A 71,346-nucleotide genomic window follows, 5' to 3' on the forward strand; every position below is an offset into this window, starting at 1 on the left:
CTTAGTGGGTTTTTTTTTTTTTAGTGTTTATTTGAAAGGCAGAAAGATAATAACAGACAAAGATCTTTCATCTCCTGGTTCACTTCCCAAATGGCTACAGCAGCTGGGTTGTAGCCTGGCTAAGGACAGGAGCCAGGGGTTCCATCGTGGTCTCCCAGGTGGATGGCAGGAACTCAAGCAATTCAGTCCTCATCACCTGTTGCTTCATGGTTACATCAGTGGGGAACTGAAGTGCAATCAGCACTCCAATAGGGGATGCAGGCACCACAAGCGGTAATTTAACCTACTCTACCACAATACCTGTCCCCTCTGTAACTGGCCTTTTAAGATCATCTATATTTCTATTTTCAATAATTATTTTAGCTTTTAATGTATTCTTTGTTATATTCATAAAGGCAGAATACCAGAGAGAAAATTTCCCAAATGGTCACAGCAGTCAGGGCTAGGCCAGGCTGAAGCTAAGAGCCAGAACCCAAGCTGCTACTCCCATGCAGTGACAGAGACCCAAGTGCATAAGCTATTACCTGCCTCTACCCAGGTGCACACTAACAGGAACCTGGACTGGAAGTACAATCAAGACACAAACTCAGATACTTCAGTTTGAGACATAGGTGGCTCAAGTAGCAACTGAACCACTGCATCAAATGCCCACTTCAGGAAGTAGTGAAGAGCCAAGTTGTCCTAACTCACTCTAGTAGAGAGTCTACGATAGTGAATGGTATGGTATCTGACTTTCTAAATTAAAAGAATCCTCCCCTTGAAAAAATCATGCCCAACAGAAGGTTGCTCTTCACTCATGTACTTCTTAGCGCCTTTCTCACTCTGTACTAGAGTGGTATAGTTGGAATGCTGTCCAACCTGTACAACATATAATCAACTGTGCTTCTGCAGAATGGACACATTTGCTTACAGTCATGTTGAACCCTTATAGAAATCAGAGTCTTTGCTGCTTACTCCTGGGTTTTTATTCCACTGATAAGATGGAGAACCTGGTCTCACATACTTGCTTCTTAAGCTCAGACTTGCACCTGATGTCTCTGCAAGTTCTAGTTGCTTACATGACAACTTCTCACTTTACTTTTAGTCTGCATGAAACCTACGTTGATTTACGGACTAAGCTCTGAGCTAATGCTGCCACAACAGTGTCTGAAAACAGTGCGCCCCCCAGCAGTCTGTGAGGAACACCAAGCTCAGAACCTATTTCAGACCTACCAATTCAGATTCTGTGACGCTGAGCCAACCAATCTGTCTTTAGCAAGCTATGCAGGTGATTCTTGTGTATGCTTAGGTTTGGGATCAATATCTTAGAACACTGGAACAACACCTAGTGAAAGTCCTATTGTTAAAGAATCAAATGAGAAGACGGACTGATGGGTCTGACTTGTTCTATGGAAGAAAGGTTCAATAAAAGCATACTAAAAGTCTAGAGAAGAGGAACAAAGGTTCTACACAAAACGAGGTGGTCCTAGAAACAGAAATCCATCAATACTGCAAATACTATTTTCTCATTTAGTGGATACTTTTTTTTCATTTATATTCATGCAAATAATGAAATTTATATAAAATATTAATATATAAATATATACAAATATATTAAATATTTAAGTATACTTAATATATACACATATAAATAAATGTATAAATGTTTAATATAGTGTATATATAACATTTTAAAAATAACATCTGATAAAAGCATCCCAAACTGAGGCATGTGCAACCAAGTACAGCCACTCCACAGTCCAACTGGGAAAAGGAAACTCTGCCTTCCTCCCCAGAGTGACCTAACACTCCCTCCCCAGGACAATCTCTTGCTTCTAGGGAACTTGAGAATTTGAGTGCTGAGAACTATTTTGTTTTTCTAAGCACTCCAGCTCCAGTTTATACTTTAAGTAGGAAAACTCTAGCCAATCAATAGAATTGGATAATGAAAATGTATGTGAGATCTATATTAGTTTACCAGCTCTAAAGGAAATCTGAGATGAATGAAGCTAATAAAAGCAAAATAGGAGAGGAGTTGGTGTTGGGATGTACAGGTTTAAGTTGCTGCTTGGGTCACCAACATCCTCTCTCACAGTGCTGGTTCAAATCCAGGCTATTCTGCTTCCCATCCAGTCGCCGGCTAATGCAATTTAAAAGGCAGTAAATGATAGCTCAGTAACTTGGACCCCTGTCACTGGCCTCTGGCTTTGGAATGGCTCAGCCCTGTCTATTGCAAGCATTTGCTCTTATTCTCTGTCTCTCTCTCTCTCTCTTTTTCTGTCTCTCCTCCTCCTCTCTGCCTTTCAAGTAGATGAAAAAACAAACCCCTCAAAAGTGACATTTAATTTTACACAGAATGCAATTGCTATTCTGAGTATACCTTTAACAATATTTTCCAAAAAATCTTATATTAATGAACACTTGTATGAAAAACTCTCGAGTTAATCCTTTCAAACAACAAAAAGGGGAGGGTGTGATGGGGAGGAGGGAGCAGCTCGCTGGAGCAAGCCCCAGGCTTATCTCTAGGTGACGCTTGGCTAATCAGGCATCCCTATCTGCCTGCGTTGCTCTCCAGCTCTGTGACCAGATTGCACACGTCCAGAATCAGAAAAGAAAGGAGAATCTTTACCTCATGATGGCCACACAAATCCCAGCTCTCTGAAGGGTTGTAGTTCAGACTGCCACAGTTCTGAGACTCCTTCCAAATGCAATCAAGCTCGCTCAGGGACCTTATTTAAATCAGAGTATGGTTTCTTTTTCTGTTTCCTTGCCTTTGACTTTCCAAAAGAGAAACTGAAACTGGAAAGTGAAATCTTGAAAAGTCCTTACTAGAATGAAACTGGGATCACAGCCAAACCCATCTAGGGACCGTTCTGTGCAATAAATCAGAAGCACTTCCTGTTAACAGAATGTCCTGCTGAGCTTGAAATGCGAGGACACTTTGACAAACATCCCTTCGAGACCAGCAGTTACCTAAAATCTCAATGCTGCGTGGTACTGCAGACATGCCAATGCAAAGAATGAACGTTTTCAGTGCTCAGGCATTGAAGGCAGCTCCTGGGGCATTTGTGGGACTTCCCTGAGCCTGTGGGCCAACACAAACCCAGACCCAATCCTTAGAGCTATTACAGAGTCCACAGGGAGACCGCCCCCCCATCCAAGGAATGCTGTGTCTATACATCCCCAGGCAGGACAGCTTAATGAGGTCGCCAGTGAGCTGAAGAGTCCGGGGCCAATGAAGGCAGTGCTATTGCATTTAGAATGAGCCCCTGGAGAGTATTGGAGCCAATACTCAAAGCAATCTGACCCATGCCTGTTTCAACTTGGATCAGGAACTCTGACTCCCTAAGTAAGGACCAGGGTGAGAGCTGCATGAAGAATACAAGTGCTGATTTGTCCTCACAACAACTTCTGCTTTGAGCAGGTGACAATCCTAGAAGAATATGAGCAACCAAGGGGTGGATGACCTAACTACTCTGACCTTTGTATCCCCACTAACAAGGGACACCTCAGCCAAGACTCTAACACAGAAGCTAACATCCAGATGGCTGCGGGCAATCATGTAGCACACCGGTTCTCACTCCAATCAGGAGCAGGACCAGGGGATCCAGCGCAATTGGGCAGCTGGGATCAGGAATCACCTGTATGGGAGGCTAATGGAGAGACACAAGTGGACTTTAGCAGGAAGACACAGCATTTTGAAACCTTGGTCCTCAATGCCACCAGGTACTGTGGCGCCTCGCTGCCTGACAGTGTCACTCTGGGCCTCAGGGTTATAGATGCTGATGGTTCCCGATTTGAAAAATTCTCCTCTACCAGCTTGTCTCTTATTATTCATCATTAATCTGCTCTTGGCAATCTGATTATTGGATAACCCAAGAAGTACTGATTGAATGAATGACTACTTGTGTGGAAGCAATGGGAATGGTGTCAATCTATTTGGATTTGATACAAAACTCCCTTTCTGTGCAGTGAAAAACTGGTGAAATGACTGAATGTCTCTGGTTTCTTTTGTGAACTGGGAATAATACTATGACCACCAACTCAGAGTGGTATTGGGGAGAGTAAATGAGCAGATATGTTCAATTTTCTTAGAACAGTGCATGAGCCTGACTGGATCCCCAGCACCAGGGGCTCACGAATTCTGCACCCTCCTTGCTGGAAGCACCTAGGATCACCAGGACAGGTGCACTGAGCTTTAAAGGTCTCCCCCTTCCTCCCTCCAAACTGCTTGGTCTCAGCACCTTCACTTACTGAAAGTAGAGTGGGCTTGTCCATGAATGTCCCTCAGTAGTCATTACTTTGCTGGACATGAACCCTGAGGTCCCCACTCAGCCTCACTTGTGCCATAGCCCATACCCCATGTAAGCCCACACACCCAAGTCCCTAGAGCGTGTCACCACCGGGCAGCCTGGGCACCAATCTGGAGTCACCTCTGCCGCTGCTGGATGAGCGGAGGCAGGAGGATGCCATGCACGACCCTTGAAGTCACCCACTACTTCTGCTGAGCATGCGGCATCAGGGTGACTCCAGGCAGGCCCAATCTCAAAAATTCTATTTTTAAAGGTCTCATTGTGGGCTCAGCATGAACGTCTAGTGGCTAAATCCTTGCATTGCATCTGCCAGGATCCCAAATGGGTGTTGACTCATTTCTCAACTGTTCCACTTCCCATCCAGCTCCCTGCTGTGGCCTGGGAAAGCAGATGAGGACGGCCAAAGCCTTGGAAGCCTGCACCTGCATGGAAGACCCAGAAGAAGCTCCAGGCTCCTGACTTTGGATCAGTTCAGCTCCAGCTGTTGCGGCCATTTGGAGCATTAACCAGCAGCATGAAGATCTTTCTCTTTGTTTCTCCTCTCCGTAAATCTGCCTTTCCAATCAAAATAAAGTAAACCTTAAAAGAAAAAATCTCACTGTGGGCCTGGCATGATAGCAGCTAAAGTCCTCCCCTTGGCCGCACCAGGATCACATATGGGTGCCGGTTCTAATCCTGGCATCCCTGCTTCCCATCCAGCTTCCTGCTTGTGGCCTGGGAAAGCAGTCGAGAAGGACCCAAAGCCTTGGGACCCTGCACCCGTGTGGGAAACCCAGAAGAAGCTCCTGGGTCCTGGCTTCGGATTGGCTCAGCTCTGGCTGTTGAGGTTGCTTGGGGAGTGAATCATCAGACAGAAGATCTTTCTCTCTGTCTCTCCTCCTATCTGTATATCTGCCTTTCCAATAAAGATAAATAAATCTTTAAAATAATCTCACTGTGGAGTTACAAGATTTACAAGTTCTGTTATGTGCTTATCAACGTGCATGCAAGGTGTGTAAGAAGTGTTGAAATAGGCGAAGAGGAAAATTGAAACTCTGGCTTGGTTTTCTTGTTAGGAACTCACATTTAAGGAAATTGTTGGATGGAAGTGTTTAAAGCTTGTCAACAAAGGTACTGACTGTTGCTCTGAAGTGCCTAGAGAAAAGGGATTGATTATTGAGAAACCAGAGTATGGCTATTATTGCAGGAATTGCATTGCAGGAATGTACCAGCTGGCCTGGCTGCCGGGTGAGTGTAAGGATAGACAGTGTGGCTGTGAAATAGAGAAACAGAAACTGAAAAAAAAAATCCAACTCTATCATGGTACTATTTCTGTTTTGAGGTGTGAATGTGAAAAATGAAACTTGAGAGTTCCAGGGGACTGAAGGGGAACTCTGCTCGTTGTTCCCACGTGGAGGAAGGTCACCTCGCGGCTCTGTTAGCTCCAGGTCGGCAGTGTTTCTCACTTTGTGATCAGCAAACAGCTGCATCCACCCCGGAAGGAGGACAATTTTAAAAGTAGGTTATCACACAAGTATTGAGGGCTAAAAGAGATGAAAACAGTCACCTCAGAGTGTAAGGGTCATGGAGGAATGTGTGGAAATGTTCGTGTTCTCTGTGTCTACAGGTTTCTGGTGGTTTTGAATTCAGCTGTAGCACCATTTTCACTTCTCTCATCAGCTGCTTCACCAAAGCACTCAAGAGCAGTTCCAGGGCTTAGTGTGGTTTCCAATCAGATTCCGAAGTTTCCTCAGACTGCCTTCCTGCTTCCACAAGGGCTTCAACCAGGGACCCCACGTACTCACTCCAGGCGAAGCACTTGCCCTTATCTATGGGGATAATTGGTATCAGAAGGAAATGAAAGTTACTTTCTCTGCCTTTATAGGGGATTTATAAAATGATAAGATTAAGTTGACATACATTAAAAAGTATAATGAAAGTCCCCCCCCCCCCGCCAGTGGAGAAGCACATGGAATGACAGAAATGAATTCCTATTTTAAAATGAATCAGTGGGGCCCGGCAGCATGGCCTAGAAGCTAAAATCCTTGCCTTGAACGCCTTGGGATCCCATATGGGCTCCGGTTCTAATCCCGGTAGGCCCACTTCCCATCTAGCTCCCTGCTTGTGGCCTGGGAAAGCAGTCCAGCATGGCCCAAAACCTTGGGACTCTGCACCCGGTGGGATACCCAGAAGTTCCTGGATCCTGGCTTTGGATCGGCATAGCATTGGCTGTTGCGCTCACTTGGGGGGTGAATCATCAGACGCAAGATCTTCCTCTCTGTCTCTCCTCCTCTCTGTATATCTGACTTTCCAATAAATAAATAAATCTTTAAAAATGTAATAATAAAATTAAATGAATCAATGGAGGTATGTGAGTTCTGTACAGAAGCACAGTCCTGTAGTGTGGACTGTCCCTGCGAGGTTCGTGCCTGCCACCTTTGGAACATTTTCATTTATCACAGTGCTGGGAGACCATGGGGGCTCAGTGGAGATTCTTTACATATCTTCCCTTATGCTGATGGGCAAGCACGCAACAGCAGAGTGGGATGGGTAGAGCGAAGTGAGCCAAGTCACCCACCTCAGCGTGATCAAAGTCTCTTCTCTCTCTCTGCCAAATAGATTTTTTTTAATTATGTATTTTTACAAATCACTTTGGATGGATACGATTGTGGCTTCATGAAGATAGAGGCCTTTAGTGTGTGTGTGTGTGTGTGCACATGGTAGATGAGTAGGTGGTGTTGGTGTGCCAAGACGTGGGAAACCTGGACACAGAGCACAGTCAATTATGTGTAGAGACTTCCAAACACTGATTAGGTACTATTCTGTTAAACAGTAGGAACCATTTGGGGAATGGTGACAGACGCAGCATTCTGCATTGCCTACCTTAGTTTTGAAGTTGGTTTTGATACTTTGTAAAATTGCATTCTCTAAAAGTCACATTTGTCTATTTGTTGAAGTCAAAGTTAGAGAGCAGAAGAGAGACCTTCCATCCACTAATTCACTCCCCAGATGGTCACAATGGTCAGCAATGGGCCAGATCAAACCCAGGAGCCAGGAGCTTCAGCCACATCTCCCAGGTGGGTGGCAGGAGCCTGAAGTCTTGGGATATTCTTGGTTGTTTTTTTTTTTTTTTAGACCATTAGCAGAGAGCTAGATGGGACATAGAGCCCCAAGACAAGAACCAGCAACACACAGAGGCTAACCCTGCTACACCACCTCACATCAGCCCTATTACACAGACTTTTGATACCAAGTCCAAAATTGAGCCAGACACACTATTAATGTGAGTCCTCCCTCAAGGACTTCCAGACAACCAGTTCCACCTCTGCAGACTACTTAGGAGAGAAAGTGTTCTTCCCAAATATTCCAGGTGTGTTTCTGACATTTTTTTTTCTTCTTCTTCTCTTCCTCTCTTGTCCTTCTCTCCCCTCCCCCTTCCCCTTTCTCTCAGGTTCCCTCCCTTCCTTTCTCCCATACATCTTTCCTCCCTTTGAACAATATTAACGTGTTATGTACATTTGATTGCTTTCATTCATTTCTGTTTAAGTACAAAATGCAGAAGTAGAGATAGGATCCTATAATTTTACATTTACAGCTATCCCATTGTGCTTTTTTTGTCTCCATAGTTGTATGGTATTCTCTGTGTGGAATGATTAAATTAAATCATGTTGGGTCTGGTGTGGTGATTCTACAGGCTAATCCTACAGCTGCAAGCACTAGCATCCCATATGGGCATCAGTTCGTGTCTCAGCTGCTCCACTACCCATCCAGCTTCCTGCTTGTGGCCTAGGAAAGCAGTAGAGGACGGCCCAAAGCTTTGGGTGGCTGAACCTGAGCGGGAGACTCAGAGGAGGCTCTAACCATTGCGGCTACCTTAGGAGTGAACTAGCAGACAGATTTTTCTCTCTGTCATTCCTTCTCTCTGTGAATCTGCCTTTCCAAGAAAAATCAATAAATTGTTTTTGAAATTACTTAATTAATTAAATCATGTCATCTCATACATCATTTTCATTTCTTTGCGTTGCTTTTAGTGTGCTCTTACCATACAGTTTCATGAATATCCATAAACATGTTTTTCTCTATGTGCGCAAATATATAATAAATTAATATGAGTGCAATCGGTGGGGCAAAGATTCAGATTCATGTCATCAACAAATTCCCTTCTGGTATGTAATTTGCAATCTCAGCAACAATGCGTGTGACAGCCTGTTTGCCACACCCTTGTTAATCACGCCTACAGAATCTTCTCTTGAGAAAACTTCCCAGTACGTCTTGTTAGATGTTGTACAGTGGGCTGACCTGCACTGCTCCTTATATGAGTGACTTTGAAAACCATTTCATTTTTTTATAAAAGCTGTTTTCAGTTCTTTTCTGTTCCTGACATTCGCCCATTTTCCTTGGATTGGTTTCTTGATTTACCAGGAATTCTTGACTTATAAGAAATTCATCCTTTGCCTATCAAGGTGTTGAACTTCTATCTGTTGGTTTGTCACTTGTCTTTTAATTGTTCAAGTCTCTATAGAGACTGTTTCAGGCATTTGTGAAGTGAACCAGTGGGTGGGAGACAGCACATTCTCTCTCTTCTCTCTGCCTTTTAAATAAATAAATAATTTGAAAAAAGTTCTTGAGAGATCTTTTTTTTTTTTGGAAAAAAAACTTAGGTCTGGAGTTAAAAGAGTAAAAGACACAGAAGAAAAGCTATCAATAAATTCAGGCACGTTAAAATAGATATTGGAGCTAACATTGTGGCACAGTGAGTTAAGCTGCTGCCTGCAGTGCTGGCATCTCATTAAAGTTCTGGTTGTTCCACTTAAGATCTAGCTCTCGCTAGTGTGCCTAGGAAAGCAGAGGAAGAAGACCCATCAGCAAGTTGACCTATGCAGGAAACCCAGAGGAAGCTCCTGGCTTCTGGCTTCTAACTGGCCCAACTCTGGCTGTTGTGGCTATTTGGGGAGTGAACCATTAGATGGAAGATCTCTCTCTCTCTCTCAGTCTCTTTAACCTGGCTTTCAAATCAATCAATCAATCAATCAATAAATAAACATTATTTTTCAAAAAGCTAATGGAGTGAGTAAAACCGCATTAAATAGCTTTGGAAAAAAAAAACCTCTCATGCTTTGAAGCAATTCAGTTTAACAAACTTAGCAAAAATAATTTCCACAAAGTTACAAGAACAGATTTGATAGAAATGAAACTAATCACTAACTTCTGATTCCTGGTTTTCCTCGGTCTTAGAGAAGCAGTGTCAGCAGAAAGAAGAGTTATAAATATCTCTTAGGGAAGTTGGAGCTTCTGCTAAGGGGGGAGCCGGGCAAGGAGTGTGTGCCACGCCCTCCCCTTCCTGCCAGAAGCTGGAACTCGAGGTCTCCTTGGTAGGCTCAGAGCAGGGAGAACGAACGGAAAATGGGAGAGCAGTGACAGGCTGGGATCCCCAGTATGAACTACAGCCCAGTAACAAGGGACCAGGGCTTGAGTCAGCTTTCTCCTTCTCCAGCCCCTCCTTTGGGTGAGGCTGGAGTCTGTTGTCACGGAGCTCAGTAACCCACAGTTAGTCCGGGACCCAAACACCAAAGGGGGCTGCAGGGGAAGCTGAGGCAGTGAGTGCCCTAACACACCTTGGAGTTAAGTCAGGACATATGCAGCCATCGACCCCATAGACAGGCTTTAATGACAATATTGCAATTCGTGAGACAGAAGACTGAATAAGGAGGTTTACTTCAGCTTATGGTTCTACAGCGGCAAGGTGAAGGTCACCCCTGGCCCTGGCCTTCTTTCTGGTAGAGTCCTGAGAAGGTTCAGAGGACCTGATGGCAAGATAGAGAGTACACATTTATAAATCTGTGTGGTCTCTCTCCCTCTCCTTGGAAACTCACCAGGTTTCAATCACAGGGCACCTCTACGTACCACGGTTGGGTTAGGTTCTCACCTGCTTCATAGCATTAACAGAAGACTGGGGACGTTGAGCTGCTGTGCAGGAGCAGGCACTTGCCTATGAACACCTGGGTTCGATGGCAGCTCTGGATCTGGAGTCTGGCTTCCGGCCAAGTGTCCCCCAGAAGACTGACAATGCTGATAGCCACACATGTTTTCCATTCTCATTTGGGGCTTAAAAGGTAAGTTTTCCTTTTCTTTAAGAATTTGATGTACTTAGAGGAGAACACATGACGTCAGACAACTTTCACCTCTGTTTTAGAATTAGTTATTATGCAATTAAATTATATCCCATGGGAAACATTAAAATGTTTCAAATAATATATATTTTTAACGGCCAGGGGGCTCCTGTACGTTCCTACCGGGCTTTCTGGAAGCTCATAGTTTTGTGTGTCAAGCATCTTAGGTGTGTGAGTCACAATTATAATGTGCTGTCACAGTTGTTGCAAACTTTTTCTGTTAAGGGCCAAACAAGAGCTATTTATGTGGCGTTGTAGGTAACACAAATGGTGTCTTCATTTCTCAGCTCTGCTGAGCTGGTGTAAAACCAGTCATGGAGATACATGGTCCATCCAGAGCAGATCACAGGCTACGCTGCAGCCAGACCATGCACTATTGAATGTTAGCTATTGCTCTATGGTCCTATAAATTCTTCTTGCTCATTTCAAGAATATAAGTCCTAATATTACTCCATGCCCATTTGTCTTGTATCTGTTTTGTTACAATAGTGATCTATAGCCCAGGAATATCCCATTGCACGCCCCTGACACGTCACCTCTGTCTTGGCATTGGTTAAGTCTTCCCGTTAGATTCTCAGTATTTCCTGCAAATGGTGGCTTCCTCTACCCTTTAGCAGGCCCCTGGAAACTCCAGACTTTCCAGGGCATCAAAAAGAGTATAACTCCTCAGTTCTTAGTCTTCGTTATTTCACGAACTGTGAATGAATTGGGATTCAGCTCTTACAGCCGCCTGAGCTCGCGCATCCTTGACGCCGCATGTGTGTTGCTTGGGTGGACTTAGAAATCAGCTCTACTTCACAGAGTCCCAGAAGTGTCCTTCCACCCCAGGTCACACGTGATTTTCCTTTCACTGAATCTCCTTTTCCTGCGCACACCCAATCCCTCCCTCTTATCTTACTTTTTTTGTTGTACCAACGGAGAAAATACTGTGCCCCTAAATTCAGAAAGTCCAACTGTTTATTTTTCAAAGAAAAAGAGTCAGCCCAGCGCCCCCTAGCGATCTCTCCCGCTAGTCAGGCCAGTTAACGCTTCCCTTGCAAAGGACCCCTGCATCTCCCAGGCTACAGCCAAGGATCCATTCTCAGGTCATGATCCTGCTGGCAGGAAACACTCTGGCGTCGGAGGCCCAGACTCATTTGTTTTCGGCCTTCCTGGCAGATGAAAAGGGCGTGAGAGCTGCCAGGACAGGACGTAGCTGCCCCACCTCCTCAGCACAGCTGCTGAATTGCTTGCACAAAGCACAGTGCCTGCTTAGAGACCTATTTTATGATACAGTTCCATAGGCTCTGGGATTTCCTGACCCCTCCCCAAGTCCGTTCTTCCCTTGATGATTTCCCCTTCAGTATTACAATGGGTAGTCCTTCATGAACAATCATTAGTCCATCATTCCACTATTAAAGTATTTCCAGACATCATAGGCGTGAACAGTGTCAGAGAACCCAGCATCCTACTGCCAGGATATACTCAACAGTTTCACTGGGAGTCCATCTTTGGTCTGGACGCACAGAGGCACACTGCACTATGCCTCCACATCAGGACATGTCAGTCTCCACTACACTTCTGTTATACATCCCTGTAAAAACAGAGCCAGAAAACGCGGTCCAAAACAGGGAGAAAACGTCAACATGAAGTTAAATCACATGCTACAGAATGACCAATACGTCACTAAAGTGATGAAAAAGAAAATAAAAAACTTTCTTGTACAAATTGATGCTACTGTATGACCCATGTGGCACTGAAGAAATGACAACAAAAACAAGAACATCAAAGCCCATGAGATGTAGCAAAAACAGTGTTGAAAGGGACATTTACACATCAGGTGCTCACAAACAATCAATATACCTCTTATTGATGTTTATTAGTGAATCACAAGGACTTACTAAAAAGACACAAATGTATAGGAAGTGCAGAGATCTTCCATATCTTTAGTTAGGTTTATTCTAAGATATTTCAGCATCTTCTCTGTTATTTTGAAGGGTATCATACTGATTAGTTCTTTTTCAGCCTTGGAGTTGTTTGCATACACTAGGGCCATTAATTTGTGTTAGTTTATTTTGTACCCTGCCTCTTTACCAAAAACTCTCTTATAAGTTCCAGCAATCTCTTTATTGAGTCTTTTGGTTTCTCTGATGTATAGAATCATGTTGTCTGCAAACAGAGACAGTTTGACTTCCTCTTTTCCAATTTGAACTCCTTTAATTTCTTTTTTCTCATCTAATAGCTCTTGTGAGTACTTCCAGTACTACATTAAATAGCAGTGGCAATAGTGGACATCATGTCTAGTTCCAGATCTTAGTGGAAAAACTTCCACTCTTTTCCCATTCATTATGATTCTGGCATTGGGTTTTTCACAAATTGCTTTGATTATGTAGTGGATTGCTCCTTCTATGCCTACCTTGTTTAGAGTTTTTACAGTGTTGGAATGTTGGACTTTATCAACTGCTTTCTCTGCTTCTGTTGAGTCTATCACATGATTGTTGTTCTTTAGTATCTTGATGTGATGTATCACATTTATAGATTTGCGTATGTTAAACCATCCCTACATGGCAAGGATAAAGCCCACCTGGTCCGGGTAAGTGATCTGGCTGATGTATTGTTGTGTTCTGTTGGTTAGTATTTTGTTGAAGATTTTAGCATCGATATTCATCAAGGATATCGGTCTATAGCTTTCTTTCTATGATGTGCCTCTGGATTTGGTAGTAAGATGATGTTGGCCTTGCAGAAAGAACTTAGAAGGATTGTCTCCTTTGCTATTGCTTTGAATAGTTTATGAAGAATTGGGTCAGTTCTACTTGGAATGTTTTGTAAAATTCGGCAGTGAAGTCATCTGGGCATGGACTTTTTTTTGCTGGGAGGGCTTTAATTAGTGATTTAATCTCTGCCTTGATTATAGGTTTATTTAGATTTTCTGGTGCCTCATGACTTAGTTTTGTAGATGGTATGAGTCCAGGAATTTATTCATTTCTTGGAAGTCTTCTGATTTGTTGGCATTGAGTTGCTTGTAGTAATTTCTGATTATCCTATGTATGGCTGAGGCATCTGTTGCTATGTTCTCTTTTTCATCTTTGATAACTCATTCTTGTCTTCTCCATTTTTGTGGGGAGGGAGGTTGTTGGTTTTTTGGCCAGTTGGGCCAGTGGGGTGTCTATTCTGTTTGTTTTTTTTTTTTTTCTCGAAGAACCAATTCTGCTTCATTGATTTTGTATACTGTTCTTCTGATCTCTAGTTAGTTTATTTCTTCTCTTGTTTTGATGATTTCTTTTTTTCCTGTTGTTCTTGGGATTTAGCTCTCCCCCACCCCCCGGCTCCTTCATGTGTGTACTTAGCTCACTTCCCTGGTGTCTTTCTTGTTTCCTAATGTAGGCACCAATTACATTTGCACTTAATTTGTAATGGTAATCCTTTTCAGGACTCCCCCTGCTTTGTTCCCCTGGAATAAGCAGAGTAGCCTCAGACTGAGAAGAACCTCAGATCCAAGCATCCACCCAGGGCCTGAACCTCAGCATCCCCACACCATCAGCTCCATCCCTTTGAGCGTTTATATTGGCCACAAGAGGGTGCTCTGAGTTGGTGTCTCCATCAAAGTTTCTTCAAAGAAGCTGCTTCCTCAGTTTTACAGTTTACACCAAATCTTTTCCGCAACTGGAAAGGAGGTAGAATTTATCTGCTGTTCTCCGTAGCTTCTGGCCTGGAATCTGTCCACACTGCAGCACACTGGTACATTGAAGATGCCTCCTGGGCTGTGCTGTCTCTTGCCTGCTCCTTCTGGACCTTCGGGACCAGGTCATGGCTCATCTGCCTTCCCTCCCCGTTCTCCCCATTCTCTTGCTCCCAGAATCTCCTTTCTCTAGAAATTCCCGATAGGAAATACTTATTTTCTGTCCCCAGCAGCCTACCAGATTGCTGTTGGCCTATTATGGAGAGAATAGGTCCTCGTAACTAGTTTATTTTTCGAATGGTTTTTTTTTTTCATTTTTTAATTATATTTTTGACAATCTTTACATAGTTAATTGTGGTAAAAAAAAAAAAGGCTCAAGGGCTATAGGAAAGTGGGTAAGACTTCTATTTCCATATTGTTTCCTTCATGTATCTCAGGTAAAGGGGGATATTGAGGGAGAAGCCCCACCCAGTGTTCCACCCACCCCAGGTCTCAGATGTGGGGCATGCTCTGAGATATTTACTAAAGTGGCTTTGATATTTCAAGAGTTATGAATCGCTGCCAATCTTGCCACTCCAAGCACTATGAGGTCTTTGAGGAATCCACAGGTTGACATAGTCCATCACAGAGTCTCTGTTTGCCCAGTATTTCGCTGCCGACATATAGCTGAGGTGGTTGATTGACTTGTTCTGTCTTCTATCTTTTCTTGGTTAGGGTTCTGAATCCAGCATTTCAAATGGGGAGATCCTCAAAGAAGCTTTGTCTGAGGTGTTCCCAAACTAGATTCTTGTATGTACTAGCAGGCACAGTGCCCGGCACAGTCCATTGCCTCGATCAGCTGGTGGTTGCAATTGCTGGGTTGGTTCTGTTTTCAGCCCCGACTTCCACTGGAACCAATGGGTGTTGAGGTCCAGCCTGGTTCTGTCCAACACATACTCGACCCTCACATAAACCAGTGGGAGCTGCAGCCTAGTTGGAGCGAACCACAATAACCATTTGGCTCTCATACATGTCGATGGGTATTGAAGCTTAGTTCCATCTAACCAGCTCAATTATTCAACCCTCACGGATGTTGTTGAGTGCCTCTCTGTCTAGCCACCCTAGCCCCTGTCCTGGTTTTCCTGCCCTCCAGTAGGAGTGATAACCCAAGAGGTGGAAACCCACTATTTCCCTCCCAGGTCTCTCTCACTCCCAGATTATGCACTCTCCAGGTGATCCTGTGGTTTGACTTGACAGAGCTAGCCCCCAGTGCCAGCTTCTGCCAGCTGATGCTGTGGCTAAGCCCAAACAACCCTCACCCACTCTAATTTATGCTTGCATCAGTAGGATCAATCAGCCCAGCCTGGCTTTTCCCTGATCTAGTCCACATGAGGTGTACAGGTGTTGTAGCCCTGCTTAGTCTGGTCTGTTCCCATCCCAGCTCATGCTCACCAGTGGGAGTAGCTGTCCAGCAAGGGAACCACCCCTTATTCCCCTGATGGCTCTGCCCCCTCCCTTCCTGGTTCTCACATGTGTTGGTTGGGCGCTGCGGTCACATCCAGTACAGGTAACCTCACCTTGGCATTCCATAATGTGCACTGGTTTTTTGTTGCGACCGAACCTGGCCCGACCCACACTCTGTTCTGGTGCTGGGATTTGCCAGTGGATGACCTGGGCAGGTTCAGCCTGGTCTTTCCCCGATCCATGCCAAATGTATGCCAGTGGTAACTTTCCATGGTCCATTCTGGGCTATTTCCTATCATGTTTCTTGCGCTTACCTGCAGGGTCTGTGTCCTGCCAGAGGAGTTGCCCAGGCTTCTCCATCAGAACCCCTCCCAATGCTAGATTTTGCACATACCAGGGGGTCCATGAGCCAGCCCTACTCAGTTCACCTCCTGTCCTAGCAGGAACAGTGGCTTTTCCTGACTGGCCTTCAACCTAAACTGGTTCTTGTTGTTGGAAGTTTCAGCCCAACCATGGCTTGTCCATACCCACATATGGCTCACGCATGGCTCAGTCGGGGTTGAGACCTAGCCAAGTCTGTCCCACATCTACCCTGGTCCTCCAGGACACCAGAGGGTGTTGGGGTCTGGCCCGGCTCGGTGCATCCAGTCGCAGTCCACACTTGTGCCAAGGGAGACTACAACTGTTTCCTGATCAGAACGCAGCCCGCATTACACCCTACGCGCCCCATGGTAGGAACCTCAACCCAGCTAGGGTGTCCCCTTAGCTCCTCAACCGGGCCTGTTTCCAGCCATAGATCACGTGCATGCCAGTGGTTGCTCTAACCCAGCTTGGCTTAGCCCCTCACTTGTCCCAGCCTCTGCCTTAGACACTGTGGCTTAGTGTCCCCGACCCACACAGACCAGTAGGTGCAAGAGCCTAGTTCAGCATGACCTGTTCTCCATCCTGGTTTCTAGTTTCGCTTGTGGGCTAAGGATTGCTCAGTCCTGCCCAGTACATCCCGTTCCATTACCAATCCACACATTAGTCAGCTGTTGGAGCTATTTTGCCCAGCTTGTCCAATCCCCAGGTCTGGACCACATGTTCACCAGTGGGAGCTATGACTTGCCAGGGGAGTTTCCCAAATTCCTCCACTTGATCCACTCCCAGGCCCAGTTCTCATACATGTCATTGGGTTTTAGGCCAGTGCCCAGCGCAGTCTGACCTTCCATTTGGCCTTATATGAGCTGGTGAATGTTGCAGCCCAGCCCACCCCACACCCTATTCAGGATGCACATTTGGGTGCTGCTGCCTTGACCGTCCAGACTGTTGGGGGTTCCTTTACCTGTGATTGATGGCAAGCTCCTTGGTCACACTGAGTTAGTCCATCACCACCCCAACTTTTGAGCTAACCAGTGGGGCTAGAATTTCCACGGGGTTTGGCCCACACATTCCTCATATGGTTCTTGAGTGCTAGTTAATGTCATGGCCCTGCCTAATGTGACCCGTCTGCTGATCCATCATCATGTTAGATAATAGGATATCCTGCTGGACAAGCCCCAAGCCTTAGATTTTGCATGAACTGGTGTTCAGTGCTCAGCATTGTTAAATGATTACAAGTTCTTCAAAGGAAGAGTCACTGTCATTGGGAACCTTTAGGATTGATTCACATCCCAGAAGCACAGTGGGTTCAACCTGAAGCCACCTAAGCAGCGATTCAAAGAAGTAAAACCCCAGAACTCCCTGGCCTGGTGGCCAGCAGGCTGGCATACTGGCCGCCCGGGGAAAGCTCACCATGTGCACGCGGTGACTGGTGTCTGGGATCCGGGCATGAGATGTCCCGTCCTGAGACCCATCCATAGCCAGCAGGCTGCAGGAAGTTTAAACCCCCAAACCCAAGGTCGCACCCCTCCCCAATCCCATCCACCACTCAATGAGGGTGGTGGGTGGGTCCCAGGCCTGCACTGTCATGGAGACCTCCCCCCTCAGTCAGTGTACTCACCCCAAAGGGAGCAGCCCCCAGAGCTCGGGCAGGCCCGGAGATAGCTCAACACGTGCACAGGGTGGCTGGCATCTTTTTTTCTTTTTTTTTTTTTTTAATGTTTTAAATTTTTAAAACCTGGGAGCAGATACAGGATACCTATTGTTATGTTCCCGCGAGATCTTCCCGCAAGATTGGGCTCCACAGAGCCAAAGAACTCAGATTCTTACTGTCTGTGTTATTGCGACCATGACAATATGTATTCCCAATTCCTAACTTCATTCACGGTGAAAATCCAAAGCAGAGTGTAACTATGGTGCACAAGTGAGAACAGGATTCATGTGACAATGAGAGTGTACATTCAGGTATGAGGGAGGGTGACCCCACAAGGAGAAGCACCTGCTGTGAGAGGACCAGAGATGCCTGGGAAGAAAATGCACAAAAACAAGGTCTAGAGGGTAAGAGGTCAACCCCTGAGTGTAACTGTGTCTTCCGTGGCATGAGGGGGGTGTTCCCTAATCAGATATACAAACACAGTAAAGTTCGGTTAGGAATTAGTGTACGCGAGATTTTCTGGGAGTTTTAGGTCACCCTGTTGTGGAATTTAACTTTCACGTGTTCATTATGGTATCTTCTTCCCAACTCTTCCCCCATTAGGTGTTTAGATTATTTCCATTTTAAAAAATCACTAAATGTTCTACATTGTGGCAACTTCATTGGGATAAAGTCCTAAATACAAAACTTGTAGGTCTAATATAGGCATAACCTTAAAGGTACTTTGTACTGTAGTTAATATTTTATTGTTCCTTTTAACATTGTCTAAAGCTAAGACTATATTAGATCAAGAAACCTATGGTAACATTAATCTATAACTTCTCTGGTGACAACCATGGAACCCTTTAAGATCAGATGAAAGTGTATACAGATGAGCATGAGAATAGCCTGTGTGTGCTTCATTTGTGGAAAATTAAAGTCAAGTTTAACCTGTGGTGGTGAGAAAACACAGAGCTGTAGCTTTAACAATATCCATTTCCTTACCAAAGTTTTGTGTCGTTTCATTAAACTGTCACCTTTGGATCAATGAACTTGATCAGATAAAGGACAAGAACAACTCCTCTGCACTCCACTCAACGTCTCAATGTTTGCTAGACTTCAAGTTGCTCCGGGGAAATCTATTGCCCTGGAAAGATCCTCCACTCTCTAGTTTCTACCTGAAGTGCTCTTTATTCCAGAACAGAAGAAAGCTGACATCCTTTCAAAGAGAAAAGAAGGGGAAAAAAAGAAAAGAAACAAACCAAACACTCGGTAAGTATTTCCTAGTGTCTTCTTCCTAGGTACTTACATTTCAGTAACTCCATCCCAACCGGCATCAAATTCCATAGACTCGCAAAAGGATAATGACTGAGTCTTCTGAATCCATTGTAGGTGATTACTGGTGCAACAAAGTATTTCACTGAAAAATATAAAAATGCTGTTTTCTAGAGAATTTCTAAAAATTAATTACATGCTTTCTCTTGAATTAAAAGAAAATACTGTATTATATGCATGACTACCTGACCAATGCTACCTGACCAATTCATGGCACACAGCAAGTTTGGGGTACAAAATGATTAGATGTACTGTCCAAACATCTTTTCAGGCGCGTGAAAATCATATTCTGACAGATGAGCTGGAATTTTGTATAGCTATCTAAGTGTACTTTTATGAAACTGCCGCTTTTTCAATGTTTGACATTGATCTTTCTTCTTGATTAAAAGTGTTGTATAGGGGCTAGTATTGTACTATGTCAGGTTAAGCTTCCACCTCTGACACCACCACCCAATATGGGCACTGATTTGATTTCTGGCTGCTCCAATTCCAATTCAGCTTCTTGCTAGTGAAAGCTGCAGAGGATGGTTCAAATCTTTTAGCCCCTGTACTTGCATGGTAGTCCCTGAAGAAGCCCAGGATTCAGGATTTCTGGCTCAGCCCTGGTTGTTATGACTATCTGGGGGAGTAAACTAGTGTATAGAGAATTCTCACTGTCTCCCTCTCTTAAATTATCTCTCTCTCTCCTTCTTCTAACTCTTCCTTTCAAATAAGGAAAAAATTTTAAGTGTCCTGTGATATAAATGAGCTTAATAGTGAGAGATACAGATTATCCCAGGGTCTGTCTTCAGAGGAGTCCTCTTGCATCTTCAGTGTGCGTGGCAGCACTCGAGTCATTTGCTTCCTCCAAGTTGGGTCAGAAGCAGAGATGCTGGTATGACATCAGGCTCTCCGATAGAGAGTGTAATGTCTTCACTCTGCACAACAATGCCCAGCTCAAGTTTCTGCTATTGCTGTGCACGCCTACATGCTGTCAGTGCTCCAGCTCTTGGGTCACTCTTTGTGTGACAAGGTTGTAAATGTTGTGATAGTTCTAAGACACACAGAAAATGCAGCGACAGAAAAAAAAAAATCAAGATGTGCTTAGAAAATCTGTAATGTACACAGGAAGATTTTATATATAATTATTTGCTTGCAGTTGGGCCATGTAGAAGCTTTAGGTGGTGAGTAGAAAAGAAAGACACTCTATCAAGGCCTGAATGGAGAATGAAGAGATAAGGAAAGCAACTTGTGGACAGAATCCAGGGCTGCCCTTTGACCATCAAGGAAAAGATTAGCCATTTAATAAATGCCTCACTGCCTGCAAGGTGATTTGGAGCTGTTAGACAGTGTGTTCCATTCTTTGTTTACTTTAGAAAATCTGATTCAATGGTGTGTATATGTGAGATATTTAACATTACATGCTTTTCATAAAGAATACAAGAGAGGTGGGCAGTAATTAAGATGCCTAATGAATGCTTGAATTCCATGTGGGAATATTTGGTTATATTTCCAGCTCCTCCAATTCAAATCCAACTTCCTGCTGATGTGCATGGTAGACGTAGCAGATGATGGTTTATTTACTTGGGTCCTTGTCATCCATGTGGGAGAATCGAATTGAGTACTGGTTTTCAGGCTTTGGTCTGGCTCAGCTCTGGCTGTTGTGGATATTTTAGGAGTGAACCCTTCCCTTTCCTATAACCTCATGTCCCCCAGATTCCAGCTTGGAGAATCCATCAGCAATAACTGGGTAGGTGGGTAGCAGAATGCCTTGGAAGAGGGAAAGAGCAGTTTGTACATTCTTGTTTGGTGAAACCCCATATGAAGCAGGTATGGACTGGAAGTGGGGATAAAATTTTCACTTGGAATCAGGATTGGAACTGAACTGACTGTGCCAGTGGCCAGCCTAAGGAGTTATTAAAGGATTAGAAAGACAGCTCTGAAATGACACTTAAGGGGAAAGTCATGAGAGAGAACAATTACTGTATTCTGGTGTATCCTAACAAGTTCAGTCCATTCAGTATAAGCTAGATCCGATGCACAAGTTGTTATTATTTCTGGTTTTGTTTTGCTGTATGTTAGAGACAGACTGAGCTCTTGCTACTACTGCTACTATCTGCTACTACTCTAGTCTCCAAGTACTGGTAACTGCCCCTGGCTAGGGCCTAAATCAAGAGCTGGGAACTTGGTGTAAGTCTTCCTTCTGGGTGTCAAGGCTTAAACTTCCACTTCTGCCTCTCAGGGACCACGCCAGCAGAGAACTAGATCAAGGATGAGGAGCCGGTACCCCAGGTCAACTATAACCATAAACTGGCACCTCACTATAAAAGGGTGCACAGGTTTGAATAGGAAAGTGCAAGACAAGACTAGGAAAGGTAGGAGACACAAATGGAGGCTCACTGTGTACTCGGGCATGGTTGATCTTGAACTTAGCAGAGGGTTTCTCCTGAAACTCTAGAAGAGTTATGTTGTATTGTGCTCAAAGGCCAGATTTCCCCCTGCTCTTTCAAAAGACTTGAAGAGATAAGGGCTATAATTTTCTGCTCTGTTGGGCAAGTTAAGCCATGACTCATACTGGAAAGGGAGATGTTATAGAAGGGGGTGGAAGAAAAGTAAAGACACAACAAAGTTGCTTATACAAATAAGGAGCAAACTAGCAGATACAGAGTAACACTATAGGATAATCATTGTGGCTACTTACAGTTGCATCCTTAGCACTGTTCATATTTGCTATTTCTAGAAACATGTATATAAATTCAAAATACACAGAAAGATGAATCTTATTGAATGTAACTGTAAGGCTGGCCTAAGTGTCTGAAACTGGCAAGAGTTCCTCTTCTATGACACAAATGCTAACGTAAATGGTGTTTGTCCACTTCTACTTCAATGCCCTCTTTGCTTCTTGTCTATTTTTAAGCCAAGTAAACTTTTAAAATAATGATTTGCTAGCAGAGTAGCAGCAGAAACTTGTGGACTGTAATGTGCAAATAAGGGGGAAGAAAGCATCACAGACAAATTGTTTCAACATATAATCACATTTCACAGAATTTTAAAATACTAATGTAGGTGATAGAATGACAAATTTCTCAACAATAATTGCTAGCCAAATAAAGCAGCAAAAACTTACACTATTTTAAAATCTCACACAAACAGAATCCTAAAAGTACATAGTATAAAATTTTACATGCAAAATATTTTATTATGGTAAAAATTAATAATTTTGTGTTTGCAGAAAGTAAATCAGGAGAGATATGTAGCAAATGTTAACAAAGCTTCTCAGTCATGAGTTTTGTACACATCTATTTACTTGCTTGCTTTAGTTATACTCAATTTTTTTTTCTTTTCAGAAAATGTTATTTGGGAAGCAGAGAGATACAGAGAGAAAGACAGCGGATGTTCCCATCCGCTGATTCTCCAGATGATTGTAAGAACTGCCACTAGACTGGGACTCACGCTGGAAGCCAGGAACTCAGTCCAAGCTTCCCACCTCTGTGGCAGAAGCTCATTATTGGAGCCATCACCTCTGCTTCCCACAGTCTGCATTAGAAGGAAGCTGGTGGCAGAACCCAGAACTGGAAAGCAAACCCAGGTAATCCAAAATGAAATTTAGTTAGCTTAACAACGTTTTCACCCACAGGTCAGACATCTGCATTTTCTGTTTCTTTTCTTCGATTAACTTGCAGTACTCTTGCAATGACAGGGATTTTAGTATGTATTGGAGAATAGAGATTATAGCAGAAGACAAATGAGCATTTATTATCTGCCAAAAATTGTTGAAGCACTTCCCATACATTTTAAATAAAACACATGTGAATAAATGGCTGATTTAATATATGAACCCTATTAGGGTTCTTTTAAAAAGAACCTGGGTGGCCCTGGGTGCTTTTTAAAAATTTATTTATTTTTATTGGAAACGCAGATTTACAAAGAGGAGGAGAGACAAAGAGGAAGATCTTTCATCCACTAGTTCACTCCTCAAGTGTCCATAAAAGCCAAAGCTGAGCTGATCCAAAGCTGGGAGTCAAGAGCTTCTTCCGGGTCTCCCATGCGGGTGCAGGATGCCAAGACTTTGGGCCATCCTCGACAGCTTTTCCAGGCCATAAGCAGGGAGCTGAATGGAAAGTGGAGCAGCCAGGATATGAACAGGCACCTGATTTGGGATCCTGATGCTTGCAAAGCAAGGATTTGACCACTGAGCCATTGCACTGGGGCCCTAGATGGGTGTTTTTGTAATGCCCATTTTACAGATGAAAATGCTAAGAAAAGGAAAGATTCCAGAAATATTTATAAAGCGAACAAAATTGCCAAATGATTCACTTAATATCAAAAAATAAATTACATGGTGCTCACCAAATTATTGATGCATTTTTTTAAAAAATCTTTTATAGAAAGTGTTGTTTTTGCCTAGTATTCTGTTTCGCCATTTTGTTTTCCTCCAGCAACTCATCTGGAACCAGGATACCTGGAAGAGACAAGGGGCATGTCAAATGATTAAGTGAGTTTCAGGGAGAAGATACTGTTGCAGATGATCTTATATAACAATGAGATTGGCAGTTTATTATAAGGGGTCCAAGAAGGACAGACATATTCCAAACAGGAAACAGAAGCCATGGGTGAGATGACAACTCAGGGCAATAAAAAACAGTTGACTTGGCTGCAGTTTAGATTCTAAGGAACCATGAAACCAGAAATAGGATTGCTGACATGAGCAAGGGTGAACTGTTAGATTTCATTCCTGTGTCCAGACACTAACAGCCCAAATCCACACAGAAGTGGGTGGATGTCCCTCTAGGGTGAGGCAGAGCTGGTGTGGGATAGCACCTCCAAAAAGTGCCCAAGCTCCAGGTCCAAGTGACAAGTGTTGCTCAGTACTTAGTTGTCATAGGAAGTACAAATACCAAGTGGCCTTTTACCTGTCTTAAGAGAAGCCAAAATGTTCTAAAGATCTAACTGTGTTAGTTGAAGAAACTCATCTGTGAGACTAGGCATCAAGCTGCTGCATTTATGCAAGAGAACCCTGAAGGCTTGGACTTATTCATTAGCTCAGGGCTAGGTCCATATAGCAGGCTCTGTAGATAATGCTAATAGAACTCAAAGGAAACTATGTGCTGGGGACTAATGGACTATTGGGTAACCATTTCCAGAAATTCTTCTGGTGCTGGGATGTGCTACTGGCAGTCATCACTCATGTTTGCTGATGGAGGGAGGCGGCGAGGGAAGGAGTCAGGGAGAGAGGGGAGGAGGGAGGAAGGGAGGCTGGTTTCAGGAGTCCAGTGAGTCACTGGATCTGTCGAGTTGGAACTCCTTGGACTCCAACATTAGAACCAGGATATGTGAGTCACAAATGTGGAACCAGAGACAGTCTTTTAGGAGGAACTTCTGCCCACTCCTGGCAGTAAAGGGTGAGACAACATTCAGGAATTTTTTTTTTTTTACTTTGTTATTTATTTGTTTTGCCATCAAGAATTTTTATTATTGGCCCTGCTCTCTTTTTGATTCACACACAGAGAACAAATTTCATGTATTTCATATATACAATTCTCAGAACATAATAATATTTTCCTCCCTCATTCCTTACTCCCTTTCCTGTTCCCTCCAATCCCCTCATTTCCTTCCTGGAAATTCTTTGTTTTTAATTATTTGTCCCATCAGGACATTCTTAGGTACTTGTTAGACAAATCGCAGAACTGCAAATCAGCGCTTCTGTGCAGCAAGTGCCGCTGAGTCCTTTCCCTTCCTAAATTAATCTAACTTGCACTTTTTAAAATATTTATTTTTACTGTAAAGCCACATATACAGAGAGGAGGAGAGACAAAGAGGAAGATCTTCCATCCACTGGTTCATTCCTTAAGTAGCCTCCTTGGCCGGAGCTGAGCCGATCCAAAGCCAGGAGATTCTTCCGGATCCCCCATGCGAATGCAGGGTCCCAAGGCTTTGGGCCGTCCTCGACAGCTTTCTCAGGCCACAAGCAGGAAGCTGGATGAGATGTGGAGCAGCCGGGACATCAACTGGCATTCATACGGGATCCTGGTGCATGCTCAAGGCAAGGATTTAGCCACAGACTCATTGCACTGCGTCCACTAGCACCCTGCTCCCTTTTTTGGACACAATTCTTATATATTTATTTGAGAAGCAGCTCCTAACAGCAGCTTATTCCCCATGTGTCCACAGAGCTGGGCTGTGAGCAAAGCCAGGGGATAGGAACTCAGAATCCAGGCCTTCCAGAAGTGGGACAGGAAATCAGTGACTTCAGCTGTCATCCCTGCGCCCCAGATTCTCATATTAGCAGCAAGCTGGAGGCAGGAATCAGAGGTAGGATTCAAATCTAGGCACTGGGTGTGGGAGGCAGGCGTCATAACTAGTAGGTTAAATACATTTTCTTCACCAGCCTTTTTAACTTAGCTTTCATGGTGGGCGGAATGGTGGTATCTCATTGTTATTGTGTTGCCCTGACTATTGACTGTCTTCCACATGCTTGTCATCCACCTGCACTATCTTCTTTTGTGAAATGCCCATTCAGATATTTTTCCCAGATTTGTTTGTGATTTTAGTCTTCTTGTTAAGTTGTAAGGAGTGCACATTAACATTGCGTAGTTTAGGGCCTGGCATGATAGTGTAGCGGCTAAAGTCCTCGCCTTGAACACCTGGGATCCCCTATAGGTGCCAGTTCTAATCCCGGCCACCCTGCTTCCCATCCAGCTCCCTGCTTGTGGCCTGGGAAAGCAGTCGAGGACGGCCCAAAGCCTTGAGACCCTGCACCTGCATGGGAAACCCAGAAGAAGCTCCAGGCTCCTAGCTTCAGATTAGCTCAGCTCTGGCCGTTACAGCCATTTGGGGAGCGAATCATTGGATGGAAGATCTTCCTCTCTGTTTCTTCTCCTCTCTGTGTATCTGCCTTTCCAATAAAAAGAAATAAATCTTTTTTAAAAAGTGTAGTTAAAAAAACTTGATGAGATATAAACCACAAACTATACAATTCATCATTTAATAGTAAACAATCAGGATCAGCATATTTGCAGAGTTGTGCAACTGTCACCATAATTAACTTTAGAGCATTCTCTTCACCTTGAAAAGAAGCCTTCCGCTGTTTAGTCATCAACCAGCTTGCTTCCACTTCCGTCCCCCTCTATGGCAGGCAACCACTAATCCATTTTTCATTTGACCTTTCTAGACATTTCCTATTAAATGGGATGGGCTTTTATACCGGCTTTACACTCAACATAAAGTTTTGAAACCCTATTCATCTTGCAGCTTGCATTAGTGCTTCACTGTAAAATTATAGAATAAAATTCCATTGTACATACTTAGTGTAATTATCCATTTATCAGTTACTTTTTGATTATTGTGAGCAATGCTCCTACAAACGCTAATGTGCAAGCCCCTACATGCAAATAAGTTTCATTTTTCTTGACAGTAAAAGGAGTGAAATTTCTGAGTCACAGAACAACTCTATGTTGAACATCTTAAGGAATAACCAGATCGTTTTTCAAAGCGGCCACACTATTTGCATCCCCACTGGCTCTGTGCGAGGGTTCAGAGTTCCCCACATCCTCACCAACACTGGTTACTTATTTGTTTCTTTTTATTGTCCTCATCCCAGTGGGTAAGAGGAGTTACCCTATCCTGGTTCTAAAGTGACTTTTGAAGAAATGTCTTATGTGGAAAAAGTCCACAGTGTAGATCCTGTTTTTAATGGATTGAGCTTTATATTTTGTACTGAAGAAAAACAAAGCAAAACAAAAACAAAAACATAAAATTCAGGTTCGCTAACAGGTTTTCCTTATGAGTGAGGATCTGTCTCCTCAACTCTGCAAGTTTTAAAATATTAGCTCTGAAATTCCTGCATGTGGTCCTTTTTGAATTAATTGTTTTTTGAGATATGAAATGAAGGTCTAGGTTTGCAGTTTTTCATGTATCGATCCAATTGTTACAAAGAATATCCTCTGAGGGTGGGTGATTATAGTGCTTTGTTGAAAATGAATCAGGTGCCTATTTCTATACTCTGATCATTAAGGACTGTGAACCCAGGACTTATTTTGCTCCAACCCAGAATCTCCAACACAGATTCACAAATCTAGTGCCTCGTAGGTGATAAGGTTTCTTTAGTGACTGCTTGTAATCTGAAATAATGCTTCTTTGGGGGTTTTTCCTTAAGGAAAATGCTCCTTTCCTGGGTGTAGGGAAGTTTCCTCACTTGCAAGGTGTTGCACACACTCACTGGAGACCTGAGAGGGTTCTGCTCTCAGACTGTCCAGCTTTGTCCACACCAGCGTTCCGCCCTGCAGCAGGACCACCTTAGCCCTCCTGAACTGTGTCTTCACTGAGAGCAAATGCTGAGCTTCTCTTGGCTCACCGCTCCCTAAACTCCAGCCTGGGAGTCTCTCAGAGGATTACCCAGGACATTTCAGGGCTCATTTCCTTTGTTTTCCTTTTCTCGGAGATGTTGCTCCCACACTGTCTTTTGTCCGGTGTCTAATCTCATTGTTTTACACTTCCTGTTTCTAGTTGTTTAAAGCCCGAGAGTAAATTCAGCCATTCTTACCTCATTCAGGCTGGAGTCAAAATGGCTAGCACTCTTTCATTTTACTCTCTAATGTACAATCTGGCCTCTTACATAAAGTAATCTCACACCACCACCATCACTGCCACCTCCACGACCACTGCCACCACTAGTTGCCTTTTGTATTCCATAAAGCTTCCTCTATCTAGTAAAAGTATGGGTCACTCACCAGCCATTGCAGGTTATAATCGCCCAAGCCAGAAAGGGGGGAAAAATCTTATCTGGGCCCAGTGTGGTAGCCTAGTAGCTAAAGTCCTCGCCTTGCAAGCAGGGATCCCGTATGGGTGCTGGGTCTAATCCGGCAGCCCCTCTTTCCATCCAGCTCCCTGCCTGTGGCCTGGGAAAGCAACTGAGGACAGCCCAAAGCCTGGGGACCCTGCACCCACGTGGGAGACCTAGAAGAGACTCTGGGCTCTTGGTTTCGGATCGGTGCAGCTTCGCCATTATGGCTGCTAGGGGTGTGAATCAACAGATGGAGGGCCTTCCTCTCTGTCTCTCCTCCTCTCTGAATATCTGACTTTCCAATAAAAAAACAAATATTTTTAAAAATCGTATATGAGCATAGAAATGTCTTGGTTGCATTTTCATTTGCTCATTCATTCTGCGATGACAACTTGGATTTAGTTTGCCAGGGCTGAACTTTGATCTGCATCCTTTTCTGCTTTTGTGATTTAGGGCAATCTATTTAACCTTCCCAAGCCTCAGTTTTCACACCTATGGAATGGAGATGTGGAGCTTTGTTTGAGGATTGAGTGAGGAATGGGAAGGGCTTAGCACAACATCTGGAGCACAGAAATGTTGCTAAATCAGTCCTCCTTTCACTCATGCTATCATTGCAACTTCCATGGGTGATCACTTCCTCTTTCCTAAGTTGTTGTCATTTGTGTGTGTGTGCTTGATGTCAAGGATAGCACTCTCCAATGTTCTCCAAGTGTCTTCTCAGCCTTTATTCCTCTGAATCTACATACATTCTTTGCTGTCTGTACTTATCCACTGATATCATCTAGCCTCAGTTTTAAATATTGTTTCTGAATCAGTCGTTCCCAAATTACATATCTAGCCTGACCCTTGACTTGCAGTACTAGACCCATAAATCTCAGCATCCACACAACATCACCAAGTGGAGGCTCTACTTCCCTTTGCCCTTTCCAAACTCTCTTCTTGACCTGCTGTGCTCTGGGTTGGAAGGCACAGGCATTTGCTCCTTGTAAGAGAATTTCTTTGGTTCCTCTGTCAGCACTTTAGGCTGCACTTGGTGCACAGGAAGCACGGATGGGAGACTGAAGGGCAGAGGGAGGGTGAAGCCACAGCTGCTCTAGTTTCCCGTTTTGGCCTTGAGCAGTGTCTTCAGCAGAGGCTGCTGCTCAAGCTCTAGTCTCTGCTGGTTCTTTTTCTCCCACTGCTGCACCAGCCCTTTTTCCCATGGTTGTCAGTCATCTCTGCTTGGCTGCCCAGCCTTTATAACCATATCCTCTGTTTGGCATGGGTAGAATGATCTCTGCTTCCTGGTGTAGCCTGAGCTCATTGAATTCTTGAATGGGCATCTCAACACGCCTGGTACACACTCTGGCTTTCCCTCTCCTGCTGTTTCTCCTGCGACTTTCTCCACTTCAAGCCATGCAATCCCATCTCACTCAACAAGTGAGGGCTGTCCTTGACACTGCTTTTCCTCTCCTACCTCTGTCCAACACAACAGCAAATCCAGTTGGCTTCACTTCATGAGTCTAGAGTTGCCTGTTTTTCCCCACCTCCACTGCTCTCACTGTCTGGTCCAATCCATGATTTATTCTCACCTGGATTATTGCTGTTATCTTCCAATCCTCTGGTCTCCACAGATAAGCCAAGCAGCCCAGTGTCCTCTCTAAACTCTACACCAGTTTATGCCATCCTTCTACTGAAAATGCTCCACTTGCTTGTTAGCTGGGCCAGAAGACAAGACAAAGTCTTGACAACCAGGCCCCAATGCACCTGCCGCCACAAGGATTCCCTGTTGCACCCATCTCCACCATGTGCATTCTGTTTCAGCCCCACAGGCCTGTGACTCTTGACAGAATGCCCAAGCAACAGTCCTCCTTCTGCCTCGTTCCTCCCTCCACCTTCCCTTCCATGCTTTTCTTGCAGTGGTCACAAGATCCTTGATCATCTCCTTCCCCTCTGGATCAGACATCACTCCTCTGTCAGAATCCTTTTTGGATCACCACATAAAAGGGTCCTTCAAAACATTTGTGGGAAAATGGAACAAGCCATGCACTTAGCTGTCAAAAAATTTAAAGTCCATGCACAGTTTCTTCATATACTCACCAACTTTTTGGAGACTCTCATTTGTAGCAGTATCCTACTGCATTGTCCTCGTCACCCTGGTTAATTGCGTTCACAGCATTTAGTGCCAACTCATGTATTACATAGTTGTTCGTATGCAGGATGTCTCTTTCCGTTGCAAGATATTAGGAAAATCAAGATTTTTTTTAGGGCTGCAGTAGCCAGTCTCTTAAAAATACCTTGCATTTGGTTAAGTGCTCATTAAAATGTTTGTAGAGTAAAACGATTAATACAGAATCCTGCGTGTTGGATATTGTTTTCTTTCATCCACTTTTGAACACGGGCTAGCATTAAATCTAAGATGTGCAGCCAAGTTTGCTTTGTGTCGGGCGTCACGCTAAGTTTTACAGGGAGTACATAATCTATTTTCATTAACAGCCCTCGAATTCTCTATACAAGGCACAGAAGGCGCCGGCCCAGCAAGGGCCTGGAGCTGGGTGCAACCAGTAAGGAAAAACCAGCGCGTGCGAGCTGCTGATAGCCTTGGGGATTCCGCCCAGAGTAAGGCCTATACTGCCCAAACCCCCTGGGCCCTTCCAAGGCGCATGCTCCGCCCGCGCAGGATTCCCGGGCTAGCTGGACCGCGGTAGTGCCCCGAGAATGCGGGGCGGAGACTCGGCCGCACTTCCCGTGCTCGGCGGCTCTGGTTGGCGGCGCTAATGGCCTCTGTGCGGTGGCGGATGCCCGCCCACTCACCGGAGCCGCCTGGTCTGCGGCAAACTCCTCCTAGCCCCGCAGCTCCGCCAGCCCTCAGTGAGACTTGGGGAGGTGGCCCCGGACGGCGGTCCCAGGTAAGTGCGGGCCCGGCGCGTGGGGCGTGGGGCGTGGGGCGTGGGGCGTGGGGCCGGCCTGCAGCCCTGGGGCCCTAAGGAAACCCCGCAGCCCGCCCCAAGCGCAGCCCTCGCGCCCTGCGGTTATATGCTTGGATCCTGGCGCGTAGTGTCTGGTGTCTGTGGGTGCTTTACCTGCGGCTGGAGGTGCCTGGCAGGCAGTCTGGAAAGGTCCGGGCGCGCCGGAGCTGTCCGTTCTTTCCTGAGCGCGCGCTCTGGTTCCAGGGGAGTTGGGCAGAGTCCCCTGCCCTCGGGGACAGCCGCGGCGACTTGCTCCCAGCTCCCGTTTCTTGCGTCTCCGCCTCGCTTCCCGTTACCTCCTACAGAGTCTGCCTTGCAGACATGGGTCTTGATTCAATACCATCGATTCTGCAGCCTGGCGCTTTACCTTCAGAACTTAGTGTGAGTGAAAGGGACGTTACCAGCGCTGCTGGCGGTTCCCGGCGCGGAGCCGTAATGGTTCTTGTTGATATTATCCCTAGAAAGCTAAAGGAGAAACTGCACTTTTCTTTTGCCCCCGAATTGTTGGGCCGCCTCGTCACCCTGTTCTTCCTCCCCTCTCCCCACCAGTATCTGTGTTGGGTATCTGCCAAGTTTTGGCAGACAGAATCAGACACAGGCTCTACCTTGGCTTTGGAGTGAATGAGCGCAAACACTGCAAAGGTCCAGGACAGAAACAACAGGAATCCAAGTTCAAGGGGTTTTTCCCTCCTTTGAATGACTCACACCATATTTTGACTAAGTGGCAGAGGAACGAACATCATGCTATCTGACAAGTTCACTGAGTAGCACTAACGGTAGAGTAGTTTCAGCTGTTACTTGGGCTGGATAACCGTAGAATAGAGGCTATGGAAAGACAGCAACAGTTACTAACCCCTGCTTTCTCCCTTTTAAGTACTTCTTATTCTCTAGTGATAACGGACTTGGGAGGGGAAAGGGATATGGAGTTGCAGTAACAGGTACCCTGGAGAATTATCAATTTATCAATCAGCGCCATGGGCTTGCTTTGCCAGTGAAAACTCAACCCGATGTTTGGTCATGTCTTAGAATTTAGAGGAAATAACCGGGAAAATAACTTCAGGAGAAATTTCACCAACAGAAGCTAATCAGTTCACTTCGCAATTTCCTGAGAATTCTCAAGCTTCTTAAGAATTGTGGAATATTTAGTTGAAGCACAAGTCTTGGCGGAGAAAACCAAGCCCAGCAATAGAGAGGGTCTGTTGCTGTAAGGTGGCTGGATGTATTTCAGCTGTACGTGTTTTCTGAGTTCTGGCATGTGCAGAAGTGAACCTGTGTGTCACACCCTAACAACCCTCGGGCATTGTCATCTTTCTCCCTTTCTTCTCCTCTCTCCAGGCAACACGGCCCTACTTTCTTTCAATATAGATCAAGTTACACTGTGTAGAGCTTTCTATAAATAGGTTCATACATTTTTACTTTTCTGCTTTCAGTCAGCCTAATTATTTTGAGTTGTATCTGTATGGTTGAGTAGTATGTATGTACCATAATTTGTTTATTCATTCTTCCTTTTGGAGCAATCTAGATTTCTCCAGTTTTTGGCTGTAGACATAAATAAGGGACTTTAGGAAGTTTGTGGAAAGAGGAAATTAAAAGATAAGTGTATTTCTTTGTAAGCATTGAAATCCATGCACTTCTTTTTGGACACTTTTTGAACACTATTGAATGCATAGATTTCAATATCTTCTGCAGCACATAACTAAAAAAAAATTTTTCAATTTCATTTGGTGTGAATTTGAAGTACCCTCAGCCCAGTCACTGTATGAGCATAAATGCATGCATAAACATGTGTGTGTGTATGTATATAGATGATATCATGTTTAGTGTTACAGCTTGAGAGTCCTGGGCTGTGTGTAGTCCCAGCTTTTCTTGAATCATCTGAATGTCTTCAGGGGAAGGAAGACCACCTTTCATCTCTGAAATGTTTGCTCTCTGGTGATTCTTTAACCATTGCTTCCAGCAACTGAGCTGATTTTTGCTAATGGTTGGAAGAGTTTCAGAGAGAGTGAGAGAGAAGAAAAGACTTCTTCTTTTCTGTTTCTCTCTTAGGCTCTGTTTTGTTTCATTTCACTTTTTTACCTTGAGTGACAAATCTGACCTTACTTTGCGCAAGAGCAGAAATGAATAGATGATAAGAGGCAATAGCTAATGTCAACTGAAAAAGTGCTTTCATCACAAGGGAACGGGAGGAGGTAGGAAATTAATAGGCTCTGTAATGTTGTGAATATTCTTCTTTCTCAACCCGTCCTACTTTAAGTTCTGTCGTTTGTTATTTCTCCAAGGAACAAGTTGCTTAATCTGGTTAGGAGGAAAGTGGGTATCCATTTCCAAAGGTCACGTGTTATTTGGGGGTGACAGGTGGGGAGAATCAGCAGAAAAAAATTCTCATTTTGTGTTTCCTATTTGCGTTTCTCTTTTACTCACCCTACATTGCTCAGAAACGCTCTGGAATCTTATTAATCTGCTAATGTATTTTTGTTTAGTAAGATTTGACCAAATAACAATAGACTGTTTCATGCAGAATAAAAATGCAGCTCCTGGCACTGGTGAGCTGTTTGGTCCTTGGAACACTGCATTCTGAGGGTGCTAGAAGGAAGCTCCCTTCCGTGGATCCTGAAGTATACATGAATGTGGTGAGTATGTCAAAGCCATGCACAGTTAGAATGCCTTTGCGACAAATGTTACTTTCTTTGTCCGGTTATATGGGCTATTCAGAGCCATAACTCTAATCTTTTTATAGCTTGTTATGTTTTTCACTTTCTGGGAATGTTAGCTTCTGTAAGCTGGAGTTTGCCCACCAAATAACATGTATTTAGTAAACCTCGTTTTACTTTTATACATTTCTTAGTGAAATGCATTTTTTATTCACTTGTTTCATTTTTTAGTCTCACAGTTTGTTTACAGAGCAGTAAGAATGTGTTTAAACTCTTCACTGACATTGCTCGTGAGGGCTGCTTCTGGGATTCATTGAACCACATTGTGATTAAAGAAAAAAGAATCTCTTAACAATACTCATTTATGTTTGAACTAATGGGAAAACCTTAAATACTAAAGAAAGCAGCATCTTTAACTAGCTGATGAGGTGGCCCAGCTGAATAACCCAGAGATTGGCTAGTGCAGAGAATATGACCTGATAACAAATATTGCCCCTTGCAGAATGAAAACGTTATATCTTTTCAGGAGAGGATGATGGACACTTAGTTGCACATTAATTATTTTGAGTAGCAGAATCCATCTTCCCTTTCTCACAAGAACTCCTGATTAGTAATTGTTCTGTGGGTCATAATTCTGGGAAAGCACATCTATTGGAATTCCTTACTTTTTCAATTTTTCTTACTCCCAGCTCTTGGTACTCTAGTTTAACATTTTTTTTTTTTTAGTCAGTGACTAAAAAAAAAATTAATTTTTAGCTTTGTTTCTCAGCATGGGCTTATTAAAATAAGGCAAAGTGGAAACAATGAAGCCCATAGCTATGGTAAAGTTAGAGGTACTTGGTATAGAGCATCCCAAATGATGAAACCATATTTAATGAAACACCTGGGAGTAGGCAGATTTTTTTCCCATGTAATGTGATGTTGGCATCTAGATTGAACAGATTAAAATTTTAGTGACAATTTCTTCCATAGAGCCCAGAAAATGTCATCTGCAATCTGCTCTTCTCAGCTCTCGGGGTTAATGGAATTTGCAGCAGAATCTGTTCATAGTACTTACATCTTTTTAAAACTCTCTTCAGAGTGAAATTATCAGTTACTGGGGATATCCTGCTGAAGAATACCCAGTGGAGACCCAAGATGGATATATTCTGAGCCTTCACCGGATCCCTCATGGGAGGAAGAATCATACTGACAAAGGTTTGAGAGTTTTCTCATACAAAATAGCTAAGCTCTTGAAATGTTATTGAGACACCTTTGTACCACATCAAAGTGTTCCTGCATGCTCTCCATCCTGACTGTGGCTTCCTGCCAGTGATACCTTGATAGGCACTAATGTTGGTCCAAGGTGTGGAATTTCTTCCACCTGTGTGGGAGAACTAGTTTAAGTTCCCAGCTCTTGACTTTGACATGACCCAGTCCTGGCTGTTGCATACTTTGGAGGAGTGAAGCAGCAGATAGGACCTCTGTGTGTGTTTGCATGTGTGTGTGTATCTCAAATAAATACATTTTAAAAAGAAAAATATGTGTTGGAATTACATAGAGATCTTAAAAGAATTTTTTAGGGCGATAAAATGAGCAGTGTAAACCCTAGTTAAAATGCACTGAGAATCCCAGGAAAAGCACATTTCTTCTTTGTCTGCTCTAAGATTCCTTCTATATGCAGGTACAGCACATAAAACCATGTGCCCTGCAAGTCCTGTTGCAGGTATCCGGAGGCAGGAGGACAGTGTGCTTGAGCTTGACCTGTTCTCAAGGGGTGGGAAGAAGTCCTGGAGGATCTCAGTGCTGAACCTGGCTCTGCCCTAACTGCTTGTGTGTGCGCACTTCCGTGGGTCTCAGAGTCCTCATCTGCAGAAGGCACTTAATGACCTGGAATGGCTTACTCACACTCACTCTCTCATTCTATTGGGTTAAATTTCTTCTCTTTCTCCTTTTTGGCAGAGCTGTTAGAAGGTGGGAAAGTAGATACTGTTGGTCTTCAGAATGGACAACGCACATTATTTATGTTGAATCTGGCCATTGTATCAGATACCCAACCTGCTTCTCTGTCCCTCTTACCCCCATTGGGGATCAGGGAAGGATACCTATAGCTGTAGCTTGGAGCTGATTTCAGAGTGGCATTTTCAAGGAAATTCATGATGAAAGACTCAGCTCTATAAAGGAACTGAATTTTCCTAGGAACCTCATAGGTGCTTTTCTGATGCTCTTTTACTCCAATTCAAGAGCAATGCTGTATGGTGTCACTTTGCCTTCTTTAAAGTATGATAACAAGAATGAACAAGGTCCTTCAGTTGCCAATTGGAACTTCTCAGGCCTGACACTTCCCCTCTAGACTTCTTCTTCTATTAATAGCATCATCATCCTCCCGATGAACTGGGCTGGGAACTGCAGACTCATTCTTGACCTCTGCTCCCAAATACTGGCAGATCTGCTCTGGGCAATCCAGGTTACACTGCTTTCCCTAACCAAGGCCTCCTTCAGGCTTTTTTACTGTAAGCACCTGAAAAAAGCTCAGAAACAGAGAGCCCTGCCCTGCTATCCTTTTGAATTAAAAAAACGGAATTACAAGGGCTGGCATTGTGGTATAGCGGGTAAAGCCACCACCTGTGGTGCTGACATGCAGTGTGTTCGTTGATTTGAAACCTGCCTGTTCCACTTCTGATCCAGCTCCCTGCTAGTGAAACTGGGAAAGTGGCAGAGGATGGTTCAAGTGCTTGGGCCCCTGCACCCATTGTGGGAGATCTGGAAGAAATTTTGGGTTCTTGGCTTTGGCCTGGCCCAGTCCCAGGCACTGCAGCCATCTTAGGGGAGAACCAGCCATCAAAAGATCTTTGTCTCTGTTCTGTGTTTCCATGTGTCTCTGTCTTTCAAATAAATAATCTTTTTTTTTTTTAAAGGGAATTATGGAAAAGGAAAATAGAAATTCACTCTGCTTATAATTTAGTAAATTAATGCTTCTAATATGCCCTCAAAATAATGCCTTATGCCTGTATTGGGATTTTGTTTGTTTTTAGAGATTTATTTGTTTTAATGGCAGCATGAGAAGGAAAGATAGAAGACTGTCCATCTTTCTGTCAGTTCATTCTCTGAGTCTCCACAGTGACTGGCACTGGGTCAGGCTACAGCCAGGAGCCAATAACTCCATTTGGGTCTTCCTCATTGTGGGCAGGGACCCAAATACTTGAATCATCTTCTGCAGCTTTCCCAGGCACTTGAGCAGAGAGCTGAATCAGAAATGGAGCAGGTAGGACTGGAAATGGCACTTAAATATGTGATGATAGTGACCCTTGCTTCACTGCACCAAAACACTGGCACCTCCTCTAGACCATTTGTAAGAAATTACAGGACATGTTAACATGTTAATCATTTGTCGCTACGACAGTCCTTGTGGAAGCCAAGTTGCTCCTCATTCAACCATGCTGCAGTTGGCCCTTCTAATTGTAGGTAGCCTCCCTTGGAGATAATTGGAGATTTTTCACGAACACGGGGCTGGGCTATTGTCCTGTCAGTGACTTCTTATAGGTTCTGCCAACTGCCCTCCTCTCTGCCAGCCTCCCAATGCTTGTCCATGCAATATGGCTTTATATGATTTAAGTTTCTTAAGATACACGTTCTGTCCTTACTGTGGTGTGCGCCTTTCACCCCATTCTGTATAGTAGTAGCTTTTGGCTGCCTTTGGAGTGAGTGTATGTGGGCTCTTTCCCACTTAGTCAGCAACCTTCTTATCTAGGATTCAGCTGGGGCTTGCATTTTGGTAACTCCTTAAGGGAACTGAAATTCAGAACTTAATCATTTATAAGGAAGTGCTTCTATATTTATCTGCTTAGCCTTGCTTCAGAAGATCATGGGCTGTTAGCACCAGAAAGATAGCTGCTTGCCTGGACACACTCCTCTAGTGGGTTCCAAGATAAAATGCTAAAGTTTGGGAACCCGTGTTCTAGCCCAACACCCTGATTTTACTGGGAGAGACTGCCTTTTCAGGAAGGCAAAGATACTTGCCCCAGGTTGAAGGGTAATGGCCCACCCAATGTGACTACAGACTTCAGTGTTCTTTGATCTGGAGAGTGTGGTATTATGTAATAAGTATTGAGCAAGTTGATCTCATGACACTCATATCTTTTATTGGGTAAAAAGAAGAAAATAGATGCTGTTTTTGTATGAAATGCATAAAATAGCAACAAAATACAGGACATATTTACTCTTAACCTAACTGGGAAAGTGACCAATTAATGGCACTTGTGTAGCTAAAATAATATGTATACAACTAATGGCCCTGCGGGAACACAGGAACAGTGCCTTTTGGGAAGGCCTGGAAAAGAGGTTGCCAGCTTTCAGACTGTGAGGAAAACAAACAACAATGACCAGAAAAAAAAAATCAGCTTTTCAACTGTGGCCTTGGCAGAAACCGTCCCCTGAGCTGTGAGTCGTAGGTGTGTACTCACTAATGTGGCTGTGAGCTGTGAGTTGTAGGTGTGTACTCAATAATGTGGCTGTGGCTTCAGTCATTGGTACAATAGATGATTTGCTTGTGTTTTGATTTGTTTCTTTTAAGATTCTTTCTGGTTTCTGAATGTTTTTTTTTTTTCATTTCAGAAACTGTTCCATTTTACAGATATCATTTACTGAGTAGATTCAGTGTGTGCTAATAAGCTTCAGACTTCATGCAGGGCATGCCCCAACCCCACAGACCTCACCTCCCTTAGTTCTTGTTCTTCTTTTTAAAAATGTTTATTGGAGACTTTTTTATATTATTATTTTTTTTTTATCAGAAAGGCATATTTAGAGAGAGAATGAGAGACAGAGAGAAAGATCTTCCTTCTGCTGGTTCACTCCAGAAATGGCTGCAATGGCCAGAGCTGAGCTGATCTGAAGCCAGGAGCTGGAATCTTTCTTTGCATCTCCCATGCAGATGCAGGGTCCCAAGGCTTTGGGCCATCCTCTGCTACTTTCCCAGGCTATACGCAGGGAACTGGATAAGAAGTGAAGCAGCCAGGACATGAATTGGTGCCCTTATGGGATATCAACACTTCTGCTTGCAGGTGCAAGGTAAGTCGTTGAACCATGATACTAGCCTGCCTTTACTCCCACCCAATGTGGTTCATTAATCCATACTTTGGCTGAGTGACAGTGAGGGATCCTTTGCCCAATGGAGTAACCTGAATTAGTGTCAGCTGGGCAGCTGGTCTTACATATCCACGTTGTAGCTGGAGTACAGGGGCTGGGGCAGTTTGGCAAAGGAGAGTGTACTCTGTGTGCCCTGCCCACTTCCGGCCACTGGCCACCATCCTCACCCTCTCTTCTCCTGGCAGATAGTACTCTGATTCTTCCTCTGTCTTCAGGGCAGCTTTCCTAGCCTCTCCTGCTAGGCCAGGCCCCTGGCTATGTATTCTCTGAGAGCTCTGCTAATTTCACAACAGTTAATATAGTGAACAAAAACTGTGGGCTGGGCGTGTCTGAGCTCTGTCTTCCTCATTGGACCTAAAACTATCCCAAGTCTTCTCTGACTCACTCATCTGGTAATTGCTCTGGCCTGAAGTATGAGGTATCCATCATATGTCCTGGCTGCCTTCCTGCTGTTCACAATGCATTGAAACCTCACAGTAATCCTTGCTCAAGGCCACATCGGATTAAGGATTCTCTGCTTCTGTTGTCAGAAATGCCCACAGAGATTGGGGACCTCTTAAGATGGGTGACTGACTAGAGGCTTTGTTCTCTGGCAGTTACGTGTGGGCTGTGAATGGCTGCCAACCTGTGGATTAAGTTACAGCTCTACTGCTTTACCCGAAAGACCTCAGGGATTTGTTGAACCTCTCTTGGATGTTAATTATTTCATCTCTTACATCAGAAGTGTAAATCCCCATGCCTCAATTGTAAAAGACATTCAGATAAGCTAGGCTTGTGACATCATTAACATTCAAATAACATAGGTCTGTGACTTGTCATACCTGGTTCAAATGGGAGTTATAGTTTCATGTATTGTGATCATATCCTGTCCTCCCTGATAAGGAGTGTTTTCTTTTTTTGTTATTATTATTTTCTTTTTTGAAATTTTCTTTCTAATATCATATACATAGTTGAAAGGGATGTATGCCCCTGTGGGCCTCTGAGTAGGGTGGAGAGGGTCAGGTATGGAAGAAGGTGTTTGGGACATATGTTCCAATCCTTTTTTTTTTCTCCTGTATCCATAGGTGGGGAAGGGGAGAGGGCTGCTCATTGCTTTCAAACTACATCAGCGATGGGGACAGTCATTTGATGATGCCCTGGAGAATCTGACATGGGGAAGAGTGTTCTGAGGATATTACTCCAGTGATTTCAGTAGCCCTTAGACATTGTCAGTTTTATTGCTGTAGAGTTAAGAAAATTTTTCCAAGGTCTACTGGTTGACTAAGTCTACTTTACTGAGTCCCTAGACCCAGGGACATGCTACAACACTTGGCCAGGAGAATCCCAATATCAGACCTGTTTCCAACTGTAGATCTTGAGTGTGCCACTTGCTGCTGTAGCCTGGCTTAGCCTGCTCTGACCCTAGTCTCTGTTCTCACCAGGACTTAGCCCAGCCTCCTCCCCCCCTCAGCCCTCATGTGAGCAAGCAGGTGTTGTATTTTAAGTAGACCTGGCCTGCACCCTGTCCTGGCTCTCACTCATGCTAGTGTGTGCTATGGAATGACCCTGCCCACCCCACTATCTCATACATGTGCCCATGGGTGCTACAGCCTAGCATGGTCTAGCCTACTTCCAGCCCTGGCTCTCACACTCACCACTGAAAACTGTGGATTAGCAGGGAAGTTCCCCAAATTCCCCTACTAGGCCTGCTCCCAAGCCTGGATTTTGTGTGTGACACTGGGTGCTGTTACCTAGACTAATATGGTAAGCACCCAGTCCTGGTACTTACTGATGGGTACTACAGCCTAGCCTGACTGGCCTGCACCCATTCCAGCTCTCACGGATGGGTGCTACAGCCTGGCCTAGCCTGGCTCACCCTCATACTCGGCTGTTGGGTGACACTGGTGAATGCCATGGCCTAGCCTGACCTTTCCCACATCCATTCTGGCTCTTGTGAGCACAAGCAAGTGCTGGAGCCCAGCCCAGCTTGGCTTGCTCCCAGATCCATCCCACATACATGCTGCTGGATGCTGCAGCTTTGCCCAGCCGTGTCTGCCTACAGCCCCAGCTCTTGTACTCAACAGTGGGAGCTGCAGTCCCCAGAGTTCCCCTACCAAACCCATTCTCAGTCCTGAGTCTTTGCTCATGCTGGGCAGTACTTCAACCCAGTCTAGCATGACCCATCCACAGTTCGTTCTCTCTTGCATGCCAGCAGGAGCTGCGGCTTGGCCCAGCCCAACCTTGTCCCAGACCTGACCCACACGTCCTTGCCTGGCCTGACCTGCTCCTAACCCTGGTTCTCCTGCTCCCCAGAGGGAGCTGCAAACTGGTAAGGAATTTCCTCAAGATCCCCTATGAGGTCTGCTCCCAGTCCTGGATCCCATGTGTGCCAGTGGGTGCTGCAGCCCTGCTTGGCATTGTCCCATACTTGAGTCTAGGCTCATATAGGCACTGATGGGGTGCTGCAACCTTGCCCCATCCAGCCTTCTCCTTGCCCTAGCTCAGAAAAATAAAAAAAAAAAGAAGCAACTATGTTGGCATACTGGTGTAGTTAACACAAATGTGGCATTAACTGGGTCCAGAATGCCCTCCAGCTATTGGTTGCTTTTCTCCCAGCAGTGTAACACAAGTGGAGGGTATTGACTCAAGTACACTCAGTAAGACTGTGGGGAATCAAGTGACCACAGGTATTGTCTCTGGTCAGATTTCCCTAGGATTCTCTTTTATTTTTTTTAAGATTTCTTTTTAGTGGAAAACTAGATATACAGAGAGAAGGAGACAGAGAGGAAGATCTTCCGTCTGATGATTCACTCCCCAAGTAGCCAGAATGGCTGGAGCTGAGCCAATTCGAAGCCAGGAACCAGGAGTTTCTTCTGGGTCACAAGGCTTTGGACTGCCCTTAACTGTTTTCCCAGGCCACAAGCAGGATGTTGGATGGGAAGCAGGGCCACCGAGATTAGAACTGGCCCCCATATGGGATCCCGGTGTGTTCAAGGTGAGGATTTTAACCACTAGGCTATCGCACCAGGCCCTTCCCTGAGATTCTGATGAGCACCCAGGTTGGGAAGTCACAGGATAGACTCAGTGCTCACATGCACAAATTGCAGCTGATGTTTCATAAAAGGGAGTTTGTGCAACCCCTGACACCCATGGCGGGGTCATCAGAATTGAAGATTCCAGAGGCTAGAAACAAGGCTGAGAGGACATTCTTGGTGCCCTGTAGCCATGTTTTCCTGGCTGTCTCTTTCCTATCAAGGCGAGGCAGCGAATGGTGGGTGCTGGGCCCGGGAGATACTGCTTTTTCTGAATCCTGTGTTTACCATTGATGGCTGTGAAGCTATGGCCACATTCTTTGCCCACTCTGTGCCTCAGAGTCCTCCTATGACAAAATGTACTCAAAGCAAGTGTCTGACTCCATTACTGTCTGATGGCTGTGTAACAAATTGCTATGTGCATAGTGGCTGGAATCCGTACACGTGTCTTTATAGCTCTGGAGTACAGCGATCTTGGCAGGGCTGTTTTCATGCTCTTGCTAGTTCCCAAAGGCTGCCTGCACTTCTCAGTTCTGAATTTTGAACTCAAGGTATGCACCTTCCTGTTTGTCTGTTGCTGACCCTTTCTGAGGATCCTTATGGTTGCATGGGCCTCCATGTCTCAGGACCCTTAATCACATCTGAAAGGTCCCTGTTGCCAGAGAGAGTAGCATATTCACAGGTTCAGGGAATAAGGATATGTGTGTCTGCAGAGCTGTTATCCCAGTTGGTGACTGATCTGAGTCGTGGAAAGAACTTAGTGCTGACACAAAGTCAAAGTTTGTGTGCTCTTGCTGTGACTGTAGTTACACTCTCTGAGCTAAAGAATACTAGTTTATTTCATCTATGTTTGCAATGCTTAGTTTCTAAGATTTTATTGCATTTACGTATTATATTTATTTTCAGAGAACATTGTTTATTGATCTCTCCTACCTTTCAGCCACTGTGTCAGCCCTGTGACTTTAGGAAAGGACATCTGTAGTTCAGATGAGTAAATCCAGCAAGGTTCCTGGCTAGTATGAACTAAGGTCCGTCTCATGCTAATGTCTTCATATTTGTATTTGTTTCTTTAATGTATTTGAAACTTAAACACATGCCACATTTCTTCCATCAGCTGCTTTACTCCCCAAATGCCTAGAATATCCAGGGCTGGGGCAAGGCTAAAGCAAGGCACCCCAGAAACTCAATCTTGGGACCCAAGTGCATGAGCCATGACCTACTGCCTCCCAGAATGCACATTATCAGGAAGCTGGAAATAGGGAGTGAAGCTGGGCCAGACACTGACATGAGGTGTAGGTGTAGGCGTCCCAAACCATGTCCTAAGTTCCGTGTTAAATGCTAACCCCACATAACTTCATCCTTAACCTTCTCCTTCTTCTTCATTTCGGTTCTGCCCAGGATCTCAGCTGGTTTCTCACAAATGTTTTTTGAGTATGGAGGCGTCTCAGCTGGACTAGTGCCATGGCAGAGGAGATGTCAGTGCCCTGGGAGGCAGCAGGAACTTCCCCACCCACCCGGTCATGTTCCTGCCATGAAGTTGTGAGCTCATTACTTCAGTGTCCAAACACAAGGCATCCCCTCCACGCTGCTACCCACACTTTAGCCTCATCAGAGAGGCCGCACTGTGCAAGGCTGTTTCTAAGCTGTTCCACAGTGCCAGCTCTGTGCTAACTACATAGGTGACTCTGATAAAGTCATTTACTCTCTTTGGATCAAAAAAAAAAATAAACCCCTTCTTCCTGCTCTGTTAGAGCCAACTATTGAAAACAAATTATCTTTTTAATTATTTTTAAGAAGTATTAATTTTTATTGGAAAGGCAGAATTACAGAACAAAGGAGAGAAAAAAAAAGAGATTTTCTGCCTGTTGGTTCACTCCCTAAATGGCCACTATGGCTGGAGCTGGGCTTGTCTTCAAGCCAGGAACTAGGAGGTTCTTCTGGATCTCCTGTGTGGGAGCAGGAGCCCAAGGGACTTGGGACATCTTCTGCTGCTTTTCCAGGCACGTGAGTGGGGAGCTGGATGGGAAATAGAGCAGCTGGGACTCGAACTGGTAACCGTATGAGATTCCAGTATCAAAGGAGAGGCTTAACATACTCTATCATGGCATTAACCCCTGTTTTTGGTAATTACTATTGTCACACTGTGGTTTATAATTTTAAGGTGTTTTTATTATTTTTCATATTTTGGCCGCTGATTTTGTGTTGAAATCAAGGAGTCATAAATTCTCATAAATGCTGTATCTACCCCACTGCTTTGAACATAGAACTTTCACGGTAAACGTGGTCTTGTTCAGGTAGCAGTGAAAGGAATGTTGGGAAGCAAGCAGTGTGCATAGAGCAACCTCTGTGCTCACCTGCTTGTGTTTCAGTGTCCCCCACAGGTGAACGATCACCTTGTCACTGCGGAGGGCTCAATTTTGTCATCTTTTTCAATCATAGTCCTTTTGGATTCTGGCTGGGGTGGGGAGGTCCCACTCTTTCAACAGAGAAGGGAAGTAGGACTCTGATGGTCTACAACACTGAGGGGTGTTCACATAATCATTTAGGTCAATAGTTGTCACCTAACATCAGAGGAACTGCCATTTAAAGACAATTTATTAATTATCAAATCTAATTAGCCCTCAGAGCTGATATCCACGCATTTAACCAACCACAGATCAAAAATATTTGGAAAAAATGGCTTTTGCACTGAACTTATACCAATAATTTCTCTTATTAATATTCCTTAAACAATATAGTAGTAACTGTTTGTGTAGCACCTATATTTATTACGTATGATAAGTAATCTTGAGATGACTTAGAGTTTGGAAAGAGGTATGTAAGTTGTGCACATGTTTGCATACTGTGCCATTTACTGTCAGGGACTTAAGCATCTGAAGATTTTTATATCCTTGGAGCTCCTGGAACCAAAACCCTGTGAATGCCCGTGGATGACTATATGTATTAGGACATTAGCAAAAATTAAGGTTTCTTTGTGGTTTGGTTCCCTTGCTTGTATGGAATCAATATTGAATCTCATTGATAAACAAAACTGTTTTTAGAAGTTAAAGATGCCCATGTCCCAGCATGAGCTCTCAAGGCTGTGAGATGAGGAATTTCGTACCACTCCGAAGGTATGGGCTCACGTCAATGACGTGTGGTTGTTTCTGTAGCAATGACTTCTCTGATCAAGATTACTGAATTGGGATGTGTGTGTTAATGGGGTAGACTTACCAAAGCGGTCACTATTTTCTATGGACGCTTCTTCCAGGAAGTCTTTGGCAATGTTTACTGAATATAAGACTCTAACTACATTGGAGATTTGTTTTTCAATTCACTTGCAATTTTACAATCCTCAGATATTACTCTTCCTGCTTCCCCTTGATGCTGTAGACTCCTTCTCATTACAGTGCAATAGTTTTGTAAAGTATAACCTGTCTGTAATTTTTGTATTTTACTTTTTTTCCTCCTCAAAGCAATGTAAAAACTTCCTGTGTGCTGTCATTGTCCTTGTCATTGATGGCTTAGTCATTGTGCCAACTGGATTGTACTTTATGTCGTTGGCCACTCATTTGATTAGTCATTTCTGGTGTTTCACTGCAATTAAGAATGGGCAGAAGGCGAATAGAATTCCCATTTGCTTGCTTTGACCTATGTGTCAGTCACTCTGCTAGATACTTAGTTATCTCATTTACTGTTCTTAATTATTTATGGAACTGAGATTCACAGTGGTTAAGCGATTTCATAATAAGAGCTGGTATATATTGAATTTTTTGTGTGTCAGTTGCTTTGCTAAGGACTTTTCTATAACATTTCACATTTTATTCTCTATAAGGTGCATGTGAAGAATTTCTAAAATGCTAATGAGAAATGCATATTATAAAAACCCCACATAAACTTCAAATTTTTTTATTCCATTTTCTACATACATTTTGAAATACCTTTGTAACAAAGTTAGGACTCAATAGAGGTCTGTTTATTGAGTGACTGAGTGGTCTCAACCTGTTAAAAAAGAGTGAGGTCAGATATCATTGACCTCCAAGTCTTTTTTTCTTGCTGTATCCGAATCTCAATACAAAATATGGAAAAAATGGAAAATAAAGCTGACATATGCAACACATTAAAATGTCCTTATGAATTTATATGGTGTGATAATTTACCATTTTGTCAACTTCAAAGTTTTGTGATTTTTGTTGTTTTTCTTAGTCCACAGAGAAATTGCTTAGAAGGCACAGAGATTTCCCATAACCCAGGCCTCTCTACACGTGCCTCACTCCTTGCAACCACAGATCTTTTCGTTGTCTCTCCAGTTTTACCTTTTTCTAGAGTGTCCTCTGGAATGTAGCATTTTCAGATCGACTTTTTCAGTAAGATACTTTCAAGTTTTCCTCATGACTTCTCCCAACTTAATAGCTCATTCCCTTTTAGGAATGAATAATATTCAGTTGTCTTGATGCACCACAATTTATCCACTCATTTACTGAATACCATCTTGGTTATTTCCAACTTGTGGCAGCTGCCAGTGTAAACAGCCATGTGCAGGCTTTTGTGTGGACATAAATTTCCAACTCCTCTGGGCATTTCCACTCCAAAGAGCATGATTGCTGGATTGTATAAGAGTGTGTTTAGTATTATAGGAAACTGTCAAACTGTCTTCTAAGATACTTGTACTATTTTGTAATACTATCTGTAAGGAAATAGAGTTCCTACTGGTCCATTTTTTGGTGGTAATTAGTTTTGTCAGTGGCTTAAGATTTTGAATTTGAATATTCTTGTGAATGTGTAGTGTTATCTTGTTATGTATCATCTTTTTGGGGAGGGAGTTATTTTATTGGGACTTACTTGAGAAATGCAATTATTATAGCAAATTATAGAAACATTTTCTAAGTTCTTACAAATTTAATAAAAATTTCCTTTGTTGGTGAAGTCAGTGTATTTTGTTACTAGACATGTAACAGTAATCCTGTTTTGTTGCCTCATTACCTGTAATATTTTAAAATGTCTTCATGGTTTTACTGATGTCAAATAAGCGTACATTGCTACCTTAACATTTAAATCTGTTTCTGTTTCATTATGGGCTTTGAGATCCGTTGGGAATTACTTGTTTAGTATGATACGTTTCAAAGAATGGTACTGCTACCTTCTAATCATGAATGCTTTTCAGGTCCACGAACAGTTGTCTACCTGCAACACGGCTTGCTGGCAGATTCCAGTAACTGGGTCACGAACCTTGCCGACAGCAGCCTGGGTTTCATTCTGGCGGATGCTGGCTTTGACGTGTGGATGGGGAACAGCCGGGGAAACACCTGGTCTCGGAAACACAAGACTCTTCCAGTGACAGAGGATGAGTTCTGGGCTTTCAGGTGAGGTGCAGGGATTATGTCATGGGCCTTTGTCCCCTTAGATCGGATACATGGCTGTCAGCAGAGAAATGGGTAACACTGAGCTGGTCTGAGAGGAGCAGCTGCTGTCTTGTGAGAAGCTTAATAACAGGCAGTAAAGCAGATTATAACTAAATATAAGAAGATTGAATTAGTTTGGGGTTATTTTGCCATTCCTGGTAATGCAAGAGCTGCTGGGTAAGATGTTCCACAAGTCCAGAAGCCTGTACCCCAACATCACTTTGATCTTCCCAGAAAGTCTCCTCATCTGTGTCGGTCTTACTTGTGCCTCTATTGGTTAATATTTGTCTCACATGGAGCCTGTTGCGTAAGTCTTCTTTGTCTTGGTTTCTGTGTTTTGAAGCTGGAGATCATAAATACTTGTCTCCTGAGATTATTGGGATCTTGAAGGAGAGGATATGGCAGAAGAGCAGGCTCAGTGCTGGCAGTTGGTATCAACTATCTCATCTGTCTGATGGCAGATCTACACACACAGGCTCCTTCCCTTGGCTCCACCCTCGGACCCAGGGCTGTCTTGGTGTCAGGTATTAGAGAAGGTCAGCTCTGTGGACTCCTGGGTTTGCTTCTCATTTGTAACACCAGAGCCACCCTAAGGATGTGAAACACAAGACTGAGAGTCTTTATTAAAACCTATGTGAAACAACATAGCTATCATATGATTGCTTATAATATGTGAAAAGTTAAAACTACCCAAGTACACCTGTTAGTCGATGGACAGAGTGTGGTCATTTGCGTAGTAGAGAGTGAGTGAGCAAGCTCCAGATTCTTCTGCCACTCTGAATGAAGCCAGAGGTGGGAAAATACTCACAAAAAAAGCTTCCAAATGAGTGAAACTGATTTATGGTATGAAAAGTCAGGTCAGTGGTTACCTTTGGCAGGAAGCTGAAGATCCTGAGGAACTCTGTCCTGGTAACATTCCGTTTCCTGAACTCAGTGTTGGCTTTTCCTGCTATGTTCATTTTGTGGTCCTGCATCCAAACGCGTACTTCGGGCTTTTGTGTTGTTCTATTTCAATGAAAGAGTTCCTTGTTTGGATTACAGTTTTGATGAGATGGCCAAATATGACCTACCAGCTTCTCTTAACTTCATAATGAATAAAACTGGCCAAGAACAGCTGTATTATGTGGGTCATTCTCAAGGCACCACAATAGGTATGTATGGAAGAAAGATAAGTGCGTGGTTTATTTTTATTAAAGAGTTTGCATTTGTTATTTAAAAAATAAAGTAAATATTTTTTAAAATGTTATTTCAAGCACAGTCTTTAAAGGACCAAGCTGACATAATTAGTAAGGCAAGAAATGTTCATGGTAGGCTTTTATGGAAGTTGAGATTTTAGTATAAACTTCTAAACATGGTGGCTGGTTCTCTTGAAAATGTGAAGGTAAGCCACAAGCTACTAGGTGTTTTCTCATTTATATAACCTGGGGGTGTGAGGGTAGGAAACAGGGCTTCTAAGGTCACAAAAAAGGAAATAAGGAAACACACAGACTTTCAAAGAGAAGTGAAGTGTTACTGAAAGATGGCAATCTGTTCTTTATTTGCAGATTTGCCACGCTTGATGCATTTTAGTTTTATGCTAATTTTGGAAGTAATGTGAATTTATTATAAGAACAAGTGGAAAATTTAGCAAAATTTAAAGAAAATAGGAACTGTACATAAATCTTTCAAGCAGGCTTCTCCAGTGGAGGGCCAGGGAACAATGCCATGATTGATTTCGTGTTCCCTTTTCATGTTTGCTGTGACTAACAGCTTTGCGTCACATGATCTCCACAGAATACGTGCCTCAAAAGATAGTTGCTCTTTTTTTATATTCCTTATTTTTTAGGCAACTTGTCTACTTGTGTAGTTTATCTCTCTCTCTCTTTTTAAAAGATTTATTTATATTTATTAGAAAGGCAGGTTTCCTGAAAGAGAAACAGAGAAAAAGATCTTTCATCTACTGGTTCACTCCTAAGTGCCACAGTGGCCAGAGCTGAGCCAATCCAAAGCCAAGAGCCAGGAGCTTCTTCAGTGTCTCTCTTGCAGATACAGGGTCCCAAGGCTTTGGGCCGTCTTCCACTGCTTTCCCAGGCCATAAACAAGGAACTAGATGAGAAGTGGGGCAGCTGGAATTTGAACTGGTACCTGTATGAGATCCTGGCATGTTCAAGGCAAGCACTTTAGCCACTAGGCTACCATGCCAAGCCCACCCTTCTACTTTATAAAGCGTCTGTCCAAGTAGGGAGAGGTGAGCTGAGATATTTTGGAAGCGGGAAATTGTAAAGATGTGAATTCCTTTGAGTCTGATTTTTTTGGGGGGTACTCTGGACTTGTGTGCAGGCATGGAGGAACAGGAGGAAGAGGTGCTGGAGCTGTTAGCACGTCAGTGCTGTGGACACGAAGATCAGTTGGTTCTCACAGTGTGGATTGGGTCCAGTGCGTGTCTAGGTTGAGATTTAGAACAAGCACTTAACAAGTACTTGCTTCACTAGCTTGTTCCAGTTCAGTGTTTGCATACACAGTTGAGGGTTGCCCGTTTCAAGTAGTTTGCCTCCCTGAGAGGCTTGCTTGATAGTCTGGCTGCTTCTAAAAAAGTGTGGGGATAATCAGCCCTGCAGTTGCTAAGAAAGTTCTGTAAGATGGAGTACCTATTTTCTTCCTTTTGTTCCCACAGGATTTATAGCATTTTCACAGCTCCCTGAGGTGGCCAAAAGGATTAAAATGTTTTTTGCCTTGGCGCCTGTGGTTTCAGTTGATTTCTGTACCAGCCCTCTAGCCAAAATCGGAGAGTTGCCAGAGCTGCTCATTAAGGTACTTGGCCATCCCACTCTCTTCTCCTCCTCACAGACTTCCTCATCAGATCTGAAAAATTGACTCTTGGAGGGGGAATCTGTGCCTTCCTCCTGCAGCTTGCTGTCAATGGAACAGCAGTTTTTTCTCCTCCTGGTTGTCTCCACTGCCTCCAGGCCAGGCAAGTCCGAGCAGATAGCTCACGGCCTACAGCTGCAGCACACACAGTCAGGGCCAGCATGGGACAGCATTACCATGAATACTGCACAAAGATGCCACACATAATCTGGGAAGATCATTTACTCCCACTAGGCACGCAGAGCAGTATTCAGGGGATGGGAGACCCAAAGTTTGCTTCTCCCATGTGCTTGTCTTCAGCCACAATGAAGGTGATCTTAAGGAACTGTTTTATTATATTTTATAATAAATAGAAACCAGTGACTTTGTTCAAGCTCAATCCTACAGCGTGGCTGCCCCAAGCTTTGCTCAAGAAGCCATCAGCTGACATGAGAAGGCTTTTTAAAGCCAGCTGAGGCCAAATGTGTTTTAGGTATAATGTGTTCATATACACAGCATATGATGCGAAAGTGTGTGCTGTCTTGTGCTGTGGCAGCACTTCTGTCAATGGTAAATTGTTTATTTGACATGTTTTTTGTAAAGTTATAATAGAGCTTAAAAATTGCTGTTGCATTGCAATATCATAATGCAATGTACTGCTCACATATTTCGGGCATTGCTGAGGTGAACAAACTCTGCCCTGCCCATTGTATAGAAGTACAGCACATGCAATACACATAGCATGTGATATTCAATAACGATAATAACCAACTGTATTGCTGTGCTTACCATACTTTTATTTAGTATTGTAAAGTAGGTTTCCACTGCAGATGAAGCTTATTGTGAAATAGTGGGCTGTGCTAACTGCCAGCAGCCTCATGTATCTTCCACTGGTTATATCTCAATGCTTGGGGTTTGTGACCACTCTGTGATATTAGTTCAGTGACAAAATCACCCAACTACGCATCTCCCAGAATACATCTCTGTCCTTGAATGGCACATGACTACACTTAAAATCAGAGATGCCGTCTCTGATGAACCGTTTCAAAGACACTCAGGAAATAGGAACCATATCCCAATCTCAAAGCTGACTCTGAATAAGATGGAACTCCCTGTAGCAGTGACCAGTGCGTACAGAAAAGAAGCGACCCCTTCTGTCCACACTCACCTTTGGTGCCCTGGAAGACATGTCAAAGCATTCACTTTCATTATAAACATTCGAGTTGTTGCTAATGTGTTGTTGTCATGTCTTTTGCCTTTTTAAGGGTCCATCATAGAGTGGGGACTGAGAATTGAAACTGCTGTGTCGTAGGAATGCATGTTTGTAATTTGGTGTGTGAGACTGACTTAGTAGTTTGACTACGATGCACACTCCTGCTCCTCTTCTTCCACCCACTGCCTCCTTCCTCCATCCTTCCCTGGAGATGGTGTTTTGTGAAATCTAAAATGAGCCCAGAGATCTGCTTGATGAGAGACTTTTATGGTTTCTGATGTAAGCTGAACAATCCGGCATTTGGATGATCATGAAGACCATTTTCCATCCTGAAAGTTCCCCCCAAAACTAACTAGGTTGTTCACCTCTGTGTTTTTGTTTTGAGTCTTAAAAATGCCCATGTGTACCATAAGCTGGCCATGATGCCAAAGGTGGCCACTGGTGTGTGTTCCGCTCTGCTCCCAGGGCGTCCGGGGGTCCTCACCCCAGAGGAAAGGCCGAGGTGTAATATGTTCTTTTCATTTTGTAGGACATGTTTGGGAGCAAGGACTTTCTACCCCAGAGTGATGTTTTGAAGTGGCTGAGCACTCACGTTTGCACCCATGTCGTTCTGAAGGAGCTTTGTGCAAACATCTTTTTCCTTCTGTGTGGATTCAATGAGAGGAATTTAAATGTGGTATGTATATTGCTAACAAGACTTGATTGAGACTCTCCGACCTTATGCTATGTGCATGTGGGCTTTTTTGTATTGAGGGACCTGAGAGACAAGCAAGCTTAGCAGGGCGCGAAAGGGCCTTCAGTGTGGTGCAGCAGCGCCACCTGCTGCCAGCCCTAGGCCTGCTGCTGTCAGCTTCCTGCCTCAAACCCAAACACACTCCTGAATGAGGAGGGCTGTCGTAGTTCAAGTCATTGTATTTATCAATATTTATTTCAGTGATTTATTTCTTTTGCAACGTCACTGTAAGAGTGTTTAAGGTTAGAATAGCCATTTGTGCACATGCATATACTACATGCATGCAACATACATGTGTGTTTATTTAGTCAGCAGTAGGCTGCTGCTTCTAAATTACCTAGTTTTTAAAAATTCCTACAGTGAAGGCTCTAGGGAACATTTTGTTTTTTAAGCTGTATTTATTCTTCTTGGAAAGGCAGATTTACAGAGTAAAGGAAAGACAGAGAGAAAGAGTTTCTGTCTGCTGGTTTACTCCTAACTGGCCACAATGGCCAGAGCTCAGCCCCGTCCAAAGCCAGGAGCCAGGAGCTTCTTCCAGGTCTCCCATGCGGGTGCAGGGTCCCAAGGCTTTGGGCCGTCCTCCACTGCTTTTCCAAGCCACAAATGGGGCAGCTGGGGTACAAACCAGCACCTGTATGGGATCCTGGTGCATGCAAGGCAAGGACCCCAGCATTAGGCTACCACTGTGGGCGCTCTAGGGAATATTTTAAAGTTTTAAAATAGGATATTATTGTTGTTGTTTTTAAATTATTTTTGTGAGAAGAAAGCAGACAGTAGAAAACGAAAGTGAGATACAGCTCAGCCTATACAGTGTCCCATTTATGATGTGGCTGCGTTCGCCTCACAGCTACTCTGAGTGCTTGTATAGGCTTTTTCTTAAGATTTATTTATTTATTGGAAAGTCAGATATACAGAGAGGAGAGACAGAGCGGAAGATCTTCCATCTGATGATTCACTCCCCAAGTGAGCGCAACGGGCCGATACTATGCCGATCCAAAGCCAGGAGCCTCTTCCGGGTCTCCCACGCGGGTGCAGGGTCCCAAAGCTTTGGGCCGTCCTCGACTGCTTTCCCAGGCCACAAGCAGGGAGCTGGCTGGGAAGTGGAGATGTCAGGATAAGACCGGTGCCCGTATGGGATCCCAGGCACGTTCAAGGTGAGGACTTCAGCCGCTAGGCCACGGCACTGGGCCCGGTTGTATAGGCTTTCATAGGACATGTTTATAGTCCAATAAGTTTTTTTGTTGTTGTTTTTAATGCTTGTCATACTTCTTTGGCTTCTGGCTCTGAGGTTTGTCCTGGTTTGAAGGGTTAACTGTCAATGTTAGTTGCCATCCATGCCGCTGTAGCACTGTTCTCTGTTTCTCTTGCAGTCCCGGGTGGATGTCTACACAGCACACTGTCCTGCCGGAACCTCTGTGCAGAACGTGCTGCACTGGAGCCAGGTGTGCATCCAGGAGAGTGGTCGGGCTCACCCAGTCTGCGTGAGCAGGGCCTTGTGCCTCAGTCGGGCTCACCCAGTCCGCGTGAGCAGGGCCTTGTTCTCCTCTGCAGACCTTGCTCGGAGCCTCGTCTGCTTCCCTGCCCCAGGGTCCTTGCTGTGATGGCCCCAGTCCTCCTCCCGGGGGCACACGAGGTTCCCAGTTGCCTCAGGAGTCTGACGCGTCAGCAGTGTGGTACTGAGCATCACGAGCCCCTCTCCATGCGAGTGAGGAAGGACCTGGGTTGTCATTTGTTTTCTTCATGCTCCCTGTTCCCTGAACCCTCCTAACTTTGGGGGCATTCTTATGCTCCCACTGAGTGGACATTCTTCATAAGGCCCAATTTCTGTCACCTCAGACGGTGTATGTAAGAGATGCCTGGCCAGCTAGAAGAGCGGTACAGAGCTATCCGCTGTGACCAGCTGAGCGGTCCCCGGGAGCCCTTGTCGGACCAACCACTTCCTTCATCCAAGTACAAACAGCCCTCTAAATCTGAATTTCCAGGGCCCCTTGGGAATATTGAAACCATGGTGTTCTAAACCTGCTGTTCAATGTTGCCCAAGCTTTTGGGGTCTCAGATCCGGGTTGGGTACTACGTTTGCTGGAGAGCCGTTGGACTAGTCGTGATCCTGTGTCAACACTTGTTACCGAGCAACTGGCTGGCATCCAGGCTGTCGGCTGTTCTCTGGCCCAGTTGTGACCTTGCAGCTGTAGGTTCTAACCACACCGAAATGTGTCCACAAACATTTCCGAAGCCTGGATTCCCTGCAGAAAGCGGCCTTGCCCTTTAACCTGCCACTCATCCTGCCATCCCTTTGCAGTAGAATAGTTACTTTGTGCGGTAGTTTGACAGTTTGTCCTTGGTTATTCTTCCTTTGCTGGCCCGGGCTGCTCCACGAGGCCATTCCAGTGCCTGCTGGCAGTGGTTTCCGCTGGGATTCGGCAGGGCCCTGATGGTATGGGGTATGAAGGCCCCCATGGTTTATTAACACTTACTTGTTAATAATTCCAAGATCCAGTTATTCCCTGGGCTTTTAAATCTGGTTTGCCCAGTGTCCTACTTTCATATACACCTGGTGAATTCTGGAGAGCACAAAGCCAAGGCTTTACTCTCTCTATTCCTCTTGAGAGTATGAGCAGGTCAGGATTGTTTAGACTGGTTTTAAACATGCAATTGCCAGAATCTGAATGCCTGGGCTGTGTCCTGGACATGCATTTTAGTGGACATCAGGTGATTCTAATCTCTTCCCTGGCTTGACGTCTCCTGCTTTATAAAAGGAAAGCCAAAGTGTGCATTTAGTAGGATCTTCTAGAAGCTTTTCTTGATTTGGATAGTCAGTATAACGTCTGTTATACATTTAATATATGTTTGATGGAATTTTAGACAATATATGAAATAATCACTTTTTTGTCTGCTTCCCAGCAATAACTACTATTCTGCTATAATCTTTTAATTATGATGTAAGGTAAGATTATAGCACGCACACCTGTTAGGAGTGTTTTGTGGAATAAACAGCATGATGTTTGTTGGTTATGGGAAAGTGGCTGTTCTGGAAACCCCAAGACTCAGTTATTAAAGAAATCGTTTCTTTCTCTTCATCTCCGGAGCGCAGTGGTACAGGCTTGTGGCAGGGGCTGAGGGTGGGCTGCATGACGTCATACGGAGACCCTGCCCCTCCACACTGTAGCTCCACCATCCTCGGGCTGCTCTTCTCGCCTGCCTGGTTGAAGCCAGGTTGCCTCCATGTCTGTTCTTGCCCCCAGGAAGGCAAGAGGGTAGGAGCCCAACACAAGGGCTTTTTTCTTTTTTCCTTCAAGATTTGCAAAAGGCAGAGTTGCAGGGAAAGAGAGGGTAGTACGGAGATTCTCCATCGGCTGGTTCTGCATCCACCCCGCCAAATGGCTGGAACTGCCAGGACCGGGCCAGTCTGAAGTTAGGAACCTGGAACTCCATCTGGGTTTCCCACATGCGTAGGGGGGCCCAAGCACTTGCACCATCCTTTATTGCCTTCCCAGGCACATCAACAGGGAGCTGGGTCAGAAGTGGAACAAATAGTAGAATTGTAAGTGCTGGGTAAGAATCTCAACCTCACATTGATCAAAGGTGGAACTGATGTCTTGAGTATTTCTTTGCATCAGACGCCACCATGTGGTCAAAACTTACAGTTTCTGATTGATTTTACTTGCATATTTTGGGTTCAATTCTTGATACATTTTTTAAATTTTTATATTATTTTAGGTTTTACAGATAGCTGACATTTTATTCATGTTTTAGGCATATTGCTTGAATATGCATAAATTTAAATTTCATATCCATTGATTTATCTGTAGTATCTCTAGCTAGTTCAAATTGCAATGTGAAGAGCCACCCATTATAATAATAAAATTATTAACTGATAGAATTGCACAACTAGTGTGAAACTACAGAAAATATGTAGCATTGCTGTGTTTGTTTTATATGTAGTCCTGCATTGCCTGATGACTGGTTTGGTATGAGATGCATCCTTAGGCAGATTCATCTTTGTGGGAACCCCATAGAGTGTGACTGACAGGCACAACAGCTACAATGTCAGTAGGCCACAGGATCTCTCGGGACCACTGCCGTATATGCGATCTGCCATTAACTCAAATGTCAGAGGCAATGCACACTATAACCATTCCCTCTTTGAGAAAGTCAAGGTATGGATTACTGTATAGAACACCACCATTAAGTTAATCTAATGGGGATAGCTATTGGTCAAGCATAATTCAAGGCACCTGTGTACAGCTACTGTGACATGTCTTGTAGAAGATATTTTCCAGTCAACAATGGAAAACTGAGTTATTCAGGAAAAGAAAACAGAGCAATTGTGTTTCATTTCATTCTTAAGAATTTTATTTATTTTAGAAGAGCTATAAAGAGAAGGAGAGATCTTCTACCCTCTGTTTCACTCCCCCGATGGCTGCAGTGAGCGGTGCTGGGCCAGGCTGAAGCCAGGAGCCAGGAGCTTCATTCAGGCCTCACATTTGGTTACAGGAGCCCACTTCTCGACTGCTCTCCACTGCTTTCTAGGTCAGAGACCTAGATTGGGAGTGAAGCAGCTCAGGCACAAACTGGTGTCCATATGAGATGCTGACATCCCAGCAGGCAGTTTTACACCCTGTGCCATAATGCTGGTCTCACTTCTGTTTTATTTTCAATAACAGTTTGAAAATGATGAGTAAATCTGGATATTCTGATATCTAAAGGCAGTAAACTATAGCCACCTGTCATTTTATCCCATATGTAAGTGTAAGGTAACCTTTTCCCAAATTATCTTTTTCTTAGGCTGTTAGATTGCAGAAGTTTCAGGCCTTTGACTGGGGAAGCAGCGACAAGAATTATCTTCACTATAACCAGGTAAAGTTTTCAATCTTTCAGGGATAATGGGTCCTGAAAGAGCCCAGGAGATTCAGATGGGTTGCGTTTCAGGCCAGGCTCACCTGCTGTGGGACATGCATGGAAGACCAACTAGGTTGACTTGCTTTTCTCTTGGTTCCCTCCTGCAACTAGAATGGCCCCTGCCTTGGGCCAGTGCTGTGGACTGAGCCTCCCCTCTTGGTCTTAGCCCCAGCTTTGAGTCTGGACTGGCACGGTCATGCCTCTTGAGCATGATCATGGGCACAGAGTCAGACAATCCTGAATCTGTTTCCATTTACTGTGGTGGGGTTATGGCCAGATCCTATTGCTTAAGCTTCAGCTTTTCTGTACAAATACGATCATCATGCTTTGGCCACCAAGTAGGATCAAGACAGACACTTTGTTCCTGTTTTTTATTAAGAATTTAATTCTTACAGTACCCTTGTGACATGGTCAGGGCTGTCTCTGACTGGAAGATGGTGCAACTGAGGCTTAAGGAATTCCTGTAATTTGTACACATAAAGGAGAAAGGAGGAGGGATTTCCACCAAGGCACTTTCCCTGCCATTTCTCCCTCCTGCTTCACACGCCCCCTCCTCACTGCATGGTTATACACTTAATTCTCAGATCCATTGTGCTAGAGAAGTGTCTACTGGAGATTGTGTTTATCATGATTTTAAAAATGAGAACAACGTCAGCACAGCTTTCCCTGGGTTCTCTTTTGTTTTGCAGAGTGAGCCTCCCACGTACCGTGTGAAAGACATGCTCGTGCCCACTGTGGTCTGGAGTGGGGGTCGGGACTGGCTTGCCGACGTCAAGGACATAAGTATGCTGCTGACTCAGATCCCCAATCTGGTGTACAGCAAACACTTGCCTGAATGGGAACATCTTGACTTTCTCTGGGGTTTGGATGCCCCTTGGCGGGTGTACAATGAAATTGTCAGTCTCATGAGGAAATACCAGTGAAAGCCAAATTAGACATATACCATCCAGTAAGTGATTAAGTCATGTGAAAATCTGCTTGATTTGTGTAAAAATGCTGGTTTTTGCCTTCTCAGGGTGATCATGAATACAGACTTTGTATTTTTATATTCAGAAAACTTGATCATGAAGATTCCTAATTTTTCTCATTAGAAATAGAAGACCCTTAGCCATTATTTGTTTAGCCGTGGCTGAACATGAAACGAGAGTCTCAACTATTCTGTTGTTCTTCTTAAATCTTTTCCACAATACTACTAACTTGTGTAAAGGTCATTGTAACCATTTGATTGTCCTTATAATCTAAAGCCTGGGATGTTGTCTTTTGACTTCCACACAGAAAAAAAAAAAAAAACACTGGTTGGAATGACTGAACTGTGAAGTTTATGGGCGAGAATCATCTGTCATTGATTTTAGCTCAGTGTGGAAAATATTCAGTTCTCATCTCCTGCCCTTCACAAACTCCAGTATAATGGTGTTAAATGAGGGATCCAAGTGGCACTTCATGTGTTTTTGGTCAAACCCAATAATATCCCAGCTGTGTTAATTATAAAGACCTCATCATGAATTTTGTCAACCCTACATTTGAGAAAATGTTTAACTTGCTCAAAGGAAAATAACTTGCAGGTGTCTTCAAAAACATTGCTCCAAGTACACAGCAGTGTTTGAGGAAGATTGAAGACTAATATATACTACATTCATGAACTCTAAATTGTGTGACATGTCCTAGTTCTGTGTGTCTCAGAGAAGAATCCTGTGGAGAGACTATACCACTATTTTACATGAAGTTAAGGTACTCTCTGAGCCAATTGCTGTACACAAGATTGTGGCCCCGGGCCCTTGACCTGACTAGGAGAAGTATCATGGTTCATTTTCACACCAGTGATATAGGGATGTGTTTTCAGGCTGAAAAATCAGCTCAGAATTCATTTTGTGTTTTGAATGAACATTTGCCTGAATTTGTAGCACAGCTCTTTTCCCTCCCTGTGTCAGGAGGTCATTTACCTGCTTGATTTGCAGCATTGTTTCCTTAGAAAGCCTTCAGGTGGACAGAATGACAGTTAATGTATTTTCTTATGTGGGTTTTTTCCTTATTGTAGTATCTTCTTATATACTGTCTTAAGTTGCAATAGCAATACTTAATATTAGCTAACATATGCAAGAAAATGCTGGTACTTTGTAACATTACTAAAGGGTCTTATTTAAAGTTTCCAGTGAATTGCGGCTTCATAAGCTTAAAGGATGGTTTGGATTTGTTTTGTTTTTTTTCTTTAATAATGTTCCCATTCTTCTTTAGTGTTGCAAAGTATAGGAGAGATTACACCAGACCCAAGTGTAGGATAGTAGGAGGAGTCTTTATTGCCCAAACTTGGTGACAGAAGCTTCTGCTACACTCCAGGAGCCACTGCACCAAGCCACCAAAGTCAGGGGGTTTTAGGCTCTTGTCCTCCAATCAGATTGAGAGTTTTATGGAACAAAGTTTATGTGTGTTCAGTTAAGTGCAAGAGACAAGAAGGGAGCTACCAGAGCCCAAAGTCTTCCTGTAGTCAATTAGCCTAGTCTAATAGGAGGCAGGGGGGGCCACTTGTAGAGCCTCCAGAGTCATTTACATGCTGTCAACTGTCCTGAATGGTACAGACGGCAGGAGAGGCGGGGTGTGCCCAAGGAGCCTCTGAAACTAGTTTCGTACCTTCAGTTAACTTGAATGGCACAATAGTAGGTAGGAAAGGCAGCGTGCAGAAACTCAGTTTCCATGCTGTCCTCTGTCAATTAGCCTATCCTGTGGGTTCTAGCCATTAACCACTGCTCCCCATCACATTTCGGTAAGGTGTAAATTTTTCTTTATCATCTCTTCTCCTCATAACACCCTACTGATTTGATCCTTGAGTTTGTTTATCTCCCACAGGGAGGAAAGAACAGTCTGGAGCCTAAGAAAGCTAGCGGTTGGGAAAGCTTTGGAGATTTTCCCATGTGGTCCATGTTGAGAAGGCTCTGAGTGGAGACCAGGCAGTGCCACAGATTCAAGGAATGTCCAGCCCATCGCTTCAGCAAGCAATAACACATGGAACTACCTGGGGTGAAGTCAGTGTGATGTGTTTTCTCACAGAAAATGATGACAGTGTGCCAGATGCCAAGGATGTTTCTCCAGGAGCATGGCACTTTCTCACTGGCTATATGTCCCCCAAGACCTCTTTCTGCTTTGAACAAGGCAAGCTGATGTGACACAGAACCACTACTTGAACCAGGCTGAGAAGAAAGGTGTGGTGAGGGCATGTTAATTGTCCCAGAGAATAGCATCAGCACCACTGATGACTTGCCATTGCTAGCTTTGGTTACTGCTGGGCTGGGGTGGGATGTCCCAGAGAAGCCCTGAGAACTACAGTCTGTCTCATCCCCACACAGGTCACAGGAGATTGAGGAATGAGCAGGGTTTGCTTCCTCGAATCTGTTTTACACTTGCCTGTTTTCATCTTTCCAGTCTTTTCCTTGGCATGTTTTCTAAAATAAGTAGTAGGCGTAAAAGTGGAGATGTTGCATTGTCGTTCTTGCTGTAGTTTAATTACACCGTTCATTTGCCTTTAAAAAACGTTGCTGGTTCATTCCTGAGCTGCATCAATGAATGACAGGAGCGACAGGCACAAGCCATGTCTCCTCACATGGGTGGCGGGAGTTCAGTTACTTGAGCCACTGCTGTTCAGGGTCTGCATTAGAAGGACGTTGGGGTTAGCAGCAGGAGCCAAGAATCAACTCAGGCACTTCAACTAAGCATGTAGAAGTTATTTTCTGCCAAGTATTTCACATTGTGTCTTCTGGGTTTTAAAAGCCTTGTTGTAAGGTTTTTGATATGTGTGGTAACCCCTTTGACAGGCAAGGTAAGCATTGCTTTCTCTGCATAAAAGCCTGTATGACTTTTACTGGCAATGATGTCACTGTTTGAGATTCCAATGTCTTAACCACCAGCCAAAATGCTCATCTTTGTTAGTGACCTCTTGCCTGGGACCTAGTCTCTTTGCAGCCTTGTAATCCTGGCTGTGTTCATCTGGTTTTCATTCATCATGGCTGAGCTTTTGCCTCCAGAACAGCTGTGGTGGTTTGGTCGAGGCCACTCTGTTGACCCAGCGCTGGTGCATTTCTTCTGAGTAGAATTTGAAGGTCCCCATTGATCTCTAGCCTAAAGAGACCAGTGACCATTCTGATGTTTCTCCAAGATCTGTGTCAGCCTGGAATCTGGAGAATGAAGACATGCCATTTCTTTCGTGGCCACAAGGGGACACTCTTGGCTCTGCTGCAGATTTCTTCAGTTCCCTCTCTAGTACTTTCCAGCGAAAGGAGTTTGTTGCTTTGTAAGTCAGTTGGTAATTGGATGATGCATCAGGCAGTCATGGCTGGGGCCGTTTTTCTCTAGAACTTGACTACTTCTTGCATAATGGATACATATGTGCAACGTGTTCTCAAGGAATAGTCTGTTGTCTGCCAAATGTGACCTGAAAATAGAAACTTATCTAACAGGCAATCAAGTGATCATCTTGGACACAGATAGGAAGTGGGCAAAGTTTAAAGCAGGCCTCAAACTTATTACAAATAAAAATTCGAGGTATTAATTTGTTGAATGTAAACATTTATAATATCCTGTAATTTGCTCTCTTTTGTTTCTTAACAAGTAGATTTTTCAAAATAAATACTGTGGCCTATGAAAGGCTGCATCAGGCAGTAATTATTCCAATAAAAAATGTCAGACGTTCCATCACAGGAGTTCATTGAGAGCTAATGTGATGACCGAACTGGTTAATCCTCTCCCTTGCAGTGCCGGCATCCATGGGCACTGGTTGATATCCCAGCTGCTCCACTTCTCACCCAGTTCTCTGCTTATGCCCCGAGAAAGCAGTGGAGGATGACCCAGAGCCTTGGGACCCTGCACCTGCATGGGAGACCTGGAAGAGACTCCTGAATCCAGATCAGCTCAGCTCAGATTGTGGCATTCACTTGGGTAGTAAACCAGCAGATGAAAGATCTTTGCCTCCCCTTCTCTTCCATATATCTGCCTCTCCGACAAAAATAAATAAATCTTTTTTCAAAGTGTGTTTATTGTGCTAGCTGCAGTTTTCAAGTCCAGTTTCAAATTGAGTAAGTAAAGCCAATTCTCTACCAAAATAATGTCGCTAAAAAATAATCCTTTGCGGAGCCCGGTGCAGTAGACTAACAGCTAATGTCCTCACCTTACACGCACTGGGATCCCATATGGGTGCCAGTTCTAATCCTGGCTGCCCCACTTTCCATCCAACTCCCTGCTTGTGGCCTGGGAAAACATTTCAGGATGGCCCAAAGCCTTGAGTCCCTGCACCCTTGTGGGAGACCAAAAGAGGCTCCTGGCTCCTGACTTCAGATTGGCTCAGCTCCAGCCATTAGGTCACTTGGGGAGAGAATCATTGGATGGAGGATCTTCCACTCTGTCTTTCCCCTCTCTGTATATCTGACTTTCTAATAAAAATAACAAAAATCTTAAAAAAAAAATCCTTTGCATTTTGCATTGTGTCTTGTTGGGTTTTAAGCAGCTTTGATGTTGGCAGGGGCCCTTCGACAGGTGAGGTGTTTGCTCTGCCTCGCAGGTGATGGTATGCCTCTTCTTGGGGATGGTTTTATATGCAGTAAGTGTTTGAGCAGATTGATGAGTGTTCCACAACACCAGTAGGCATGCTCACACATGTGTGAATGGATCAGAAGTCTAAAATGTTTGGGGTCCAGTACAATAGCCTAGTGGCTGAAGTCCTCACTTTGCACACGTCAGGATCCCATATGTGTGCTAGTTTGTATCCCAGCTGCTCCACTTCCCAGCAGTTGAGGATGGCCTAAAGCCTTGAGACCCTGCACCTGTGTGAGAGACCCGGAAGAAGCTCCTGGCTCCTGGCTTCGGATCGGCTCAGCTCTGGCCATTGTGGCCACCTGGGGACTGAACCAGTGGATGGAGGACTTTTTTCTATCTCTCCTTCTCTTTAAATCTGACTTTCCAATAAAAATAAATAAATCTTTTTATATATAAAAAAACAGAATGAAATGTTTCAAACCAAATATGCATCAGAATCCAGGTCAAGGGGGCATCAAGAAGCGTGTGAGGAACTACTCCCATAACCTTGCCATCCTCTCCTGGCTTTGCTCATTGATGTTTTCTGCGTCGTTAAGAGTTTCAAGTGAAAGGAACCACCTAAGAAACTCTTAGGATCAGACACTGACTGGCATGGCCCTGGCTTTTACTGTGACTTCTATGTAACCTAAGCTATCTTGACTGAGATGGAGTCTTTCAGCATTAAAATACGTAATTAGTTTCAGTAATTGATGTAGTGAACGCCTGTGAGTCATACATGTCACAAAGCATTACGCATCTCTGATACCCAAGAATAGTTGTTTCGGTAAGATAGACGCTAAGACACCTCCATCCAATTTTAAAAAGAAGAATTATAAACACACACAAACACACACAAAATGGTGATACTGATCACAGGCTCCGGAAACCACATGTTCTATTTTTAGGGGAGGGTCATTAAGCAAAGTTTCTAGTTGAATTAGTATCAGATAATTTCACGATTGTGTCACGCAGACTTGATTGTCACCCTCGGGGAGAAATGACTTGACCCCCTGTGATAAGCAGAGAAGGCAGGACTCCTGGCCCATAGCCCTGTGAGAGAGACCCTGCCATGCTCTCAAGGACTCGCAGGAAGCCACAGGCAACTGGAGAAGGACCAGAAATGGTGTGGCTGAAGCCCGGACACAGTCGAAAATCTGAGAACAGCCCTCCGGAAAAGTCTGTCTGGAGGTGAGTTGACTAAAACCACACCAACTAGTGCTCCAAGAAAAAGTGATTCTATATTTTCAATTTGATTTAGAGTCAGTTTCTCTTAAAATGTGCATTGAATCCACACATTTGGCACATTCTTTCAAGTGATGAAAGAGAAGTGGAACCACCCTGAACAAAGCAGACTTGAAGCCCCAGCTCTCAGGTCTCCTTGAAGTGACGGAGGTGCAAGCCCTGGAGCAGAAGAGTGGTGCTCCAGGGAGACGGGTCCAAAAGCAAACTTAACAAGTAAATCCAAATGAAGCAAATCTGCTGATGCCACTCAACCCAAAAACTCGACAAGAACATCCAAGCATCCAAGCGTAGTGAATGGCCACAAGGAAGGGACAGCGTGTGTTGAAAAGATGTTGTTGACTCAACTTTTGCTAAGGATGAACTTCAGTGATACTTATGAACAGCCTTTATTATTTAAGAGCGTGAGCTCTGAAGAAGGAAGGAGGGAAAAAAATCCTTCTCTCTGATACACTGTGTCAAGGGCAAGACCATGTCCACCACCAGTGAGAAAGAAGAAAGTTCCTGGGTTTCCTCCAAAGTGCGGTGTGAAGAGCACTGTAGGGCAACTTGAAGGGAGCCTGGAAGGAACAGGTGGTGTGACTGGAAAAAACCCATTGGCAGAGTGGCCGAGGCCTGTGTTGCATCTTTTCCACTATCCTGTAGATATCCCAGCAGCATTTCAAAATTCGTCATCTTTCTCTTCTTTCTTTCTTTTTCTTTCTTTCTTTGTGTGTGTGTGTAAAATCTTATTTTGTGGTCACCACTGGGACGTGCATACAGTGCATAGAGACTCTGCTGTGGGTCCTTACACAACGGTCAGTGAGTTCCTCATAGACTTGTTGGACACGTTATCCTCCAGAGATCAGGGTCATGGTGCTGAACACCTTGTAGATGGTGTCAAAGTGGTGCTGAGTGGCAGTACAGCCCCTGGCTGAAGTGTAGCTGTCATCAAAACCATCAGCAACAACATCTTGGGACCAGGTGATTCCAGGACCCACGAGAGCAGGGTCCCTGGGGTGTACCCATCTTGTTCTCCCAGTAGCCCCTCCAGGCTAAGGTTCCAGAGGATGGCACTCCCTCTGTGGAGCCCACAGTCAGGTGGGCATGGCCACATCTCCCTTGGCACTTGCACAATCTTCCTCATTGAGGGCACATCCCAGAAAAAAAAAGTGAATGATGTCAGACTTTTTTGATGGGCACGGAGAAGATGCAGATCTCCAGAAACTTAATCTTCAAGTCTTCCATCAGAAGGCTCCAGCTTGTCTGGAAGCCTTGCCTTGGCCTCATCCCTGCCTCCAGGAGATCTAGAGGCTGGGCTGAGTTTGCAGTAGGGAGATCCACGGACTACTGCCTCGGCTGAAGCCAACAGAGCCCCACATTCCAGGCTCCCTCCTGCTGCGGTGGGCGTGGGGCGGAGGTGGGGGAGTCCTCCGCTGTTTGGTGTTCTCTGGGAGAACAGCCAAGTAAAGATTTAAACAATATGTGTGTAACCTGTGCGTGTTCCCTGCTGCTGGACACGGTGGTGCCACTGCCTGGGACTCGCAGGAGTAACTCCCGCTTCCAAGCCGGGTTTTCATGCTGACCCAGGGTCGCCTCAGAGCTCCCGAATCCTGCCTTCCGGTGCTCTTTCCGGACCCCAGTTTGAGGGGCAGGCAATCGCAGGGCTTAGACGCTTGCGGGATCTGGCATTGAGGGCGTTGGGAGAGTTTGAGAGAAGGAGGTGCAAGTGAGTGGGGATGAGAGTTCGCTCCTGGAACGTGCAGGGAAGGCGCCAGGCATCCCCCTGAGGCTCTCTGGGGAGTCTGGGGAAGCGCAGATCAGAACCAAGTAGGTACTTTATTGATCCAAACGTTAGATACACAGAGGCCAGGCTTTTCAACCAGATCTGAGTAGGCTTTGGGATATCAAACTTAGCAACCTTCCCCAATTCCCCTCCCTAAGTGAAGCCGCTGCCAAGGTTGCCACTTCGCTGCTCCGCCTCCCGGGTCTGCTGCCCTCCTAAACACTCATCATCCCGCATCACCCCTCCCCACTGGCTCCTGGGGGTTGGTCAGTCTGCAGGGCACTGGGTCCCGAGCTTGTAATAGGCGCGCAGGAAGACTCCTCTCCTGGGAGGTAGGAGCGCGCCAAGTTTCCTGCCCCTCGCGTGAGATCTGTGCGCAGAGCGCCCAAGATACTTCTGGTGAGAAGCTCGCGCTATTTCTTCCGCAGCCGACCAGATCTTGCTTCAGCAGCCGACCAGATCTCTGTGGGACGCGCAGACCGCAAAGAACTGAACTAGGCACTACGCGAGGTAGGTCACTTTACGTTTTTCTTAGAGAAAGAGAGGAGAGAAAAGAGAAAGAGAAAAAAGAAAAAAAAAAGTGCACTCATGCTTGTGTTTTTAGTAATACATCATACAGGCTTGTGAAAACCAAACGCTGATGGCAAGGGTGCGCTTTATGGTGATGATACTAACTTTACTCAGTTGGGAAGCTGGAACTGAGTTGTCAAAACTCATAGCAACTCTAGAAGTTACTACATTTTTGTGCACTTGGGGAGTGGATTTAAAAGGAGAGAGAGGAGGGAAAAGAGATGAAAGCGTGCATGCACATGAAAAGTTATTACAAAGTAACATCTTACTAGGTGCAACTGTACAGGATCAGGTTTTTGCAGCTGAGTTCTACTGCATGCTGTTTTATTCCAGAAAAGGCAGCTGACATCACTCGAGGCGGGGCCGCAAGCCCCAGAAAAGCCGAGGGGGACGCAATCAGGAGCAGCTGCCCAGGGACAACCTCACCATGAGCAGCCACAACAGCTCCGAGCTCCAGGTCGCTTGTAGCCCCGGGCAGCTCTTCTTGCAGCCGCTCTGGGACCGCGTGAGGACATGGGAAGCCACGTTGCATTCCCCCTTCTTCCCCGTCATCTTCTCCATCTCCACCTACATGAGCTTCTGCCTGCCCTTCGTGGTGCTGGATGTCCTGTGCCCCTGGGTGCCGGCTCTGCGGCGCTACAAGATCCACCCAGACTTCTTGCCATCCCCAAGGCAGCTGCTGCCCTGCCTAGGACAGACGCTCTTCCAGCACCTGCTGTTCGTGTTCCCTGTATCGCTGCTGCACTGGGCCCGTAGCCCGACCCACCTGCCTCCTGAAGCTCCTGAGCTTCTCCAGCTGGTGTGCCACGTCCTGCTGTGCCTACTGCTCTTCGACACGGAGTTCTTCGCGTGGCACCTGTTGCACCACAAGGTGCCCTGGTTGTACCGCACTTTCCACAAGGTGCACCACCTCAATTCGTCACCTTTCGCGCTGGCCACGCAGTATATGAGCATCTGGGAGCTGTTTTCCCTGGGCTTCTTTGACGTAGTGAATGTCACGCTGCTGGGGTGCCACCCGCTCACGGTCCTGGTCTTTCATGTGGTCAACATCTGGCTGTCCGTGGAAGACCACTCGGGCTATGACTTTCCTTGGTCCACCCACAGACTGGTGCCTTTTGGATGGTTCGGTGGCGTGACACACCATGACCTGCACCACTCCCAGTTTAACTGCAACTTTGCTCCCTACTTCACTCACTGGGACAAAATCCTGGGGACCCTGCGGCCTGTACCCCTCCCTGCAAAGTGTCCTGGCCACAGCAGGTGCCCCGAAGACACTGGAAAACTGGATATTTCACACTTGGATCATAAGAAACACATCTGAGCTGTTTTATGTGTGTTTGTTTTTGTTTTTGAAAACAAGTTAACTTATTAGCTGTTGATAACTGTTAAAATTCCATTTTAATTTTGTGCTGACAAAGTAATTTATATACTGTTTATATAGTAATACAATTGTTTCATTGCTGTCAAATTCTATTTTACTTCAGTAGCCTGGATTCCTGGATATAAAGTGGACACTGACCCCTGGCCTGTTCTAGCCACTTCTAAGAAGATTTATCAGTAGTATGAAGAATTTCGTGCGTTGAAAGTGGCCTAGAACTTGGCTGAGTGTATTGTTATGAAGGATCTGACTTCTGACTTGATACATAATCCTAACTGTTCTTGCTGGACAATGACCAAGATGATAGAACTTTTTCTATTTTTTCACGAGATTGTATATTTATGTTGAAAGAAATGTAATTTGTGCTTTTAAGATGAGAAAAAAAGGAATATGAACTAAACTGTCTCTGGCTCCTGATCTACTGGCATTTTGATGAAACTAAAACAGAGGGGAAGCTGCGGAGCGCAGGTGTTTTTCAGAGTCTTCCTCAACTCTGCTAGGAACAGACGAGAGTCCGGGGGTGAGCTGTTTAGCTTTGTGCCGGGTTGGTTGTAGGAAAGCAGGCAGGAGAGCCTGTTTGTTTAGTCTAGAGATTTTTCAGAGGGGAAGAACTCGATTACTCCAATTACTCTTCATGTTTTACTGCTGATTTCTGTTTCGTGAGGCAATGATACAAACAGGGCACCTACTTAATTATTTGGAGTGTGGTGTGTGATGGGGGTATGGGTTTTTTTGCCCTAGAATTAGAGGAGGAGTGCCTTGCTTTGTAAAATTGGAAAGTCAAGTATTTGCATGAAGTAGCTGATGAGTACCGAAAAGGATTTGTGCAAGTCCACTTTTCATGAAGCCATCTTCAGCTAGTGTTTTTAAAATCTGGAGTTTTATATATATTCTTTTTTTTTCTTATTTGAAACACACATGCAAAATGCACAGCCATTTCTTAGAAAGGATGCAATGGAATTTGGCCCTGGCCCTCGGGTTTCTCATCTGTAAAAGCAGATGGTGTACCAGATGTCCTTGCAGATTACTTGTGACCATGAGTGTCCCACATACCCGTCACTCTTCAGGTACCCTGTCTGGCTGCTGCCCAATCACTCTGGAACGTAGTTCATATTGTGCAAGGCTGAAAAGCAAGATACTTTACACAGAAAACCAAACAGACAGCAACTTAGTGCTTCTAGGCTCATTATAAATGAACTATACTACTATCCATTGAAAGGTGAAAAATCCATTGGCAAATCTGGTCTCCATAGTCCTGCTTCTGAGGTTTGTGAAACATGGGCTTAGGCCTTCCCAGTGAGGGGCAGGATGCAGCCAGAATGTGTGGCTGCTGGCGAGATTTCTTCCTGTTCGCTCTAACATGTGTTTTTTCCTCTGCTTCTAGCCTGAAATTGCTTCCTCCTCTCACCACAGCAAAGTTGGCCCTTAAAGGGGACTTCAGCAAAAAACAGTGAATTGCACAGAAAAAAAAAGATGCTAGGGGAAAAAAAATCCTGTCCTGGAGGTGGAATAAGAGGATACTCCAAAGTATCTTGGAAAAATGGAATTAAAGGATGAATTTTCTTATGCAAAAAGTGAAGTTTCAAAATCCTATTTATTCCACTCCCTATAAACTTTTTAAGAAAGATTTATTTATTTTTATTGGAAAGGCAGATGCACAGAGGGAAGAAGGGAGAGAGAGAGAGAGAGGAAGATCTTCCCTTTGCTGATTCACTCCCGGAGTAGCCGCAATAGCTGGAGATGAGCCAATCCGAAGCCAGGAGCCAGGAGCTTTTTCTGGGTCTCCATGTGGGTGCAGGGTCCCAAGGCTTTGGGCCATCCTCTACTGCTTTCCCATCCTCGACAGCTTTCCCAGGCCACAGGCAGGGAACTGGGTGGGAAGCAGGACTGCTGGGATTAGAACCCGCACCACTATGGGATCCTAGCAGCATGTCAGCATGTGCAAGGTGGGGCTTTTAGCTACTAGGCTACTGCGCATGACCCTCCTAATAAGCTTTTTGAAATCTTCTTCTATTACTGTCATGAAGAACATGGCTCTGGGAGGAAAGAGGAGAAGCAGAAACAAGCAGCAGTGGAACATGCAGTGCTGTCTTTAGTTTTTGCAAGCAACTCCAAGCAACCAGAACTCCTATGTAAATCCTGGATAATAATAATTAATCACAGCTTTCCCTCAGAGAATTTTGGATATCCATCATGTTGCCCAACCATAAAAGGGAATTTTGGATTTGGGAAAGTTTTACGTGTGGAAAGTGTTTAGCCTTAGGAACACTTATTCAGGGCAGATGTTGTGACCCACTGGGCTAAACAGCTGCTAGGGATATCGGCATTCCATTTTGGTGTTCTGGTTCAAGTTCCCCTAACTCTGTGCTTCCAGTCCAGCTTCCTGGTAATACATCCTGGGAGGAAACTGGTGACAATTCAAGTACTTTGGACCATGTCACCCATGTGGGAGACCAGGGTGGAGCTTCTGGCTTGTGGCTTCAGCCTGGCCCGGCTCCTGCTGTTGTGGGCATTTGAGGGATGAATCAGTAGATGGATGAAAGGTCTCTCCTGTTCTCTGTATCACTCTCTTTCAAATACATAAATATATCTTTCAAATGATCCACTTTCTCAGATGTCTTGCAATTCCTTATGCCTGGGGAAGTGGCAATGGAGGAGCAGAGAGCTTGAGCAATTTTTCACACCATTTAAGAACCTAATAAAGAACCTAAGTAGCTAATAACGTAGGACGGTTTTTGAAGAATTATATTATTGTAATAATATACGGGAAGTCAGTGAGGGAGCGGACTTGGGGGAGAGTAGAGGGGAAACCCAGAGCCTATGACATGTCATAACATAAATAAATACATTAATTTCAAAAGAGGCCACTTCCATTTATAGTCATGTAAAAAGAAAAAAAAAAAACCTAACAAAGAAATCGCTCCTACTGACAGAAACTTTTTGTTCATGTTTTCACTCACTCTTGGCAACAAACCTAAGGGATGTAGAATAATAGTAATAATAACTGCAGTTATTATCATAAGTATCATTATTATTAGTAGTAGTATCTTCCTCCACCTTCCCTGTTATAGATGGAAGATTGGTGTTGCCCAGGTGATGTTCCTTATCAAGTGATAATGTAATAGTTCCCAACCTGGGTCTCATAGCATGTGCTCCACCTCTCTCATGATAGTGCTTGCAATAATTTTCACAATGCCTGCCATACAAATAGCCTCACTTTACTGTTCCTGCTTGGCCACTGTCTTGAAAACACAGGGTTTCCTGGCCCACTAGGAATCCTTTGATTTTGATGTCCCTAGGGCCAAGGGCTCTCTGGGGTGGGCACCTACGCCAGTGTAAACAGGACCTACGAAGGTGAGAGGCAGATGAAGCACAGCAGTCTCTGCCTCCCTCATTGCCATTGTCTAAGAGCCACAGCTGGATGACCTGGCTGGGCACGTCGGTTCTGGGAGGCCCTAGCTGGCTGGCCTTGGACATGCTATTTCACTTCTCTTGACTCCACTTATTCACTCATAAAATGGTAGGGATTACAGCAGCTCTCTAGCTGAGCACTTAGGAGGGGACTGTGGGTCATGGCGTGGCTGGATGGGCTGGAGTGCAGGGCTTCAGTCCCATGTGCTAGGGACTTGCGCTGTGTGACATGAAGACCAGCTGTCGGTGCCCTCTTACAGGGAACCACAAAAAGTCATGTTTCTGATGCTTCCGTTAGTGGCTGCTGGTCTCATCATCCTTTTAAGATAAATGTTGTGGGAAGATGCAAGAGTTTGTTTGTCTCCTTTCACTTCCTCGCCCCTGAGTCATGCCACCCCCACCTCTTCCTGAATCTTCTTCTCCAGGTTCACCCTCATGATCACATCCAGGAAATTCTTCCTTCTGCCTTCCCATCTCTCCTCTCTCTCTCCTTCTTTGGTGTTTGCTTTGGTTAACCACCTCATGTTGGAACGTGGTTCTTGTTGATTTTAGTGAGGTTTTCTTTTTCCTTTCTAATTTTCCCAGCTGTTTCTCTAACAGCTCCTCTTTCACCACAACAGGAAGGCAAGCCTCACAGTGCTATTCCTATTAATTAAAAAATAGATAACACGCATAATCAGTGACGTACTGCCATCTCCTAGCACACTCTGTAAATCTCCTAATGCTTTGCATTCTTATATACACGCACACACGTAGATGTGTACATGTATATATGAATCTGTGTGTATACATACTGCCTATAGATGCACATTCTACACGCAAACTATGTAAGTGCCAACACAACATTAAATGTGCACGTGCATTTATTTATACACTGTGTATGTACAGATACTATTCATGTAAGCACATTACACATACACAGATACTATATTCACACTCTATGGTAGATTCATACATGTATGCACAGGATACATACATGTGAAAATGTGTGCATACATGCACACTAAATA

General features: G+C 44.4%; 3 protein-coding genes across 3 annotated transcripts in view; 2 read left to right on the plus strand and 1 right to left on the minus strand.

Moving 5' to 3' along the window:
* The window catches only part of IFIT2 (interferon induced protein with tetratricopeptide repeats 2), a 6,641-nt gene extending 3,954 nt beyond the window's left edge, over positions 1–2,687 (minus strand). The window contains exon 1 of the mRNA XM_040975744.1: positions 2,609–2,687. Within this exon, the coding sequence (XP_040831678.1) occupies positions 2,609–2,613 (5 nt within the window). The 5' untranslated portion in view covers positions 2,614–2,687. The remainder of the gene's footprint in view (positions 1–2,608) is intronic.
* Positions 2,688–32,980: 30,293 nt separating this feature from the next.
* LIPA (lipase A, lysosomal acid type) lies at positions 32,981–57,992 on the plus strand. Its single transcript, XM_040975745.1, has 9 exons — positions 32,981–33,209; positions 34,310–34,427; positions 46,509–46,707; positions 47,788–47,897; positions 49,400–49,536; positions 51,315–51,461; positions 52,889–52,960; positions 56,304–56,375; positions 57,107–57,992. The coding sequence occupies exons 1-9, from the start codon at positions 33,105–33,107 to the stop codon at positions 57,338–57,340; spliced, it is 1,194 nt and encodes a 397-aa protein (XP_040831679.1). The 5' UTR covers positions 32,981–33,104; the 3' UTR covers positions 57,341–57,992.
* Positions 57,993–65,389: 7,397 nt separating this feature from the next.
* Positions 65,390–67,335, plus strand: CH25H (cholesterol 25-hydroxylase). Its single transcript, XM_040975746.1, has 2 exons — positions 65,390–65,487; positions 65,881–67,335. Exon 2 carries the CDS (start codon positions 65,975–65,977, stop codon positions 66,866–66,868), a length of 894 nt encoding a protein of 297 aa, XP_040831680.1. The 5' UTR covers positions 65,390–65,487; positions 65,881–65,974; the 3' UTR covers positions 66,869–67,335.
* The last annotated feature ends 4,011 nt before the right edge of the window (positions 67,336–71,346 follow it).

This window comes from Ochotona curzoniae, unplaced genomic scaffold (genome assembly GCF_017591425.1).
Source record: "Ochotona curzoniae isolate NIBS_2020 unplaced genomic scaffold, NIBS_Ocur_1.0 contig_2692, whole genome shotgun sequence".
NCBI lineage: Eukaryota > Metazoa > Chordata > Mammalia > Lagomorpha > Ochotonidae > Ochotona > Ochotona curzoniae.

What these genes read in the sequence shown, in the direction of transcription:
- CH25H (XM_040975746.1), top strand. Translation starts at nt 65,975, where the DNA reads ATGAGCAGCCACAACAGCTCCGAGCTCCAGGTCGCTTGTAGCCCCGGG.
- LIPA (XM_040975745.1), top strand. Translation starts at nt 33,105, where the DNA reads ATGCAGCTCCTGGCACTGGTGAGCTGTTTGGTCCTTGGAACACTGCAT. An exon ending in GAAGAATCATACTGACAAAG is followed by an intron (nt 34,428 to 46,508) that starts GTTTGAGAGTTT and finishes AATGCTTTTCAG; the next exon opens with GTCCACGAACAGTTGTCTAC. An exon ending in ATTATCTTCACTATAACCAG is followed by an intron (nt 56,376 to 57,106) that starts GTAAAGTTTTCA and finishes TTTGTTTTGCAG; the next exon opens with AGTGAGCCTCCCACGTACCG.